The sequence below is a fragment of the Falco rusticolus genome, chromosome 4, assembly GCF_015220075.1.
Source record: "Falco rusticolus isolate bFalRus1 chromosome 4, bFalRus1.pri, whole genome shotgun sequence".
NCBI lineage: Eukaryota > Metazoa > Chordata > Aves > Falconiformes > Falconidae > Falco > Falco rusticolus.
Genome location: NC_051190.1, coordinates 53160991 through 53231717, shown reverse-complemented (window position 1 = coordinate 53231717; position 70727 = coordinate 53160991). Strand labels below are relative to the sequence as shown.

Sequence of the window (70727 nt, the reverse complement as noted above, 5' to 3'; positions counted from 1 at the left end):
CGTGGGTTTACTTGTTGAACAATGTAAGTAGATGATTAACCATTAAAGCAACAGAGTTTTCTGACCCATTAACCAACTAGAAAGGCCCTCTGGTTTGCTGAACAATGGGTGACATACAGAAAGCACCCCAACTTGTCCATCCCACCAGCACTGCCCTGACAGGCCTGTGCGGATGCTGCGATGCAATGGCTTGGTTTGGGCTCTAAATGCAACCGATCGTGTGCCGGAGGCCGCTGCTCCCCACATTTTCATCTGCACTGTGTTGACCTTGATTCTTGCCCGAATCCACGCTTTGTATCAAATCCCAGGAGACTTATTAGCCACTACTCTTTTTTCACCCTCACTTTTGCATGCAACATGTCTACGCGTTGCAGAAACCCTATGACTGAATTCAGGAGCCACTGCAGGACACAGATTTATGCATCTGGAGGCATTGGTCAAACACCCATCACTCCTTGCATGAGGCAGAATTAATCATTCCTTTCCAGCTTATCATTACTAATTAATCCTTGTGTGGCATACCGTCCTTGCCTTGTCTGTCAGATGCATTCCCAATCCAACCATGACTCGGGTTTTTGCTCTGTGCATGCTCAGCTGTCCAATACTTATTGCCGGTCCTTCTCCTTGGTGGGTGCTACTGGAAATTCAGGAAACTGAATTTCCCATCTCTCTAATTTCAAAAGAGAAGAAAAAGTGGTGATGTGATGATATGAAGGGGGAACCTCTTCCAACTGAATGTCATCAAAATCACGATGTGTCACAAAGACCAGACACTGATGGGAAGATACTTTATTATTTTTTTTTTTACTCCCCAGGCTAGCACATGGATGTAGACTGGGTGGATGTTCTGCAAGCTGCACGTTTGGTATAGGGGATATTCCTTGCTGTACCTTAGGGCTCCCAGGAATACTGAAATAGGAAGTTCCCCAAGGGCAGAACTAAGCGTGGGATCCTCAAAGTTACCTGAGAGTCAAAATCCCAAAGGTATTTAGTATAACAAAGATGAAAACAGACTAGAAAAGATCTATTTTGGGACTAGGAAGAAGGAGAGTGAAATAACAATGAAAGCCTAGCATTTAAATTGAATCTTCAAAACAAAACATCTATTTGAAACAAATAAGGACAAACTTTACATATTCAGCTTTGTCTCCACTTCCCCCCACAAATTCCTTGAAAAATAAAGGAAAAATTTAATTTCCAACAACTCCCCCTTCTTTTAGGTGTGAGATTTTGCCCAGTTCTCTTTCAACTTGATGTGTGCGTGTCCTTCAAAGACAGGGACAGCAAGAGGTAAGTGCACCTCCAGCTCAGCTCAGGCGTCAGATATTCTACCAAAGCTGAGATTAAGCATATTTTGGGTCTCAGGTTCTTCCCTTCAGGAGATGTCTCAGTCAGTCTCATGTGGCCTACAGATGCTGATCCGGGAGGACCTGGGTCATATCTGCCAGCCACATGTTGGTGTCTTGGATAACCTAGGTCCTCTCAAACGGCCCAAGATGTTTGTGTTAGAACAACTGATATTCTCATATAGGAATTGTACTGATTAGGTCTGCACCAACTAAGATGACAGTTTAGATATTAAGGGGAGAAGAAACGCCCTTTAGGTCCCACTGCATATATTGGATAGATCTCCAACAGCTATAAGACGTGAGTGTCTAGGTCAGATGGAGGTATCTAGATTGCAGACATCTACATCCAACCCAGTGATTCTCACTTAAGGATGGGATGGAAGGCAGATTAACCAAGTATAGGCCAGATGATGGATTTTGGACCAGATCTGGAGTGATCTAGTTGGTGCAACTAGGATGAGTATCCTGCCCTATAGACTGCATGCAGATAGCAGCTTGCCAGCATGGATGGACCCTGCTTTTCAGTGCTTTGCTTACCACCTGCCCACACTGCCCACACAGTAACATCACATTACAAACACCAATACAGTGTGGGACTCTTACTAAGATTTGGACTGGGCACATTCAGCCCCTCCGCAAGAGCCTTGTGGACACACAAAGCTGGATGCTGTGAGGTAACAAGGCTTCAGGTTGCCTCTCAAATTGTATTAGGTGTTGAGCTTGCAGCCTAAGACAGAAGGCAAAAGGTTACAGAGATGGAAGAAAACAGAAGGAAACAGGGAGATGGCTTTGCTCAGCATGATGGTGTGCTCCTAAGGGCTTACAGTGGATCAAGCAGTATATGCTATCATCATCATCATCATCCTTTGTCATCATGATGGTGTCCCACCATCAGCTGTATCTGAATGCCTAACCATGCAGGCAGCACACAGCCCAGCCCTGAGGCACTGCAAGGGCTCTGTTTGGAGACCCATCATCTGCACCAGCTAGCTCACTACTGACAGACAGATTTTCCCCAGCAGTGAGTTACCTATTGAGATCTGGCATTTTTATTCTGTCTGCTTCTTAGATGGAAAGAAGTGGTAAAGGATTTCAGGGGTGTAGTAGGCTGGGATAAGGTCTGCAAGAGCCTGTGCAGCAACTGGCACATTGCAAAAGGTTTATTTCATCACTCTGGCTGTGCAGGGAGGCATGGAGTGAGCCAGCAGAGAGCAGGACTGGCAGCAGACAGGTAGCATAGTAAAAATGATCCTCTTCACTCAGATACTCCAGAAGACACAAGCCTCCTGCATCATACCTGCCAGCCCTGTGTGGACATCCAAGGTGGCCAAGGCCAGCTTGCTGATAACAGACACCTGCCTTCCACCTGTACGGGGAGCTCAGGTGCTCAGCAGCCAGGGGACAACTTCACTGGAGACCTCTGAATGGAAAGGGCTGGGTCCCACTGAGGCTTTCAGTGTTTTGCCATATACCCACCCAGCAGCATCACGGCTGGCTAGCCCAGTGACCGCAATCCTGACTTCTGAGCTTGAGTTTTCTTTCAAAAGGCTCATTTTGCTCACGGGAGTGGGGACTCACTCATGGGAAGCTTCTTCCAGCATGGGGCTCCTGAGCCAATATCTGGCAGTCTCCTCATGCACCAATATGGGTGAACCCACCCAGCTCCTAGACGCTCTGGCTGACCACCAGACAGATGACAACCTCCAAGACAATGACATTTCAGTTACAGCAGTAAATCATAAGCCCAACTTTAAAAGAAGGCTAAACACTGTGAACTAAACCCCTTTTATTAGCATGGAAAGTCCAAAAAGTGAAATAACATGACCAAAATCACCCTTCATCTAAAAATAAAAGCAAAGAGAGAGTTTTCAGCGGCGCTGGAAAATACCTGACACACGTTCAGTGGGTGGGCCTGATATTGTGACTACAAAAGTATTTTTGCTCAGTTTGTTTCTGGCTGTTTTGCAGCTGACGGGTTGCCAGATCTCTTGGCTGGATCCCTTCTGCTTCAGCATTCAATAAGATGGGTTTGCTAGCTTACCCGGCCGGCTTGAAGAGGCGGTGGTGCCGCCGGACTTGGGAAATGCCCCCCTCCCCCCCCCCACCACCCCCAGTAAATTTCCTAGAAATATCCCACCGTTATGAGCCACTGCAACTGTCAACAGCTTCAGAGAAACTGCCCAGAGCTGCTTAAAAACCAGCCAGCAGCTTCTCCTCGCCTCGGTGTTTCCAACAGGGGGTAGCGGGACCGAGGAGCAGCACTTTTCTCCTTTTCTTTAAAGAAGTGTGGCTGCTTGCAGGATGGAGGAGCACGGGAAGACAGGTCCCTGGGGAGACGCCAGCCATCCAAGAGCTGGTGGTGATGGGTCTGGACAATGCTCTTGGCTCCTCTCCGCCACCCAGCACAGCCCCAGCGTGGGGGAAGAGAGGTGGGTCTGCTGAGGGATCCAAAGGGAAGCTGAATCCCCCAAATAGGGGGCTGGAAAGTGGTGACCAAAGTAAATTCAGGTAGATTGGAAAGACCAAAGGTGTTTGTTTTGGGTTTTTTTCAGGCTTTTCAGCAAAAAAGGAAATTGGAGAACAGCAAACTCCTTTTGGCTGAGCTCATAACAGTCCATTTGAGCTCAGTTGCTGCTTCTGTTTCCTTGTGAGAGCATTTCACTCCTCCCTTTACCGCCTTTCCTTTGCACATAAGGATTTTTTTTTTTTTTTTTCAAGAAAGCATGTAATTTTCAAACAAAAAGGTCATATTTTGAAATATCCAAGGAAATCTGTTGGCATTTCGGACCTGCCTTGAGAATGTTGCAGGGAAATGTTTCATTTTTTCCCCAGAAATTTTCTCCCACCTTTTCTCCAGCCCACAGATTTTCAACATGAATTTATGAATATACACTGTTCCACCCCAATCTCCATTTCCAGAAAATTCACTAATAAATAAATAAAAAAGAGAGAGAAAAGACACTGCCCAGATCTGCTCCTCATCCATTGTTATTACAATTCCTTTTTCTTTGCCGTGTTAAAAACTGATCCAATATGCTGCATCCCTTCTCAGTGGAGCCAATGGAGGGAACTGGATCCAGGACGCGCATCCCGAGCCCCATCCACCAACCCACGCCCTGCTCCTTCCCTTGCTTCCCATGACCACACACTGACATTCAACACATGCCAGCCCATCTCAGCCATGTCTGGCCCTGTGTTGTTGCAACCCACGTGCATAAATGCAGTCCAGGAAAAGCAGATGCTATGACCTGTCATTTACCACCAAGGAGAGACACAAAATTAAATGGTGGCAAGAAAGTAGGAATCAATAAAAGGATTTTTTTTCATTTTATCTGAGCAGTAATTAATTAGGCAATCTACAAAACCCTCCATGGTGGATGGCAAAATCCACAGACAACTCGGATGACTACAAACTGTTACAAAACATCAACCAACAATTAATTTGCAGGGATCTAAAGAGGTCTCTATGTACCTCTTTCCAAGGGGACAGCAGTGACCACAGCCAGGGACACAGAAACAGGTGCCAGCTGGACTCCAGCAATGCAGTGTCTACTCACCACTCTCTATTTTATTTCTTTTTTCTCCTTTCCTTTTTTCCACACATTATCACATCTCTCCTTTTCCCTCTCAGGGACCATGCATGTCCTTCAGTTAACTGGTTTAATTTATGTTCAAGGTCAAAGGCCCTTGACTTGGGCATACCCCTGGTCGTTGCCATAGGTCCCTAAGATACAGAGGCAAGGTGGGTGACCTTTAAAGATAGAGGCATAGGTCACCCCAGGGCACCTGTCACCCTAAGGATGAGGTAAACAAGAGGTCCTACAGGAGCAGAGCTAATGAGGTCTCCTATAGATCTGCAGACAGCAGCCCGACACCTACCCTCATGGTAACCCTTGCATCACCTTCAGCTCACCTAATGCCTATCCCTCACACATGCACAGCCTCAGTTTCCCTATTTTCCCCTTCCAGTCGCTCCCCTACCACCTCCAGTATCCGCACAGCAAGCCCACCAGCAGCACAGCCGGGGGCTGCGTCAGGGCTGGCACCACCTTCATCGGCTCAGAGGAGCTGCCGAGCCCACGCAGGGGCCTCTCCCTCCTCCGTGCATGAATTCAGGTCTCTCACTTCTACATGATTTTCCTAAGGAAGCAAATTGTCACCAAAAGCCTTCAAATAATGGCCGGTAAATCACTGTGTTTTACAGCAGGGGCTGAGGCAGAATGTGAAAGGAATCCCTGCTTCCTTGGCACTATTCCTTCAGACCTAAAAAATACCTCCTGCAGCTCCGTCTAACAAAAACACGCTCATTCCTAGCATGCCTGATTGTCATAAAGACAATAAGGACCTTATTTTGCACTGGGGCTAATTGCATTAAAAATCATTCTGGTCCAGACTATAAAGTCCCTGATTCTCCATGAAATTACCAGGAGAAAGGTGATTTCCACATAGAGAACAATCTGTCTGGGTTTACTCAGAGGGGCTATTTTGACAGTGTTTGTGTGCTTAAGGAGAAAAACCTTGGCAAGAGCAGAGCACAACTCAGGAAAGGTATGCATGGAAGCAGGAGCAGAAATCTCCATTTTCAGGTAATTTTAAAATTTGCCAGCTCTTGGAAACATCAGTGAAAAGAGATGTCCTTTGCTGCCAGAGAGAAATGACTGGACCTTAAGAGAAGCATTTACCGGGCTTTCCATGAGTAGGAGATATTTTACAATTTCAGTTCTGTAATGCTGGAGACCGACTAAAAAGCAAAAAGTTTGAAAACATTTTATTGCACATGCACACATACGTATCGTATCAGCAAGCCCTGAGGCCTGGGGGACCCCGATGGTGCTTTCCTGTGATTCAGGCCCATCAAAGCCATTTGGGGACACCCCACGGCATCACCCTACCCTCTCCGCCTCGCTGCAAGGCACCACTGCCTGTGGGCAGCAGCCCTGCCTGCCCCTGGGCATGGTTTGCTCACGGGTTCACCTCATCCATGGGTGCAGAGCTCTGCAAACGCATCCTCCTTCACCACTCTGGGGGCTTTGTAGCCCAGCCCAGGAGTCCAGAAAGCCCCCCTAAATGGGAGACACGTCTGCTGCTGGGGCTTATTGAGCTTTTTGTTGTTGGGCTGCCCTGATTTGGATTTAGGCAAGCCTGTGCAGATGCTGGGTTATCACTGCTCATTGCACATCATCTCAAAGACCAAGAGCAAATGCAACAGGGCATCAGCAGCTCCTGTGGGTCAAGTTTTGTGCAGTGTGCCCTGGGATGTAGGGATCCTTGCAAAGGATGCAGGAAGGAAGACCAGATGCAAGCATCTCCACTTGGGTGCAATGCTCCTATGCCTCTTGGGGAAAGTGTGCAGCCACCTCAAGCTTGCTTGATACAAACAAGTGATGAACTTGGTCCTTTCCTCAGCTTAACTTGCGAGTAATAGCCTCTTAGAAAGGGAGAGGTGAGTGCTCCTAAAGGTCACCCCTTTGCTCTTCTTGCATGAGATACTTTCAAAGTGTTTTACTGTGGGTTCTGTAATCAGTTAGGGGATCTCTGATGGCAGTGAGGTTTAGGGAAACCTATGGTTTGTTGAGATTTGGTGCAAGAGGTTCTGCTAGGGGTCCGTCCCATGGCCTGACTCTGTTTCCATCAGATTTGCCTCATTTTGGGGTTACAGAGGAACAAACAAAAATTCAACATGGGTAGCCCAGTCAACTATGGCTCTGAGTCCAGCATGGTCCCCAAGGCAAGTGGATCTCAGTGGATAAAGCTGGTGGCACCCCACCTTCTGCAGCTGGGGACACACACACAGCCTTACCATACCCCCATGTTCCTGCATCTAGCTCTGCCCTGGATGGAAAGAGGGGCTCCGTGATGGAAAGCTGCTTGCAGACCGTCATAGCACGACAGGCTCTCATTTGTTTTTTGCCTTCAGTAACACCAAAGTAATGCACTGCAACTGGCTTTGGTGCCTTTTCTTCATTTGGAAAGGTGGGGAAACACAGGGCAGGAGTGGGGATCAGGGCCACGCTGCTCCTTGTTTGCAGTGACTCGCACCATCCAGAGCTCTGGGGAAGCAGGGAAGCTCTCAGCCTGGCTCTCGGCAGCCCAGCTAAAAGCAACAGTCATATTCTGACCACATCTCTACCCCTCAAACTCACTGACCCCAGACAGGGGTGCTGGCAGGATGGAGGGAAGGGATGGAGGCAGAACACACCACCACTTTGCCTCAAGCTCAGAGCTGTCCCCGTGGTGACTTTTAACTGCATTTAAGCCTGATGGAAAAGAAGCGAGAATCTGGCTTCCAGCCCGTGTGTGATTACTCGAAGGGAGGGAACACCCTGGAAGTCCACGTGATAGTGGAAAAAGAGTGACTGGAAATGAAGGTGGTGGCAGCAGGGGGGACTCGCATTGCGTGATCCCTGAGATGGTGGAATAAACGACATCCCGTGGGCAGGCGGCGTTCGCGGGTCTTGTCTGTTATTTCAGACTGTATCCGGAGGGCAGATAAATGCCAGGCCCACTTCTAATTAAGGAAACTGAGGAAGAGAAATGTGAGTGGCTCGTCTAGGAGGCGATCTGTTGGGAGGAAACGCAGCTGAAGGCTTCTCAGCTATCCCAGGCACAGCCTTGGATACCCAGCCCCAGCCTGGTGAGGTCCCCACCTCTTGCTGCCTTGCTTGAGTTACTCAGATCTGGGAGCAAGTGCCAAGTATCTGGTGGGGAACCCATGCAGGACTGGCAACGAGGGATGAACAAGATGACCTCATGGGTATTTTCCTTCCCTCTCGCAATTCTATGACTCAATCACCCCGCTGAGCTGGAGTTGCTGCCCTGGAGAGGTTTGGGTCATGCAGTGAGACCTCGGTGAGCCGCTCAAAGCTCTCGCCTCTCTAATGGGAGCTGCCTGGAGAGCAGATGGAGCCCAGCTCTGCCCTGCAGGGAAGAGCACCTGGAGCAAAGCCATAGGGAGGGAAGGGGAACCCCAAGCAAAAAAGGTGCTGGGTTTCCTGCAAAAAAACATAAGGAGGATGGTGGTGAGGGCTCCTCTGGGGTGGGGAAGCCTCTGGAGCGATACAGGTGGGCTGAGCCTCGCTCGAGAGCTGAGTCACGGAGAAGGAAAACTTGAAGTCACCCTCCAGATCCTCCTGTGGTCTAACGTGCTGGGCAAGAGCCTGACAGGGCAGCCGTGGCAGCCTGTGCTGTCTGAGGACGTCATGGGTCAGTGTCACCCACTGGGCTGGGAGGCAGGGCTCACCCTGGCAGTGGGCACAGGATGCTCAGGACCCTTTGCGGGATGCCGAACCCTTTGCTGGGATCCTCGCAGGTCACTCCCCCAGCTGCTCTGCGTGCAGGAGCACAGCACAGAAGCACAGCAGCGGGCTCGGGGACAGATGCAGGTTTTCTGCTGATGTCAAAGTAGAGGCAGGTCCGGTGAGAAATGCTCTGGGTCCTTGCCCTGCATTACCATTACAACCTGGCACCTTCTTTTGATGCTGAAGAACACGGTATGGTGCTGGCAGCGGCACCATTCCCTCGTGCGGTTATGGCCCTTTGAAATTTTCACTTGAAACACCAAACGCCCCAACCGTTTGGCTGCTTTGCTCTGGCTATGGTGTGTCCCCTCCACCCCGGATATAAAAGACCTTCCTGAAAAATGCCCATTTCCAAAGCCAAGCACACACCGGTATGTCCACACTGCCCTGGACAAGCGGCGCTGCGCCTGTGTGGCACTGCCCTCTGCTGTCGGTGGCTACGGGGACACCGGCCAAGGCCACAGCTGCCGAGCAGAAACACCCAGCTTTAATGTCACCCTAGGGACTGCTGAAGGACCTGGAAAGCCACGAAGCTGCCCTGGGAGGATGCTGCACCCAACACCGGCGCATGGTCCCCAGGCATGACAAGCAGCACCCGCAGGCAGCTAAAGCCCCCAGCAGAGTCAGCACCCGCTTCGGCTTCCCCTTTCCCCTGGCCGAAAGCAGAAGCGGCGACTATTTTTGGTGCTGCCTCACTTGGTAAAGAGTCACGCACTCCTCAGAGCATCCCCCCGGCTACGGCACCCTGCTCTGGGCGGAGGAAACGAGTAACGGGGGGGGGTGGGGGGTGGGGGGAGGTCGCGCCGCCCTCCCATGAGCCAGCCCTGGCTGCGCGCCCCACATCCCTGCCTGGGGGAAACCTTCTGCGTGGGGTTCCTTCTGCGTGCTGGGCACACACTTGGGGGACACGCACGAAGGATGACTCTAAAACTGTCTTTTCCAGCAGAGAAACACTCAAGCGAAGCCTCCCGGTGACGATATACGTAACGCTGCTCGCCCTCCCCTCCGCCCGCAGTCCTTTATTGCGTTTTCTTAAGGTGGGGGAGCTCAGGCAGGAGGGTAAGGACACCAGGGTGACCCCGGACCTGGTCACCCCGCAGCTGGTCCTCATCCCCCGAACTCTCTTCAGCGAAAGGCCTCTAGATGGGGCTTTAATGCAATATTGCTGCTGGCCTCTGCCGGGCTGCCATCCTGCAGAGCCGGGGAGGGAGGGCTGCCCGCCTTCCAGCACCCATGGGTGCTGGGGATGGTGGCACGCCACTGGGAGAAGGGAGCGGCGATATTCCCAGACCCCGGCAAATCACACGAACATGAGGAAGCCGTTGGCTACATTGGATTTACACCCTCCCCCCCCCCCGCACATTTCAGCCCCCACCCCATGGGATGCTGAGGCTCGAGGTGCAGAGCCGTAATGGGAGCCCCCAGCCCTCGTGCCCGGGGGGCGGAGGTGCCCGTGCCAAGCTGTGCACCGTGCTTTCCCACCAAGCTGGCTTCCAGAGGTTCGCCCAGGGGCTGGGCTGAGACGTTTTACACAGCATCAAAAATTAAAGCAGCTATCCCCTCTGACACTGCCCCCCGCCGCGACCCCTGACTCCTCTGTCCCCCACCTCTGCTTTTATGCTGAATATAAGCGGAACCCAGTTTGTGCAGCACTGGGAAGGCTGGAAACACCCAGTGCAGGGTGAGAATGAAGCTCCGAGCTCCCAATGCTGCTGCAGGGCTATTCCAGGACATTGGTCCATCCCCATTAACCCACCCCCTGCGCGGCTCCTGAACCAGTTTGTCCTCAGACTGGGAGGGGGGGTAGGTCAGAAACACAGGCAGCACCACCACATCCTCCGAGGGTCCCGTTGCCTCGTCACGCTCCCGGTTGTCACCCCTGGGGACGGTGGCCTTTGAGGTGACACGATGGCCTTTGAGGTGACACGGTGCCAAGTGCGTGTCCCCCCCCGTCCCCATCCCTGCGGGGGAGGTTCAGCAGCGTGACACAGACACGCTCACCCAGGGGAACCTTTTTGCTCTTGCATGGCGGCGGGTGCAGAAATCACCTCAAGGATGACGACGGGAGTGACGTCACCGACTGACCTGCAACGACGACGCTGCTGCCACCCAGCACCAGCCGAAGCGCTGACATTCAGGGTGTTAACTGGTTCCCAGACAGGGTGCTGGGCGTCCTGCCTTTACCGTGCATGGCTTTTGCACAGGGCTGGGAGTGCGTGCACGCAGGTGTGCAATGCTTGTGCCTTTCCACACCTTTTGCACCACCAATTAGCTCTGGCACGCTGGATCAGCCCTGGCCCACCTCTCCTTTGCAAGGCTCTCTAGCGTTTGATTCAAGTGGCATGTTTAACCCTTGAGCAGGTGCTCGGCCCTTGCACAACGGCTGTGTTCTTCTGTCATTGCTGTACTTGCAGCTGCAGCCCTCACGTGACCACCCAGCTGTTGCACGCTCAGCATGTGCATGACTGATTGCCCCTTGCATAGTCCGTGCATGGCTGATGAGCCCTTGCACATCCAACCCTTGCACGCACAGTGCTGGCACAGCGCTCCAGCTGTTGCATGCCTGGTCTTTGCATGGCTGCTCCACCCTTGCACCACTGCTCATCCCTGGCACATCCAGTCCTTGCATGACTGCACAGCTGTCCAGCTGTGGCACCTCTACCCCTTGCACAACCACCTGACCTTTGCATAGCTGCCCATCACTGCATGTTCAGCCTTTGCATGACTGTCTTGCCTTGTCCAGTTTTTGCATGCCCAGTGCTGGCATGGCCACCCCTTGCACACCTGATGCCTGTGCAGCTGGTTGTGTGACTGCCCCACCCTTGCACATGCAGCCCTTGTACACAGAGCCATTGCACACACAGAGCCATTGCACACACAGCCCTGACACACACAGCCCTTGCAGACACAGCCCTTGACCTCCCAGCGGTGTCACATGCAGCCCTTGCACATGCAGCACGTGCACACGCAGCCCTTGCCCTCCCAGCTGTGTCACAGCAGCCCTTGCACAGCAGCCCTTGCACATGCACCCCTTGCACATGCAGCCTGTGCATACGCAGCCTTTGCACACACAGCCCTTGCACATTCACCCCTTGCACATGCAGCCTTTGCATACACAGCCTTTGCACATGCAGCCCTGGCACATACAGCCGGGGCACATGCAGCCCATGCAAACGTAGCCCTTGCACAAGCAACCCTTGCCCTCCCAGCTGTGTTCAAATACAGCCCTTGTACAGCAGCCCTTGAACTCTCAGTGGTGTCACACGCAGCCCTTGCACATGCACCCCTTGCACATGCAGCCTTTGCATATGCAGCCCTTGCACATGCAGCCCTGGCACACGCAGCCCTTGCACACACAGCCCTTGCACGCACGGCCCTTGCACGCACAGCCCGTGCCCGCCCGGCCATGTCACAGAGGCGCTTGCACCCGCAGCCTTTGCACGCGCTGCCTTCGCACGCGCAGCCCGTGCCCGCCCGGCCGTGCCACCGCCGCCCCCCCCGCCCGGCTCCCCCCTCCCCCCCCGCCCGGCTCCCCCCTCCCCCCCCGCCCGGCTCCCCCCTCCCCCCCCCCGCCGCTCCGCTCCGCGCCGCCGCCCCGCCCCCCTCTCGCCGCTCCCGCCTCCGGGGGCGTGGCTCTGCGCGGCCCCCGCCCCACCCCGGCGCCCCGCCCCGCCCCGGCCCCGCCCCGCCGCCGGCCGGGCGCTCGCTGCCGGCCGCGCTATAAGAAGCGGCGCGGGCGGCGGGGCCGCAGCGGGCGCGGCGGGGGAACGAGATGAGCAGCGCCGGCGCCGCTGCAAGATGCTGGATGGACACGTCCTGCTGGGATGGCTCTCCTCCTGCGCGCTCCTAGGGCTGCTCGCCTGCGCCCCGCGGCCCTCCGCCGCCTACTTCGGGTAGGTGCCCAGCGCCCGTACCCCCCGCCTCCTTGTTAACTTTTAACTTTTTTTTTGTTGTTTTTACAAAAGGGGTTTTGCACCCGCCCGCGGTGGGGATGCTGCTGCACGCCCGTCGCCAGCCTTCTCCCGCGGTGGGTGCGCGCATCCCCTCCCGCCGACGCTGCCAGCTGCCCCGCGTCGGGGGTACAGGGAGGGTCGGCCCCGTGCCCCTGGCTCTCCCCGCTGCCCCCCGAGCAACCCTACCCCCCGGGCGGGCTGCTGGGCTCGCCGGCCGCCGCAGGTTGCAGCCCGCCAGGGACCGCGGGCGCGTTGCCTTCCGCGCTTCCCCGATGGGACGGGCGGCTGTGCTTCGCACGGAGGGTCCCGTAGCGGGCTGGCCGGGGGGCTGGGCGCCGGGTGCGTGCCGTACCCTGCACCAGCGTGGGGCAGCGCTGAACAAACCCCCTTCCCCCCCTACCCCCGCCGACTTAAGCACATGCTTCAGCACCAGTGCCTGCTTGCGGGTCCCGCCATCGCCCGGCGCTGTGGTTATTTTTGTTGTTGGGCAGGGGACATGCATGCTGCCTCCCCCCGGCATGCTGCAAAGCTTATTCCCGAAAGAACTGAGGGTCCCCTGCCCCGGGCGGAGCGCGGAGAGGCGCGGAACCGCCGCATCCCGCCGCGCTCACCTGTGCGCCGTGCAGGGGCGCGGCCGGCAGAGGGCACCAGCAGCCCGGTCCGCGCCGGCTCCGCGCCGCGCAGGTGGATCCCGCGCTCTCCCATCCTGGATCCCCCTTACCCGGGGCGGGGGCCCGAGCTGGAAGAGCCAGATAAAACCCGCTCACCCCTTTCTCTTTAACCTCCCCCGCTCCCCAGCCGCAGCTCTGTGGCTTCAGCCCGCAGCAGAGGGTCTGCTGGCCTCCCACCTGCGCAGCCCCCCCTTTTGCTTTCTTGGGGTGTCGGTGTAGCTGCCCTGTTTTTTTAATTTAAGTTTTTTTTTAAAGACTTGCCCCAAAATGGGGTCGTTTTACGAGGGGAGTGGGATGCGAGCGCCTGGTGGAGAGTTTTTGGTGCAAGTTCAATGGAGAGTGATGCTTCGTGCTGCTTTCTGGGATGTTGTGGTGTGACCGCTGGTAGGAGCCACCGGCCCGGCCCTGGAGAATGTTTTAGCAGACTTGAGGTTCCCCCCTCCACCCCCTTCTTTCCAGTAAAACAAATCCTGGTGTTGAGGCTTGTCCATTGCTTGTGGTCTGGCAAAGTTTTCCAAACAGTGCTACTTACATCTTCTGCTTCCAACTCCAGAACCATTTAACTTCTGCTGGGGCTGGTTTTCTGAGGAAACAGCCTGTCCTGTGTGTGCAGGTTTTCAGGAAAAGCCCTCTCCTCCCCCAGCAACAGGCAGAGGGCCGTGCCGAGCCCGTTAGCTCGTGTGTCTGCTGAAGACCACCAGCACTGTGCAGTTGTACGGTGCTTCTGGGACTGCCAGGGTTTGTAAGGAGCTTGGCTGTAGCTCTCCTGTTAATCCATGTGGTGCTAGTATCTGCTGTAGTGCAGCAGGTAACTCGTTCCAGTTGCTTGCTCCTGGGATTTCTCTTTTGGCCTTGTGTAGCTGGTGTAGATTTTAACTTCAGAGTGAACGTGTTGAGCCAAGGAAGTGTGCTGCTAGCTCTGTCCTGACCACTTTGGGTTATTCTCTGCCTCAGCCCGGCTGCCGTTTCTGATTTGAGACTCCCTCTCTGGCAATAAGGAGGGGAGAGGAGATGCTGCCAGATGTGCACCCAGCCAGATGTGCGCTCCAAGTGCTCCAGGGCTGCTGTGGTGTGCAGTGAAGTTTGCTTATGCAAAGCATCCTGCTCTCTGGTTAGAGCCACAGTGAAGGAGCAGCATCTGCTGCTAATCTCCTCTTTGTTCTTCCAAGGGGCCTGAAGCAGAGATTGCACTTGCTGAGCTGCTGGGGATATGGGGAAACAGTCGTGTTGAGGTCTGGGGTCCCTGCTAATCCCTAGCGATGTGCAATCTAACAAGTATGTGTGGAAGAGCTGAGCCCTCCTTGCTGTGGGCTTCTGTACATCGAGAAAGAAAGAAATTGTACCTGGTAAAACCTGTATGTTCCCTCAGCTCTTAGTGCCTCTGCCAAGTGCCCTGTAAAAGCTGGTATTAGCCCTTTTTGCTGTGTGTAGAAAGCTGGCCACATGTGTGGAGGAACTGCTCCAGGTGAGGAAGCACAGCTGTTTAATACAAATCTTTCCTGAAAACCTGGATGCATTACCCTTTGCTCAGGGGCTGAGCTGAAATACTGAAGTGGGCTCAGTTAATCCAACCACCTTTGGAGGTGGGGAAGAGATGCTCCTTCCCAGTCAAAGGCAGCATCAAAGCCACAGTGATGCCTTTTGGTGGCCTGCTCGACCCTGTGCTCTGGGTGCTGGCATCCCCAGCAGAGGCGGTGGGGTGCAGAGAGCAGCAGGCGGCTGTGTTAAACAGATGTCACGCTGTAGCTGCGGTGTGGCTGCTCTGTTCTGCAGTTTGGTGGGGGATAGGGACAGCTGTGGCTGATCCCTTCCCCCCCATCCCCAATGTCTTATTTCAGGGAAAGAATTCAGTTTCTCCAAATGTGTGGCCTGGTGGGGAATTAGTGCATGGGGACAGAAATTGGGCATGGTTACATGATAATGAGATTGTGTCAGCATGTAGTTATGTCTCTCTGTCCCACAGGGGCAGCCAGCGAGCGGGAGGGGATGCTGGGGTGGGAAGGCTGGTGGCTGGTGCTTCTCTGTGTGTCTGGCTCTGTTCCTCAAGGGATGAACAAGCAGCCAAAGCTGATAAATGCCCTCTGGAAGTAGAGCTTGAGGTAGGTGAGAAAGCGTTGGTGTGGATGCGGTCCTTGCTGCTGACTTGTTCCATCCTCGGGCTGCCTGTTTTGGAGCTGTGCTGGCGGTAACAGCTCGCTGTGTGTGTGGAAGGGATGGACAGGCTTCTCCCTTGCCTGGGACTTTGCTGGCAGTCTTAGTGCTGCTGACCACCTCTCCGGTGCAGGGGAGAGGCAGGTGCCAGCCTGACTGGAGGTAGTACCCAGCAAAGGTAGGACCTGGGGTGGTGCTGGTGTGCAGTGGCGAGCAGAGCTGAGGCCCTGCAGGCACCTGCTTAGAAGGGCTTTGCCAGCCCAGGCTGCTGGGAAGCAGCTGGAAGAGGTTGGCTTCAGGGACGTGGTGATGCTACAGCTCCTAAGCCATGTCTGATGATGAAACTTCGTGATGTTAGAGAGGAGAAAGTGAAGCTGAGCAGGGCCTGATGGCTTGTGCTAGGTTTAGTTGCCCATCAGGGTTCCTGCTGCTGTTGGGTGCGTTTAGGGTAGGAGTATGTATGGGAGTCTGTTCCTGGCTGAGCCTGTACCAGAGGGGGAAGCATTGCCTTGGGATATGTCAGCTGAGACTGGCTTGTGGAGATGCGCTGGCGGCTCTCAAAGTGAGCCTGCTTTCATGTTCAGCCATCTACTCTGCAGCTGGGCTGTCTGAGAACGAATTTACGCTGTTACAGCTGGCTGGTGGGGGTAGTTTGGAGCAGCCCCAGACTGCTGGGAGCCCTGAGAAAGCGTTGCCTTTCACTGCCTCCCAGCTCTGCTCCTCTTGTACCTTACAAGCTTTGGGTGCCCAGACCTCCCCTCCAGCTCAGATGTGGCTGGGGGTGGTGGAAGTGCCATAGTGGCACCTGGGACTTGTTGGGTCTTGCACTACTGGCCTTTGGAAGAGGCAGGTGACAAGGTTAGCTGTGCTGGGATGACAGGCAGGCTGGATAACTCCAGCCCTGCTGTGCCCTGGTGCCAGCCTGCAGGAGCTTGTTGCTTGCCTGAGCTGCCTGGTATGTGGACCTGAGGTTGCAGCCTGCCCAGGCCATGTACTAAACCCCCTCTGTTTCTTTCTGGGTGTTGGGTTTTGTAGTCTGATAGAGTTGTGAGGCACCCCTTTACTTTCTTGCTGGAAGAAGTGTTTGCTTCTGTGGGTTGGGATTTGCTCTGCTTTCCTCCAGCAGCAGCGGGGCAGCTCTGCTCCCCTGCAAACACTTGTCAAGACAGTAGTAACGTTACAAGTGGCTCATGCTTACATAGTGTTTATATTGACAGATTGCAATGTTCTTCATAAATGTAACTGATCTGTACACTGCACGCAGGCAACAGGAACCCTTAAATGCTCGTGTGGGGGAGAGGGAGGGAGGGGAAGCATAGCTTGTCCTAATTTACCAACACATCACTGGCCAGAGCAGGTTCCTTGCTGCACAGTGGTTTTTTTTTTTGGTGTGGGAAATGCAATATAGTTTTGTTCCCGTTGGCTGGTGCAGAGTAGGTACCCTGGTTATGTTTTAGCTGCTGCTGGGGGTAGAAACCGTGCGATTCAGGGTGTGATTTTGCTAAAATTCTGTAGGAAGAGATCTGAGTTCTGGAGTTGAAGGGGTATTCGGGGCTTGTGACCACCCTGATGGGGAGGGCTCTTAAGAGGGCTGGGAGTTAGCCTGAGTTTCTGAGCTCTGTTGCTACAAATGTGTGGCATCAGCTTGAATGTCACCTCCAATAAAAGCAAGCCCAGTGGCGCTGGCAGGCTTTGCTGCCTGTTTTTTCCAGCCGGTGGGATACACTATAGGTGCTAACATGGCTGTTGCATATCAAGAATTTCTGTACCTGTCACTTGATGGTGGTGTGGGGCCACACGCTGGCGCCTGCAGCTTCAGCCGAAGGCGTGTGAACTTCTCAGGAAGCTGTTGCGTAGCCAGGCCACAGCGTGTTGGCTTTCCAGACGCGCCGGTCGTCTCTGGCGTGTGTGAGATGGAGCAGCTGGTTCTCGGCACAACCCAAAAAAACAAAACCTGGACTCGGGTGGTGAGGGAGGAATGTGGCACGCAGGCAAACACAGCTGGAGCATAAGCAGGCAGCTCCTGAGGCTGGCGAGGCAGCTTTGCCATACCACCCTGTGGTGCTGGCTCTTTTCTAGGTGGAGATGCTGGGTTTTAAGGTGCTGGATTTCTGGTTTTCCTTGGAATAGGAAGGGTGTGCCTGGCTTTTTTTTTTTCCTCCCCCCTGCTGCTTTTCAGTTGAGTGAATTGTCATGTAGAGACTGATCTGAGTCCCTGACTGGCTTCTCTCCCAAAGGTGGCCTCTCTGGGTCAGTTCAAAGCAGTGTTTAACCTCCTTTGCGAAGGGGAGCCCCATGTCCAGCAGCAGCATTTGCTTTGTAGATGCTTGAAGGTGGCACTGGATTTGATAGTGCCGTAAGGGTGGTGACAAACCCAGGAGCATTTGGAAAAAATAACTGTGTGCAGCTAAGGTCTACAAAGATGTGTATCTTCAGTCCAGGGGACCAGGATCTGTCCCAAATTAGGCTGGGAAGTACGTGAAAGCTCCTTCCACTTGCAGTGTACTTAGAGGATGGAGCAAAACGTTATTCAGACAGGGTAAGTTAGTATGTCTTACACTTATGTACCAGAATGACCATGTTGCTTGAGACTTGCAAATCCCTACCTTGTGCCTCAGTTTCCCATACTTGGAAAGATTCTGAGGCTATTTCTAAACTCAACGGTGAGCTTCATGTATAACCTCTGCGTCCAAATATTGCATGGTTCGTTTTTTGTGTGTGTTTTTTTTTTTCCAGGGATCACCAGTGCTGCAGATGACTCCCTAGGGAGAGAAGATGGCTTGTTAGGAGAATACTGAGTGTGTACTTGGCAAAGCAGGAGGCCAGTGACTTTCTTTAGTGTGACTGGTGATGCAGAACCAGAGACCAGGAATCTATAGGACTCTGCTCTCCTGGTGAAAGGCCTGGTCAATGATTAACTTGCTTTCTGGAAGCTGCTAACAACAATAAAAGGGAGTCCAGCCTCACAACCCCAACACAAAAAGCCCATGAGTGTTTAATAATTAAAGGCCTTGTGCTTTATCGCAGGGTAATGAGAATTGCCTTAAGGCTTATTCAGTGGTAGGTAATTGAATTAGGCTGTGGTGATGGGAAGGGGAAGGGTTAAGTGGAAGGTCTGGAAGACTGCATGGAGAAGCCAGTGTGATGCTTCTTAGTTTGAATCTTTCTGACCAGACTAGGTTTTGTCAGTCTTTGCTGCTTTCTTCATTTTTCTGTCAGTTTAATTCACTGTGCTGGCAGAGTTGGTGTAATTGCCTCCTGGAGAAGATGTTTCTGTCCCAGGGATGCTCCATTCCCTTCACTTGAGGAGATACTGACAGTGTTTTTATTCCTAAGGTTTTCCTTGGTGAAATGTTGGCATGTAAAGGCTCCTTAAGACTTTTTTTAGTGGAAAAGCCAAGCCAGAAGACACTGCTGAACTAAGCCATCATTGCAGTGCTCGAGTAGCCAGAGGAGGTGCTTGAAGCAGTGAGCATCACTAGTTTCCACTGCACGTGGCAGCTTCTGGTGCAGAGCTGACAGAGCTGCACTGGGGTGGTGCCACCTAGAAAGCTCAGCTCAGGGTTGCTGAAGGCCAGACTTGCCTGCCCTGTCTCCGTATTACAACCCTGTGCATAGCTGCCCTCTGAGGAGAGGGACTTAGGTGGGGAGGGGGTTTTGAAGCTTTTTTGGAGGTGCTATGTTTGAATATCCCCACTGTGGAGACAGTCTTGAACATGGTCTCAGGTCACCAGAGGTACAAGGACTTCTGCTGCCAGGAGCTCCATATGGATCCTCTGCTCCAGTTATATGGAGTAATGTGGCACCTTCATGGCTTGGATTCTCTGGTCACTTGAGTTCTGTAGAATAGGAATGGGCCAACTCTTATCCTAGTGTTTGCTGTCTGAGGCATTTGAGGCGAGGGCTCAATGCATTAAAACTGTCCTGATCTGCTGCTGTCTGTGAGGTGCTCTCTCTGTGCCTGACCATGTGGCTATAGCTACCTCCTGGAGAGAGCACCCTTGGGTGGGATGGCACTTGCCTAGTTCATGCTAAAAGCCTATGTTAGATACAAACATCATCCCAAGTTCCCTGACTGCCCAGGTAGTGACCTGCCAGCTTCCCCGAGGATGTATGTTGAAGCAATCAAAGAAGTCTCATATACCTGGCTTTCCAGACTGCAAACACGCTGAGCCCCTAGCTTCCTTCCGTAATGAAGCAGTCTTTCTCTCTGCAGCCAAAAGAGCTCTCCAGTGGCTTGTAGCGTGTTAATGCAATGGGGTTCTCAGCCTGAGCAGCCCTCAAGCAGAGGGCCTGTTGCTTGCATTGTTAAAAGCTGATGGGGGGCAGGGGGCTACTCTTCCTCCTGCAGAATGTGGCTGCAGTGATACTGGTGCTGCAAGTCCTGGACCAGCACATGGTCTGACTGCAGGCTGGGCAGGTAGGAGATACCTTCCTGACTTACTGGACCAAGAGCTGGGGAGTTAGTTCAGCTCAAATTCAGTAGGAGCTAGAAATTTATTATGATGCTGCGTGGAAGGGGTTAACCCTTTAAAAGCTGTTTTTTGACATCTAGCTGCAAAGTTTTCCTCTTCTGATTTCAGCTGTGCTTTTAATGTTCCCCTGGATCATGGCTGTAAGTGCTAATGAGTCTTATCTCTTGAGATACTGTCATAAAATACACTTATGAAGTTTATCAGCTCAGTAAGCTTTACATTTTATTGTAATGTGTGTTTGCACTGTGCTAAGTAGAACAGGGAGTATTTTGACTACATGGATAAACATAGCAGTTACAGCATTTGCTTTAGCTGATAGAAAAATCTCTTCTGACTCTTTTCCCTCAGCCGTTGCAGAGAACTCAATTTCAGATGGATCCAGCGGGTGCTATGTGGTCTTTCAGTCTGCTTGTGACCTTAAATCATTCTTCTATAAGGGGTGGGGAGAATTTTTTAATTCTGTTGCTGCAGGATTTCTTTTGGGGGAAGGGGAAATGACAGGTTAGAAAAACTCGTCCTTTGGAAAGAACACAGAGCAAAACAGCTCTGCTGTACACCCGCTGCAGAACATGCAAACTCAACAGTATCTGACATTAATGCTGAGTCTGTGCTGGCTTGGAAGGTAGCATGGAGCGTGCGGTTCATGTTGATGGGATGTCAGGCTGTATGGGACTTGACATGAGTTTTGTGAGTGGATTCATTTGGCCTAGCTCATTAAAATAACATTAATTGGATAGCCAGGTGCTTATGGAGTTTGGGGAGAAACTAACTTGCTCTGAGTTCTGCATTTGCTGTGCACTGGGTGGACAAGTTTCACAACTTGTTGTTTGAAAGCAAAAGTTTCCTTTCTTGGAAAACCTGCTCTGAGTCTTCCAGAGACTGAAGGAGCATAATTGGCTATTTGTTGTGCATATTATCTTCATGTGCTGGAGAGCAAAATGGGATTTCCCCTAGATGTGAATGAAGCACTGAGATGCCCATAGGAATAGCTGAGCTTAGCCTAAAAACCTGTCCAGTGGCACTACCTGGCTAAGGTAATCCTGGGAGGAATGGACAGAAGTTTAGCCAAACCTTGGTCTGCTGTTGAACTTCTCTGACACCAAATTGCAGAGCAGCCTCCCAAAGCAAGTAGTGTCAAGCAACCTTTGCTTTCAAAGACCAAGTCCTTTTGGAAGAGGTCAGCTGATGAACAGGAGAACTGGCTTCCATCTTGGTCTAAATTTTTTTCCTCCATTGTTAGTCCAGCAAAATTAAGTTTACTTTGAGGTACCCAAGGGTGTGTCTTGAGTCTGACCCTTGGGCAATGCCTTCATGTGTTCCATGCAGGTAGGTGAGGCAGGTTGCCAGGATAAATTGCTTTGCACAGAGCACATAGCTTGACAGTGGGCTTCCTGCTTCTGTATCATAAGCACCTTTTAACTTCCCAAAAGGAACTGGTTGTGACTCCAAAAGCATCAGTGCTGCCAGGTGAGCATCTAATAGGATGGACTTGCCCATGTCTTCAGGAATACTTGTACTAACTTCTAGTCAGAGCAAGTTATTACCCTTTAAATTCCACCTCCACAAAGTGCCTTATTTATGTTCCCTGCTGTCATCTATCACCTGGATGTGACAGCTTCCCCAGCTCTGCACATGGGAGTGTGCTGCATGTTGCTGCAGTGTGCACTGGTGCTGGCTGCCCCCTCTGTGGGCTTAGCTGGAGGGGCTGATGGTGGGGGGCTGTAGGATAGCAGAGTGCTTGTGTTAGTGCCCATCTGCTGAGCTCTGGCATGCACTGCCTGGCAGGCTGCTCTCATGCCTTGCTGTCATCCTAGTGGACTTCCCCACCTAATTGCTTAAAAGAAACTGCACAGAGGCATCACTGTGCCCTGGTCCTCATGGGCTGCCTGCAGCTGGTTCCCAGTCTAGCTCTTGCTGTGTGAGCCCCTGCTGTCTCTGGTGCCTTGACTGGTTTTACTACTATGGTGAGCTCAGACCTTTAAATATTCTCATTGTAATGTCTTCTCTGTGGGTTGAGAACTTTTTTAAAATTGGTGATCTCATGCTCTGTATTCCAACAAAGCAAGCCAGGCAGCCCTGGTGGGGCATATCTGTCCTCCTCTTGGAGGCTGCAGCTGAAGATTGTGGATCTTTTGTGAAGATTTGTGCATCTTTTAGGATTACAGCTAGTGAACACCTTGCTCTCTGAAGTTGCCCAGGTGAAGTGTTCAATCTTTAGAGATTGCTCCTAGGCTATGCCTTAAATTGAGCTTGTAGGGGCTTTGTTTTACCCTGGGGACCTGTTAACACAATGCCCCACTTTGCTTCAGTGCTAAGGTCTCTCTCTGGTAGCTGACTGCTGGTAGGGTGTGGGTGTTTTTGGTGGGGATCTACCCTGCTTGGCCTTAGCACTGAAGCTCGAAGCTTGTCACTGCCTGCAGGAGGTCTGCCAGATTGTTTCCCAGATGGCTTGCTTCCCCCAAATCTTGCTTTGACTTCAGTGTCTCCTGGTTCTCATGAAAACCACTTGGTCCTGCCTGCTATGGGTGCAAAGCCTCTTCTGAGGCAGTGCCTTTCAGCACTGGGGAGTGTGGGTGAGGGCACATCACGCAAAGCATTGCAAAATACTTGGGCAAGCAAAGAAAATGTGCATCCCCCTGAGTTTAGCATAGGAAGGCCATTGGGCACTTTGGTGTTTCTCAGCTTCTTTACATCCTACTGTTCCCTAGCTTCAAGCACATGTATCCCAACCCAGCCAGGTCTTGAGAGAAAGGTATCCAGGCCTCTAGTAGTCTCAAAGGAGACTTCTAGTGTCCCTCAAGTGTGGGAGCTTCGGTACCCCACTGACCTGGGGCATGTCACAGTCCTACATGACCCTGCCTCTTGCAGTGGCACTGGAGAGCTGAGCTTCCCTATTGTGTAGAACCAGCTTTGGTCTTGCTCAGGTGTGAGTTATGGTGTGAGTGAATGAGCTGTGATGTGGTGTGACATCAGTGTTGGGAAGCCAAGTTCAGCTCAGTGTGGCTTATTTACCTGGGAGCCAGGGCAACTGGTGGGACTGGGTACCTGGAAGACAGTGCATTTCGACCACACCCAGGGTGAGGATCCAACACAGGCAAATCCTTCTGGGCTGGCTCCATTGGTGTGGGCTACAGGGACCAATCCCAGTGCAATCAGTGACACCAGTGGAGCTTGCCCGGCTTGGGGACACAGGGTTCAGCTTACTGTGCTGCTGCAAGCCCTGCAGTGCTACAGCTCTCCAGGGCTGCCCACCTCCTCTGACGAGAAACCTTATCCTGGAGCCCAAGCCCCTCTGGGGACAGTTCACCAGAAATGATACTTTATTTAAAAGAACTGACTTGTTTTGCTTAATCTTGACAAAATTCTTTTCTAGCCCTAATCCTCTTCCAGTGTAAGGTGAGATCTTGAAATACCTGGCAAACTTAGAGCGTAGCTCTCTTTCCGCATCTCTGGGCCTCTCTGTAATCAAGGGTGAAGGGGGGCCAGGGATGCTTTCAGCCCCTGCCAAAGATAAATCTCCTGCTGGGAGCTAGCAGGGAGCTATTTCCCAGTCTGTGGTTAGCAAGTTGATCTGACAGGCCAGAGGTGAAACAGCCACTTGAGCTGAATTACAGGGTCTAACCAAAGATCCAACACTTACTTTGGCTCATTAGCACAGCTGTGTTGCATCCCTGGTGACAGTTTCTATCTTCTGGCTTGTCCCATGTTGATTCTGGAAATCCAGAGGCTTAGCATGAGCCTGAAGAGAGGACTGAAGCTGAAGCTCTTGAGAGTGTGAAGTGGACTGAACAGGGCTTTGAGCAGTCCCTGCGGTCAGTGTTAAAAGCCACCGTCTCCATGCTGGTTTCTGTAGCTGAGGAAAATGTGTTTGTAGCGCAGCAGCTGCCCTGCACCTTGCAGAGCAGGTCTCTGCATAAGGAGATGCATTTGGAGGGGAGCAGGACCGGGTACAATCCTGCATTTGTCTCTTCAGCTTGCAGAGGGATCAACAGCCATGCAGAAACAAACATCACTTGATGTAGTGGAGATGCCTTAAAACTAAATGCAGTTTGTCTCTGGGAAGCTGGTGGTCCCAGTCTTCCTCAGCATGTGGACTGGGTTCCCTTTGGGCTGTCCCAGCCACTGCCTTGTGGGAGGTACTGGGGTAAGGGAAGGGCATCCTCCCTCAGCACTGCATCCCTTGAGGCACTTGCTGCTTGGGCTGCCGCAAGGCTCATGGAAAATCTGAGAGCTGGAGCTGGCACTGGGAGCAGGGAGGTGAGCCTGAAGGCTTCGTCTTTTCTGACTCATTGGAGTTTGGGACTGCAGGAGGCTTGATGACCCTCTTAGGTGGTGACACTGGCTGTATTTTTACCCTGTCCCCTAGCAGCTGGCTGGGGTTGGATGCTCTCCCTTGCAGACCCTGCTGTATAGGCAGGGGAAGCACCTCATGGTGTGGAGGGGGATGGTGACCCCACCTGCTCCCAGAGGCTGGCTGCTCCAGCACTGAGTGTGGCCAGAGGCTGGTGAGCGGCTCTGGGGGATGCTGTGCTTCACTTGCTGTTGGGCAGGTCAGCAGCACAGGCTCAGAGGCAGGGGTGTTTAGCTCAGTCATGCCCAAGCAGGTGCTCCTGCTTGCATGGGGCTGTTCACTCTGTTACCAGAGCTCTTTGCAGCACTCCTTTCAAGTACTTGCAACTGAAGTGGCTCTAGAGCTGGCGTCTGGTCTGTCTGGATGTGTTCAGAGGCCTGAGTAGCTTTTTACCTGATTGCTCTGTGGGAGTAAAGGGAGCAGAGATTGCCAGGCATCTGTGTGGCTTTGGACACATCTGTTAATCTCGGGGTACTTCTGCTTGTGAAACAGGGTTGTTCTCAGGGGAGCAGTCTGTGAGCTGTCATGAACTTGGTGCACATCCTTTGGCTTATCTTTAGGACTCCAAAGGGCTGTTGGACCATGGACCGTATCTGAAAGTGTCTTCTATAGGTGCCTAATGAAGCAGAGCCCTGTGGGTGGGAGTTGCTGCTCCTGGTGCAGCAATGAAGGAGATTGAGATAAATGTATGGGTAATCTGCTGATGACTTAGTGAGCTCTGAAATGCTAATAAGCAGGAAACACCTAGCTTCAGCCTGCGGGATCTGCCTGCAAAATGAGCTGTGTACGTGAGGCTTCATTTTAGGGGTGCAATGTTGCACCCGCTAGCCTTTTCCAGAGCCTTGCTGGGAGATGCACGGCTGGATTTTCACTGCAGCTGCTGCCCTTGCCTAAAGCACCAGCCACGCATTGCTCTTGCTACTGTCAGCTGCCTGAGCGCCTCTGTTTATGTATCTAAAACTTGAAGGCTGGAGAAGAAAGAAATCTGACCAGTGCAATGGAAACCTTCAGTTCCCTGCGGTCCCAGGAGAAGAGTAGCTTCAGGCTGGAGCGAGGAATGAACTTCATTTGTACACTGCCTCGCCTCTCCAGGAGGATCAGCCAGGAAAAATATCAACAGTTCCATTAAAAAGTCTGCTGGTTTGCTAAAGTAGTGGAATAAACATACCTGTAGGCATAACGGGCTGAACCACACAGGAAACATTAACCAGAATGAACACACGCAGGCTTGCTCCCTCTCCCCGTGTATATCTACCAGATAAAAAACACTCTGCGTCCATGGTAATGTGTAAATCAAACAGCAGCTGGGGGGATTATTCTTAGCTGGGGAAGAACTGGCTTGGATCAGAGGGGCTCAGTGCTTTCCTAGAAAGGCAAAACCTGTGCTGAGCCCTCTCTGTGCCGCTGCCTGGGCTGGGGGGGACCTGCAGTAGAAACTGGGGCAGGATGGGTTTTGGGGTGGCTGTTAGCCCTCTTTGATCTGTTGCCCCTTCTTAGCTTCCCTTTGTTTCTGTGGGAACTGTGTGGGGCCAAACTGCTTTTGCCTCTAACCAGTTGAGTCCCGTTGCAAAGCTAGGGTGGAAACCAGTGGGCAATGGGTAACACATGGGAGCTCACAGAAGAGCAGGATGGGTGTGCTAGCACTAAATGGGGAAGCCACCCACCCTCAGGCATTGGTGTATGGTGGGGATGGTCCCTCAGTCCTCCAGTGAGCCCACAGCCCACCTCCTGACATCTCTGGGACAGGGGTGTGGAGACCTGCATGCTTGTAACACATATTCCAGTGAGGTGACATGAGCTTCAAGCATGGCTTGAATGAGAGAGGCTGCCAGCACTTTTTGGACCAGGAACTTGGTCCCTGAGCTGCGCATAAAAACAGCTTCCCCTTGGCCATACCCAGCATATATGGTATGTACAGAAAATACATGTGGAAAATGCCTTCAGTTGCAACCAGATGGCACCTGTCAAGCACAAGTAGACATTTCTATTAGTGTTCTTATTGGAGTGTCTTGGACCACTCCCAGCCTTATGCATAGCAAAATAGCCCTGCTGTAGCTGTCCCCCAGAGCAGCCCCAGAGGCAGATTGATGTGATTATTGCATGCTAGAGACAGTCCCTGTGCTCCCCAGCCTCATCTGCACAGCCACTTAGCGCAACTAATCTGAACTGACTTTTAAAGTGGATTAGTTCAATTACTCTTAACTAGCCCTGGTGGAAACACTCTCCCTGGGGATTAAACAGCCTTAATTCGCTTTAACATCCTTGATTTCAATGCAAATCAGGCTAAACTGAATTAAGGGCACTTTAGAGCCTTGTGCAGAGGCACTCCTTCAAAAGTGATGTGGGTTAACCACCCCAGTTTGCATTCCTGTGCTTGGTTTGTTCCAGTTAGCATTGCTGAAGTGTCCCCTTACAGATGACTAATATAGGCAGCCTCTCAGATATAAAGCTGCAAACACATCACCTAGGCTAATGTGTGAACCAGCTCCTGCAGAGAGCGCCTGCATCTGCAGATTCAGGGCCTAAAATTGCCCAGCTAGGGTGTTTTAGAGGTGCTTGCTCTCCTTTTGTTGTTTTCACTCTTTCTTTTTTTCTTTTCCAGCTCTTGCTTTTTCACTTAAAAATGCAGGACAGTGAGTCACATACCAGTTTTTCTCTGCTGTCCTTAACTCGCTGGGTGAAATGGGAGTGCTTCAACAGTGCATTCATCCTCTTAGCTCAGTAACTTTAACTCTCTGGTTGAAGATGAGCTGTGGTTGTGAAAGAGGTTGGCCTCTGTTTCCCTGAAGCTTGAGTGAAAAACAGTAATTGCATGCGATGCCCTGGGCAAGTGGGAAGGATAATTCTTGCTTGGGAGAGAAGTTGGGTGGGACAGGGATTTTCTGTGTTCAAAGTGTCAGATGACGTGTGTTTGGGGGGGAGAGGGGAAGATCCCTGAGCAGGGGGCGGGGGAATTATCACAACCTTTTTTTTGTTTTGTTTCATATTGGCCCCACTTTCCAAAGGGGTGAGGAGATAGTGCTCGCCCCCTCCGCATATGAGGCTCTCCATCCCCTTGCCTACATCCCTGCAGTCCAATTAACTGATTTAACAGCATCCTGACCCTGTGGGCTTCACTTGAGACCCCTATTCTTCTGCTCTAGGTCCAAATTTAATCCTAGCTGGGTGGCTGCCAGCAGACTGCGGAGGGAATGGCTATTTGGCAGAGCGTTGCCACCTTTGACAGGGATGGATGGTGGCTGAGGAAAGGAAGCGTTAAATCCAATGCCTGAAATGAGTGCTGATGCAGCTCTTAGCTCTGGCAGGGTGAAGAGAAGTACCGAGGTTTATTTTGCCAGTAGCCCTGTGTAACTTCACCCTCCCCTCCTTGCATCTCCCCCTGGCTATGATATTTCAGCTCTTCTACTTAGTTTAGCACCACTTTAGAGATAGGTGAGCAGTTTGGGTTGTCACAGGAGCAGCTGGCAGCTGTATGAGTTTGGTGTTTTTTTTTTTTAGTGGGGAACAAACCTTCAGTTTCTTTAGCTTGGGTTTTTCATGGTGCTTGTGAAGAGTCCCCTGGTGCCCTGCAGGCTGCAGAGAGTAGACATCGCACACGAGTGGGATGTGGATGCTGCTGCTTTGCTGTGCTGGGGCTGAGTCTGCAATGCTGCAGCTCTGAAATCCTTCCAAGGACCCACTGTGCTGTGGTGCAAAGTGCATCTCACTTATGGCTCTGGCTGAATCATAAACTGATTTAATCTTATTTTCTTACCACCAGGGAACTTCTCCTTCCCTCTTTATAGCAGTTTATGCATGGGTGAAGAATATCACCATGCTGCTCTTCAGTCCCTGGCCACCTTCAGGCTTGGTCATGAGTTGGGCACAAACAGTGACAATGTGGATGTTCACTGGTGTAGTTATGCATTAAATCTGGTTTCTCTAGCTAAATTTCCTGGAGCAGTAATGAAAATCAGTAGCCAGGTTTGGGGAGGCTTTTTCTTATTCTTGCTCAAAGAATACCCAGAGTATTGTTTACAGTATGGGGGGGGAAAAAAAGTCTTATGAATATACTTCATATCCTTAGGTTTTTACCTGCCTGAACCAAGACCTCTGTCTTGCTAGGTTTTGGTGGCAAGCCCTAATGGGTTTAGCACCATGAGGTGTCAATGTTTCCTCCTTTAAGACATGAGGCCATTAAGCTTAGCTTTAGCATCTCTTAAGATTTTTCTGGGAGCTGTTGCTCTGGGTACTGCTGAGAATGTATCACTACTTGTGTGAGCAGCCAGCTTGTAACTGCACTTCTGAGAAAACGCCAAGATCTGGCTGAAAGGAGATGTTTCACCTACATGCAAATTTTCACTTGGGGATGATGCTGTCATTCAGCCTCATGATCTGTGAAGAGGTGTGTTGATACATCACTGCAAACTGTGCCATCTGCAAAACCTCCTCCTCCCCTAGGGATGCCTGGGCAAGCTTGGGGGACCTTTCCAGGATAGCTTTTTGAAGGCCATGCTTGTATGAAGTAGGCTCTTCAGTAGAAGACAACAAATAGGGCTGCAGGTGCTGGGAGACAAGGTACCTCAATAGAAAAGATGTGCCAGCTCCCTGGAGGAATTGCCATCCCTCTGTGCAGCAAGTTGGAGGTGAGGATCTGCTTTAGCTATTCTCCTGCCTCTGTCTTGGGGGTGTCACCTTTACTCAAAGCTTGTGGCCAAGAGACCTCAACTTCAGTGAGTGAAGGCAGCTGGCACTTGATGGAGTTTGTAACAATCATCTGAAAGAGGGAGGCTAATGAGCTGCCTTTGAAGTGGGAATTGCTCACATCAAAGAGCAGCCCAGAGCATGGCTTTCCATCCCTTACGGCTTCCTAGAGTGGTGGCAGGGAGCTCCAGGACTCCTCTTGTCAGGAGTGCTGGAAACCTAAATGCAAGACCCGTGAGCTGTGTTTTGACCCAAATGAAATGATTCTGCTTGAGGTGTGACTTTTTCCTTTGTGCATTGCTATGACGGTTGGGCAGAGTGGTAAAGGACCTGCTGGAGTGACCCTTACAATGGATTTTCTGTAGGCGGAAGACATCTGGCAACATCTAAAGTGAATTCTTCCTCCTGTGAGCCTTCAGTCTGAGGGATGCTGGCCTGTGGCATTCATGTGGGGCTTCCTTGTGTCATCAGGCTGCATAAGTTGACAGCTTCTTTCTACTCCTGCAACTTATCCATAGGGTTGGAAAGTACCTGCTATAAAAGATGCCTGACTTCCACCTACAAAAATGAACTAAGCAATATCAAAATTGTGAGTAATGGATCAAGTGAGATATTGATGTGAGTTTTATGGCTGTGATTTTGGGTTGGTAAGTACAAACCTCAGAAGTTGATTTCTGGCTGTAATCAAGGGATGATGATGATGAGGAGGAGGAGGAGCAGAGCAGAACTAAATCTGGAGCAGTGTCTAGGCTGCTACCAAGTCCTGATGCTGGCTAGAAGGACTGGTTTACAGGGTACCCAAAGGAGAGATTTCTTTGCACACCAGGCTCTTGCCCAGTTAGATGAGGCCAACATCATCTCTGGTACTTATAAACATACCTTTAACACAAGGATGGTGTTCCCTTAAAATCACTGAAAACTCTTTAAAATCAATAAAATTCTCTGTTGTGGGATTTTTATACATCCTGCTTAAGGGGTTCAGGCTGGAACATTTCTTGATCTCTTGCTGCCCTGTTTTCAGCAGCCTCTGGACACCCTGTGGGCCACTGCATTTAGTTGCCAGTATAATTTGGTAAGGATTTGGCCTTTTTAATGGTTTCTTTCCCACCTCACCCTTTAAAGCTGCTCTAATTCCATATTGCCCTAATTGTGATATGCAAATTTTAAAAGGAAAATCGCAGCCAATGTATTTTAAGATCCTTATGGGCAAGCAGCCCCCTACTTAATGTGATAAATTTGGACAGCTTTTCTCCATAAGGAAAATAAAAAGCCTTCCAAATCAAGAAAATTATGTAAGCAAATCCGATGAGTGTGCTCTAAAATTAAACCTGCCTTACAAGCTCTGGGGCCTTCAGTGTGAAACCAGTGAAGATTATTTTGGGGAGGCTGTAAAGCCTTGCCTGGGAGATGTCCAGTGGCGTCCTGAAATCCACTTGCCCGTTTGTTGTGACTAAATGTATAGGAACATAAAATTGCCAGGGACCATCCTTGCCCAGGACCAGCTCCCCATCATCCTAAATGAGCCACAACAGGTAGTGAGCCCCGAAACTTCACCGAAGCACTGGGTAACTTGTCCCCTGCCCTCATGTGACTCCTGCCATGCAGCATCCTATGCAAAGGCATGACTCCTGCGCAGCTGGTGGGACTTCATGGTGGAGTGGTCTCACCTGTGACCAAAGCCTGTGAGCTTCCTAACCCTGGAGTCTGCAAACTGTGCTACCTGCACTCTACAAATTATAGTTATTCTAGGGTGAAGGTGGCAATCTGAGTTAGAAAGGCTTTGACTTATCTTGCCATAAAGCCCTGTCCTCACTCCGTTGCATTGTGAGGAATGCTCTTTTCTTGCTGCTGTGTCTTCATCCTTCCGTCTGTTATGTTACCTAAACTCTGCTCTGCAGTCACATATGCACATTTTCTGTGGTGCATGGCCAAAGCTGCTTTGGAGGCCTCTATTCCCATGCTGCAAGCTGTGCTTGGAAAAGGTCTGCATCATCCTCCAGGTATTTGAGTGTCTCAATGAGGCTTCGCCATGGGGGCCCTGGTACCAAACCCCCATCCAGTTTGGGGTGGGAGGAGGGAAGACCCTCATCTTGGCATGTGGTTGCTAGCCCAGGATCTCCAGCCACAATGGGAGGTAACAGCCCTCCTTCCTAGCACTCATGCTGGGGCAGCTTTGGGCTGCTGATCGGCTGGGGTGGTCTGAAGGGGTTCATGGCACTTCTGGCTGAAGGTAGATGCAACACTTGGGAAGCCTTGTCAGGGAGCACCTCTCGTGTTATGCCCTTAGTTCTTGCGATGCCCTATAGATTGGTCAACTCAGCCGCACAAGGTATTTCCATCTGGGGGAAAATGTCCCCTAAACTTGTTTTACTCTTTTATTTGCAGATTGATGACAGGTTTCTAGCAAACATACAAAGCATCTGCTAGCGTTGCTACCCTTTCCCTTGCCTGACTTGTTCTCTTCGTTCTTGGCTCTTGGTCCTCCTGAGCTCTTGCAGCCAGGAGACACTGAAATCACAAATGTGCAGAATACAGGATGGATAAACATCTTAATCTCACGGATACTTCAATCTAAATGTTTTCTGAGGCCTTCCTTCAAGAAGGATTAGCTGGTAACAGCATCTGAAAGGTCGTAGCCTTGCTTTGACTTGAGCTGCTGCTCAAGATGCTAAACGTGTGTGAAAGCTTCAGCAAAAGGCTTGAGATGCCATCACTGGTCTCCAAGGCTCCAGGGAGCATCTGTGTGTCCTCCTGGGCTTTGGACGTTCGTCTTGGAGTCCTGCCTGCCTGTATTAGCCATTGTGATAGCGTTGCCTAGAGCGCCCAAATGTGACATGTATCAACTGGCATTTTGGCTGCACTAAGTGTAAGATTTTTCCAGTGTAGGTTTATATCTGTTTTTTTTTCTCTCAAGTGTGTGCATATTACTGTTATGATTTATTTTCAGGCTGTAACTTTGGTTTTATCACTTGAAATACTTTGGAAACTTGGAGGGCTTTTTTAATTAGTTGCAAGCCCTCTTTAACTTGGAGGAAAATTCCAGTGTGAAGAATGCTTTTGATTCACAAAGAAATTATGTTACGGAGCTCTGGTAGAAAGGTTTCTTCTCAGCTTCATGTTATATGGGCCTTACTTTTTTCCCAAAGCTGCCATTTGCTTTGATAAAGTTCTCTTTGCTTCTCGACAACTCTAGAATAGATCAGGGTTAGTTATTGAAGTGTCAAGACTGTCAACATGGATATCTTCAGCAGAAAGCTGGGGGGGGAAATCGTGGGCCTGGGAAACTAGGTGTGAGTCCCTGCTTAAACTCTTAGACACAGGCTGGGAGAAATGAATACTAATAGTGGTTTTGGTGGTAAGGATAAGTAGTAGCAATAGTTGTTTGCTAGGATGGGATGTTCTTGCACCCTTCTGTCCTGAGACCTGTTGGTCAGCCTGGAACAACAGCAACAGAAGTGAACGTCTCCCTGTTGTTTCTTGGCTCTAAAATGTTTCCCCCTGATTTTAGTGTCACTATTGCTTATTGCTATTGTGTGAGTTAGACGCTGTTGGGGCACTTTCAACCACTGCTGTTTTGGGGCCGGAGAGGGGTAAACTAGAGGGATTCCTTTCTCCACCACTGAGTAAACAAATGTCACTTTGGGGACTGTGGTGCAGAGAAAGCTGGCAAAGCCAGTGCGATCCCACCACTCCTGTTCCTGTGGTTCAGCCTGCAGAACTGCAAGTGTATCCCGCGCTTGCAGGGTTTCAAGGAAGCAAGGTGTGAGACTTGTGGGTTAGCATCCCTGGGGGATGCAGGTCAGGGGATGCTGGCTGCCTCTGTAACCTCAGGGTGGGCTGGAGGGAGCGGGGAGCTGGGTGGAAGGCTTGGTAGAAGGCATATCCTCGCAGGGATGAGACACCAAGGCTGGGGGTGGGACGGCTTTCTTGACATGGGGCCAACTGGAAAGTTTCAAGTGTAGATGAAGAAAGGAGATGGGGAATGTGATACCGTCTACCAAGGGAGGACGTAAAACCTAAGAGAAGGACGCAGCCAAGTTTTGTCGCAGTGCTATAGGGTTTCAGCTGCTGCTTCAGCAAGTGTCATGCAGTGATTTGCTTAAAGCACTGGGAATTCTAGTGCAGTTTGCACAAGACACCAAAGAGATGGCTCATCTTAAACCTCCTTGAATCTAATTATTTCCTTCAACTTGCATTCATACCCTTCCTTTCAAATACACTTTGCCACAGGATTCAAGGGGAAAAGGTAACTCATGCTAAATTGGAGGGCGAGCAGGGTTCAGCTGGTGGTTCAGCCAGCTTTTAACTTCTGCCCTGGCTTTTGTCTTCTGCATGTCTGGTCACGTTTACTCCCGATGGTGAGAAAACCAGCCAGGGAGACCTATTCAAGGGCAAGTTGTTTCTGGTCTTGGAAACAGTCTGTACTCTTGCTCCAGTATCATTATTGATAGTTTCTTTGAGATTTTGCTGTATAGCTGAGCCACTTTGTGACACTTGGAAATTGAGTTAGATCCTTCTGATTTTATTATTTCACTTTTTTTAGCCTGTTGGCTCTAATGCTGATAGGTTCCATGTAGTTGTGCCCCATATGATCCTGGGGGTGATGACTCAGTCTCCAGACCCACTAAAAGAGGTGGGATGTGGGAATTGTAAAGCAAGCCCACATGCATTTTGAAGACAGATGGAAACTGCATTTCAGGCTGGAGCTGCTCTGGTTGTGATTAACTCTAATGAGCATCTGTTGATGGAGTAGTACAGGGAGGGGGTTTCTCAGTGTTCTTTATTACTGATCATGTTAGGATATGAAGGGCTAAGCTGGAAAGGAAGGTAAGGGTTACTTGTGAAGACTTAGAGCAAAGCTCTCTTGCTTACAGAATCTGCCCAATGTGTTTTTTAATTTTCTCTTCATTTTCATTGTATTTCCATGTCAGACAAATCCCACCTGTGCTAAAGCATCATCACAAATAGATTTATCATCTGATTGTTTATATGTGCCACAGGATTTCCCTGATGTCTGTATAGCCACCCAGGTACAGGCTGGAGTCCCTGGAATTTGCTTGTCCCTTGTAGTGCTGAACACAGTTTCTGGCAAACGCATGTGAAAACTGAGCGTAACTACCGAAGTGCATCTACCAGTGATCCAGAAATAGTGTGATTTAATGCCAGTACCTAAGTATCTGGAGATACCTTTTAATACATGATTACTGCTAATGTAAGGCTTCGTAGTTTAATTCGGGGAAAACTTCAGAGATGAGCTGTACAAGTAACCTAAAACATCTCCTTTCGTGTATGTACGCTGCAATGGAATTTTGATTCATGATTGCATGCAGGTTTTGTTCTGCAAGATCTGAATGGGCAGTTGCTAAATAAATTAAATTAAATATTTTACCATTCTCATTAACCACCTGGCCCCAAGGCTTATTTAGAATGCATTATCCAGGTTCTATACTCAATGGAAAAAATGCATTTGGTTCCTCATGGGTGTTTTTAACATGCTGTCTGAGACACAGAGCTCAGAGAAAGCTGTTAAGAGTCCACTTACCTACAGCATCCCTACTGATGCTGAAAGTCAACTTTCTTTTCATTACTCCTGAGTACTCAGAATTCTAGGTCATCCCATGGTTAGTTGTCACACTAGGGAAGCCCAGAGACTCAGTAACTGGAAAACAAGGCACGCTAATGACTTGTGAACAACTGTAAAAGCTCTTTCAGCAAATTTGCCTTCTATTGTGGCCCTCCTAGAATGAAATTTTAATTCTCAAAAACGATACTTGTAAGATCAGTTTGTTCCCCCCGTGGTCCGCTACATCCTTTCCATCTAGTTGTCTTGAGGAAATGAAGACAAGATGGGAATCTGGAAAAAAATTCTCATGCAGTGCTCCTTTGCAAAATATGAGCACATAACCTTTTTAGGTAGAACTTATTTTCTAATGCAGATGTAATTATGCTGGTGTTTCCTGGCCCTCGAGTGGCTGAATTGCAAGTAATTTCGTTTACAACAATTTTGTTCTTTTCACTTCTTCCACTTCTAGCTCTTAAAGGAGTTAACAAAGAATGATACAAAACTCTCAGGTCCCTTCATTTCTTTCACATGTGGATTCTAAAGCATTCTGAATTCAAGAGGAGTTTAAGGATATAAGTCATAGTTATTTTACATGAGATGCCAGGTAAATGTCTTTGTTAATCTGAGAAAAACTGATCATCCAGCACTGGACTAGGAGATGGATCATGTATTTTCAGACCACACAAACGATTTATGTTGCAAGACAGAATCTCCCAACCTGGGTCGTTCTTGTAGAGTTGAATGCAGAAGGTGCACTGGCTGGTTTTGTTCTTCCCAGTTGTTTTTTTTTTTCCCAAATGTGTAGATGAAAGGGACACTCAACTTCCGACCTCACTATGGTTTCTCACAGTCAGCTGAAACTTTATGCCATTTTCAGCTGTAACTTGATAATCTTTTTAAAGGAAGAGATTAAAGTGCTGCACTGTAGATTTGTCAGAGTGGAACGATGACATTTCTGGGGTCTGAGGAGCAAAACTGGGAAGTATTTTCCTTTTTCTTCAAGTTCTTTGGGGCTCTGTTGCCCTAGATACGTGGCCACTGTTTTCCCCTTCAGTCCTTGGCAATGGCTGTTATATGGTGCGTTGAAAGGACATACTCAATGTTACACCAAGGCAGTTTTATGTAAGTCTTAATGCTATTCAGTAGGTGAAGATAGGGCATCACGTAGTATGCATCTGTAGAGCTTAGCTCCGTGGTGGGTTTGGGTAACTAGGGATTCACATGCTATCTGTCTTCTCTGCGTGTTTTGCTGGCTGTTGGTGGGTGGTTTGGAAAATGGCAACTTGCACAAATTGGTTGATGGTGCTTCGATGACGTTTGCATGCTGGGATAACTTTAAGCTTGTGGATCCTCTTCCCATGAGACAATTTTTCCTCGAGATGCTTTCTAGTATGTCTTCTTGCACCTTTCACTTAGAATTTAAACTGTTCCTCCTTTTAGATGTCAGCAGGCACTGGGAAAGAGTGGTGTAGGGATTGGCATACGAATGATATTGTGTAGCTCTGCACTTGTTGGGAATTCCTTGTCGAGCATGAGCCAACTTGCAAATCAAATGGCTTCCTTACCTAGTTTGCTGCTTCTGAGGTCATGTTTTATAGGCAGTGGTTGTAACTCAAGGCTTGCTCTGAGCTGCTTCCTGGAACTGAGGTGAAACAGTCCCAGCTTCATGAAGCATATGTCTCATGGAGCTAGTTCTCTGCTGAATGAATACAGATACAGCTGTGGCATCCTACAATGCTGCATCTTTATGTCCAGTCTTAAAGCAAGGCTCTATCCCCTGCATAAGTAACTCAAAATCTGTCAAAATGCTGTGAAGAACAGCTCGCACATTCAGTGAGGATTGGGCTGGCGAGGTACGCTGTGACATAATATGTCTTTGCCCTAGAATCTTTTACCCCTTCCAACATCCAACACAAGAGCCGATTCAATTCTTAATCTTGGTGTAACGAAACCACCTCGTGGTTTCTGTATTTGAGTTGATCTAAATTGGGATGGCAGGAGTTCTTGAATCCAACAGCTTTAGGCTATTTTAGGTGGTGAAAATCTGCCATTGGCACTATGGAAGGCATTTATAAGTAACAAGCTAATTATGTAAAATGCACACTGTCCACTTGTTAAGATCTTCTTAAAGTTTCATAATCTAATCAGAAGTTGCTATGTATAACACTTGGCTTGTTGTCCTCCCCCCTGCCTTTTTAATGCAACTTAGTTGGATGGATAGATGATCAATACAGGAGGGAAATGCTTTCCCTAGTACTGGTTGGTTGAGTGTGCCCACGTGCCTCTTCAGTACAGCACATAAAGGATTTTCCTTTTAGTTACTGAGCACAAATGCATTGCTTTGAAGATGGATGATATGTGTCTACTTAGCACTCATAGATTAAAGCTTTGGCTCTCCCTAGGCTATAGATTTTTGTCATGTAGACTCTACATAGTGTCATAAAAAACATGTATAAACTGAAATTGCCAAGTATGCTGAGGGTATTCACCTGAAGGGTTGGCAAAGGTAGGTCTGGCTGAGCTCCTTGTTGATATTCTGTAGTCCAGTCACCTTCAGATGGTGCCTGAGGGTCCTGCCAGCAGCACAGGTCTGTAAGAGACATCTTGGCTATCAATAGAAATGTGTCCATCACCAGTGATTAGCCACTGTTACAGCATCTCCTTCCCTTCCACGCAGCTGTGCACGGATTAAACCCCCTGAGGAAGGGCCGCACCATTCCTGTAACGGTGTGGGACCTGGCCCTGCCTTTGTGGTGGTGAATGGATGTGGGGAGGTTGATGCCAGGTGTTCACACTGTTTGTTCCTTCCTTCTTCTTTTTGCTGAGAGAAATTGTGGTGTGGAGGAGTGGTCTGTTGGGGTGCTGGGGGGGCTCAAGGGGAGGAGAGTAGTGCTATTTGGCGGGTGGCAGCGAGGGAAGGAGCATGCAGTGCCCTTGTGTCTGGAGCAGAAGACATTAAGTCTTGTGATGTTGTCTGGCTTCGTGGGAACCTCTTCTATGGCACATCAGCAAGAAGGTAGTCTCCTGCACTGATGTTTTACCCGTATCTGAGGAGTCTGAAACCTTGGTCAGAGGTAGTTTGCTTAGCTGCAGACCTGACCATTGAAGTTTCATTTGAGGCTTGTAAAACCTCAGGACTGCAAAGCTCCTTCAAAAAGACACTGGAGAGACCCCTTTTGTCATGGGATGACCTTTATGCAAGAGCCTTTGACTATGCTTCTGTTGAGTTTTGTAAGGAGCCAGCCCTCTATGTTCACAGCCCTTTCCTATGGTCTCTGTTGGGGCTCAGAACGAGGATAAACTTCTCCCATCCCATCACCATAGTGCCTCTAGTGCATCCTGCTCTCTCCAGTGCCCAGAAAGTTTGTTTTTTCACCTGTTTAGTTTTTAAACCTGCCATGAGGATAATATGACATTAGAGTGGAAAAGCTATCGCTGCTGTGCAGGGGAGGAATTGCAGAGCTGTAAACTGCTCCCAAAATAGATCAGATGATGTGTCAAACTGCCCAGCCATCTAAATACTCCACGCGCTGACCTCCGTGCGATATATAATCAGGGCTGGGTAAAATGTTTTGAGGGGAGGAGGAGGTGAAAACCCCCTTCTGCCTGAATCTGCATGCTTGTTTCTAGAAGTTGTCATTTGTCCAGAAGTTGATTAGGAGCCAGCCTCTGCTTCCAGCTGGGATGTCCAGGTCCTGAATGTACGAGCTGGGGCCGGGGAAGGAAGCAGCAGCTCATTCTCCTGTTGTTTTTCTGTCCCAACCAACCCGGGGAGCTCTTTGCATTCACGGTGCTTCCCTTAAAGGTTCAGTTTCAAACCCGCAGCTTCTAAGATTTGTTGTCTGGAGGGTAACCTTTTATTTTATTTTCCCTTGAGCTGCTGTGCTACTTGTGTGTGTGTGTGCACAGGGATATCTCCAGGCAGCGAGGGAAGCTGCTGCGTTGGCTACAAGGAGTTTCTTCCCTGGCTGCCAATCTCTGTGGTCTGGGCAAGGGCAGCTATGTAACTGCAGCATCTGCTGAGAACAGACCGGGCACTGTTTGGGAGGGACAGCACAATTTATCTGACAGACGGGACAGGGAGGGGGAAAGGAGCAGGCCAAGTCCCGCTGTACGATGCGTGCTGTGGAGCCGTTAAGCCTTTATCTCCCAAATTTAACAAAAGGGCTGGCTGAGGTGTTAGGGAGACAAACAGGCGATTCATTGCAAAGTCAGATGCGTTCCCTGGCAGGGGTGGGTGGGAGAGACTGACACTAACACATGGCTGGCTGCGCTGTTGTTGGAGCAGTGCGAGGCATGCCCATGTCCCGGCATGCTGAGGGCTGTTGTGGGTGGGAGGCTTGCTGCTGGGACCACGGGGATGGGGTTGCCAAAAGGGAGTGCAGCAGCAATAGCCCCTCCGAGGAAAGAGCAGGGTGCTCTGGCTGTATGGATCCATCAGCCTGGTGTTGCAAAGTGTTAGCGTGTGGCTGACACCGCTGGGTGGTTTCTTGCAGTCACCCAAAAGGTTGGAGTGTGTAGGTGGGTTAAATGCTGCAGCCAAAGCAAGGTGCTGCAGGGCATCTTATAGGTACCTGGCTCGGTGCTGAGGATGTAGCAACTGCCCTATGGGGGTCGAACTGAAGGTTCTTCAGCTGGGCATGGACATCGGGGAGAGCCAAGGAGAAGCGGGACAGGTGATGTGTCTCCTAGGGTGTCCTGCTCGCTCCTGGCAGTTGGTGGTTTAGAGGCTTCCTGAGCCAGCGGCTGCCTTCAGTCCCTTGTGTTTCGTCACCCACCTGGGTGAATCTCCCTTGCCTGAATTTCTCCAGTCCCTTTTGGAATCTATTCATAGTTTCAGGCTTCACAACATCCAGTGACAACCAGCCTTGCAGTTTAATGATGTGCTGTTTGGAAAAAAGGCTCTAATCTCAGTGTGTCCAGCATTTATTATATTTTTAAGTGCTATGGCTGGCCTGAGTCAAAAAGTCTGATCCCTGCATTGCCCTGAGCACAGTGCTCCCTGTGGAGCCCCCACCCTTGGGCAGATCTGCAGGACTTGGTTAGGCTCCTGGTCAGTAGCCTGAGCTGTAGAGAGCCTGAAGGATGGATGGGAGGTGTTTTGGGAACTGGAACTGCCTTTGTGAAGGAGAACCCTTACCCCATGAGTGATGCTGTCTGATGCTGCTTTTGTAAACCTGCTGAAATAAATATAAAACCAGCAGCAGTACAAAAAGCACAAAGCACAAGTGCATCTAAGGGGTTTCTGGTTCTTGTCACTTAGATTTCAGATGCTAAATATCCTTTGTGCAACTCTCCCCAGACAAAGGAAGCTACTGAGAAAGACCATGAACTTGAATTTTCTTTCCTTGGAACAACAAAACAAAACTCGTTGCAGGTTTATACCACAGATGACTTTCTGGCTTTTGGGAATTCGGGTTTCATGGTAGGAGCAGATGTAACAGAGTTTGCATGTGGCTCAACACTTTGTTGCACAAAAATTGTGCCATTGAGCACCTGACCTGTTTACACTGGTTTGCTGTCTTTAAAATCTGATATAAATTCTTTTGTTGTGTTCCTTTGTGTGATTCATTACATCTGTGGTCTTCTCCTGGTCCTCGATCCCACTAAAAAAACTATTCCAAAGCAAGGCAGGGTGAGGGATGCCTCTGTATTTTCTGTAAGTGTGATCGAGAAATGTCCCTTGTTTTTTACGTCATGGAGAGCTGTTAGGTCCAATTCTAGATTAAAATGGATTACTGTAAGGCCATGTCAGGGATGGAGCTGAGCTGTTTTTATTGCATTGGTGATCTGAGAGCCTGGATTTTCAGCAGTGTGTGTAAAACAAAAACAAAACAAAAAACCCCCAAACCAAAACAAAAAAACCCAAAACAAAAACCCCAACCCCCCCAAAAAACTAAACCAAAAAAGCCTAACAAAAAAAAGCCCCAAACCCAAAACAAACAAATGAACAAAAGTGCAAACCAACCAAAACCACCACCACAACAACAAACAACACTAAAAAACCCCAAAATAAAAATCTACCCCATAAAAACTCCACAGCAACCGAGCAAATCCCTCTACCTTATAGCAGCTTTGTGTTGCTGCTGCAGGGAGATGTTACCTCATGTTGTGTATGTGTGTGTCTCTTTGCCAATCCATCCTATCATGGGAAATACTCTGCAAACCTCTTTCCTCCCTCAACACTGTGTGGAGCTAAATGGGTTAAACCAAGCCTTTTGTTTTCTTCTCTGGGCTTATTTCTTCATCTTCTGTTGCATTGCTCCCCACTTAACTGCTTCCCTGCACCAGAACTCACAGCTTCGTGTTGCCTACAGTCTAGTGGGACTCATGCCAAAAGAAATGTTAAGCTGAAAAAAAAAAAATATAAGCAGTGGCTGGGATAAGGAGCAGCAGTGGGTTGTGGGGCAGAGGTCTGGAGGGGGTCCGTGAGCTGTCCAGCTGGGGAGGGGGCTCTGGCAGGGGGGTGCTTCCTGGCACAGGCTGCCAAGGGTAAAGCTAATGCCGTCTTAAATCAGTGAGTGAAAGCCCCTGTTGCTGCCTGGCCCGTGCATTCCACTGGCACCACGGCTCACCGGCTGGTTTTAAGTTGGGTTGAAAATCCTTCATAAATCTCGCTGATTGCTGTTTCATTCTTGAGAGGATGAAGGGGAGAGGAAACAACCTTCCCCTCCCCACCTCTGTTCTCTGCCTCAGCTCTCTTACGGACAAAATGGGTTGTTCCAGGGGAATTGGGTTGTGGGCAGCTCTGGGGGGCCAAGCTACCTGGGACCTCCCAGCCAAGGGTGGCTAAGCATTGAGTTGGGAAAACTGGACACCCCCTCCTCAAAAACCCAGCAGTATTTTTTTTTTTTTTTTTTTGAAAACTGGGAAACTGTTCAGCAGAAACCTTGGGAATTGCAAGGGAGTATTGCAAATGTGGGTAGAGCTGCTCTTAGCACTTACCCTCTTCTTGTGTCATTTCCATGCTGGTGAATCTTAATGCTGCAACTGAGATTTACCTAAAATAAAAATGTCTTTTGCTCTGATGGACTGGAAACATCCTGAATAAGGTTTGTTGTAAGGAGAGCAGGGGAAAGGAGGAGAGGTAGTTCAGCCTTGTGGTTCAGGCACATCACCAAGGGCTGCAAGACCCAAGTTGGATCCCTTCCTCTGCTGTGGGGTTTCGCTGATTGCTGGTGCCCTCTGTGCAGGGGAAGGGAGGCAGGAGGGAAGACAATGCTTCCTTACTTCAGCGGAGTGCTATTAGCTGTCATTCATAACCCGTGCGGGTCCTGTGCCTTGCACGAGTGGGAATTGCTGCAGCAGCTCCAAGTATTTACTTGTGGTGCTTCTGATTGCCGCAGTGCAAAAATAGCTGTTCCTCATGGCACCTTGGTCTGTAGGTCCCACTCAGGAATGCACCATAACGAGAACATCTCCAGCCCGCCACATCTGAACAGAGTCACATATTCCCTGCTCGTTCACTGAAGGATTTTTCCTTCGGTTGCTAAATTTTGCCCTCATATACCGTGTGCCAAACTTTTTTTGGTAATTTGTACAGGAGAAGCTGAGGGCGTGTTTTGGCTGGGGATTGCATGGAAGCTTATTTACACATGCAGCAGCCATCCTGTATCTGGGAGGCAACCGTCTGCATCTTATCCCATTCACAGAAAAATCCCTTCTGAACTGGTGTGCTGACCCCTTTGTAAGGGTGTGGGATCCAGGTCTCTTCTCCATGCAGGGTGGCTGGCCTGGGGGGGATTTCACTTGCTTGGGCAGCTGCATGCAGCCGCCTGGGAGAAGTCCTCTGACTTCTGTGTGAACTTCAGCTAAGGCTAAAATGGGAAACTCAGGCATAAATGATCTCTGTGGTAACACCTGGGCCTGAAAAGAGCTTAACTACTCAGGATCAGAGTGGCTGCTATGAGTGGTAGAAGCAGTCAGGAAAGAGGTCTTGGAAAGGGAAGAGCTGGAGATTTGCACCAGAAAAGTCTTTCTTACAGAGGCAGCTGTCACTTCTCTTTTTGCTGGATGTCAGAAATAACTCTTGATAAGACCCAAGAGCCTGGCAGGTATGTGTAGCAGGATCCTTACATGCCCGTCACTCCATCCCTTTGCCTAAGATGCTCAGAGAAGAGGACCAGGGGAAACCTACTGCATAGATCTATCTGGGAAAAAAGGAGTGATTGAAGTTTGAATGACTGAAGCCTACAAGAATCTGCACCTTTGTCTCCTTCAAAAAATAATATCCATTTGAGCATACTTCATCAGGAGCCTGATGCTTCCGTCCCTGGTAAGTGGGATCTACTGGGTTGAAAATGCCCCCATGGTGTAGCTTTCCTCTCTCTAATTCCTGCTGCTCAGAAGCAGATCCAAGGACTTGTAGGCATTTTCCTTTGTCAAACACATGCTCTCTGGAGCATGTGTAGGGTATGGCTGCTGTCCACCTGCATGCAGTGAGGTTGCAGGGCTCCTACCGTGTCTTGGTGGAAGTGTAATGTTGTAGTGGTCTCTGTGGTGGGGGCTGTTACTTGTTTCTTTGCAACTAGAAGCTACGGTTGAGATCTGGGCACTATTGACTAATGAGGAAGCCCACGTTTAGGGGGTTGTCACCTGAAGAAAAGCACTGTGTACGTTTGTACCATGCTATTGAGAAGATAAGGATCAAGGTAGCAGTTGGGGCATAACTGTGATGAAAATAGCTGTATTCGTTACTTATGCTTCCAGATTCTTTTTTTTGCTTTGTTTAATGTTCTTCAGCAGCAAGACACCTTTATTTATGGAGAATGACATGGAGGTCAAAAAGGAGGGGTGAGCACAAAGTGGAGAGTTGGTTAGGAATGAAGGAAACGAACCCTAGCCTGTCTGTAAGGGGCAGTGGTCTGTGGGTGGCAAATAGAGGAACCCTTGTAAAGTGCCAGGATAGATGGAATCTTAGCAAAGCTGTTTCTGATTTCTAGGTGGAGTTTAAGCTGTTTGGCTCTGTCCTGTAAAGCCCTAGATGAGTCTACATTTTCTCGGGCTGGGAGAAACACTTTTCCTTCTGTCACCTTCTCTGACCTTCACAATGTCACAGTACTGTGCCAGAGATCGGTGGAAAAATTACACTGAGGAAGGGTTGAGCCAGAAGTGGATAACCCAAACAGAGCAATCTCCATGAACGGACTTATCCTGCCATCTCAGCAAGTGTTACTGTGGAAGCCAAAAAATCCTTGCTGAGGTTTGGAGAATACATTACTTTTTTGCAAGGGCTTAAGGGAATATGGGGTATTTTTTTTTTTTTTTTGCATGGCTATATATTAGCCAAAAGAAGAAACCTTTGGCTTTTTAGCTCACCGAATGGCAGAGAACTTTGAAACTAGCAGTAGGCTTTTGATTTTGTGGTCTAAGCAAGGCAGCAATAGACATGAATGCCTGAACGCTGGGGTGAGCAATGCATCTTGAGGCAAAAATATTTCATCCTGACTTTGAGGGGTAGAAATAAAACAGAGAGCCAACTATTTAGTAGCAAAGAGGAGAAAGCCTTCTCTGATCCCAAATGATGCGGGCATCCACCAGTGCTTCTGACAGCCTTGGGAAGAGCAGAATTGAGGTTGATGAGCACTCTTCAGATGATTCCCTCCAAAGGGCGCTTAGTGTGAGCACAATGGTGACACTTGTGCTTGTGAACACTTAAAAAACCTGAACAGCACAGTGCAGAAGGGGAGAGTTGATTCTTTGATGGTCATCTTTTGCTCCAAATATCAACTCTCCATCACTCACCATGGAATTCAGTGTTTTCTTGGACTTTTGGCTTCTTTATACTTCGAATAGCAATTAGCCTTTGTGGGATGGGGGGACCATGGTAAATCAATTTAGGAGAGCTTCTTCACGGTGTGGGAGTGTGGTGGTGTGGGAGAGAGGGCAACTGAAGGTTGTTGGGTGTAAAAAATAATAGTACAGGCCTGGTGTCCAGCATAACTCAGTCTCTTTGAGTCGTAAAGTCATTCATTTGTTGCAGTAGAGATTAGTGTTGCAAGTTGTCAGCTTTTCACAAAATTTATTATTATTAAAGAAAGGAAAGGGAAGAAGAAAGGTTGGAAGAGTAGAATACTGCAGGAAAAAACGGTCATGTAAAAAGTGAAAATAAAATCAATTGGGCCATTGTACAGATGTACCAAAGAAATCTCCCAACAGAGAAGGAAGCACTAGGGTAGGAATGCAATATTTCAGCAGGCCTGTCATTCCAGACGGGTATGCAGAGGCGTTTCCTTGCAGGGAAGCAGCTCACCTTGGCTGACATCTCTGGTGGCACTTGCAAAGAAAACTCTTCAGCATGTCAAGCGAGAATGCACTGACAGGTCTATGCAGGCGCCTTACTTCTGTCTTGACCCCTTCAAATTCTCATCAGGAAAATCCCCGGTTAAACAAGGGAAAACACAGGGACACTGATGCAAGTGTGAGCTGACGAGACAATAAAAGCTCTTGACTTCAGAGCTGAGCTGGAAGCAGGACCCACCTTGGATTGCCTCTCTGGAAGGTCAGTAATTCCGTGGTGCTACAGATAAAACCTGGCTGTGCGGCTGTCTGTGGGTTGTGCAGCGGCAGGGGCTGTGCCTGGGACCTCTCCCAAGCCTGGGTGATTGGAGCCTGAGCTCCAGGACAGCAAAGCAATAAGCCATGTTTGACATGAAGTTCACAACCGAGGCAGCCGAATGGCACCAGTGGTGCATGCGCAAATTGGACAGGTCTTATATCTGGTGATAATAAACCTTTCCTGGCATCAAACTAGTGGCAAAACTGGAGGGAGAATAGTGCAAGCGATGTTGCAAAGGTTCCTCTCAGCTAAGTGGGTATGGCACTGGACAAGCAGGTCCTTCCTGAGGTCTGGACAGTGCAAGTGTGCCACTCGGAGCACGAGTCAGGCAAGGTGCACAGAAGATTAGGTCACAGTCTGAAACAGTCTTTTGACTTTGTAGATACATACTGCTGTCATAGGAGCCAGAGTTAAAGCTTCCTGGGTTGTGTGCAATGAGCTGTTTGGTCTCTCTCCAGGTTCCTAGTTGACAAACACACCTTCATCTCACACTTGGCTCCGTTGATCCACTAGAACACAATTGCACAGAGGGCTGGCTGGCAGTTTAATTGTAACAGTTGTGGATTGGGTGTGTATAAAAGTAAAAAAAAAACAACCAACACAACACCCCCCCACCCCCCCCTTCCTGAAAAATTTCCTTGGAAGGAACAGCTTGGCCTTTGTGAGGAGCTGAGAAAGCATCCGACTGACACCATTGCCTTACGGGACCTCACTCAGCCTAGGTTGCATAAAAGAGCTTTATAGGATTATAAAGGTTCCATGCAGCGGCAGCTCCCAGGCAGTGTGTCAGGTGGGGCACTGGCTCCCCCCGGCTCTGCCTGCACTTGTTTATTATTGATGCCACACTCTGAGAAGTGCCATCTTGCCCGTCTTCCCAGGGCTGCTGGAACACGTGTGCAGAGCTGGGGCTGCTTCTTTGGTCTTCTCCCCTGCTGAAATGGGCACACGTCCAGTGCTGGGGGGTTGGAAATGTGTGTGTGTGAACGTGTGCTGGTTTTGCTCGTGGAAGTCTTCACCTGGAAGAGCTGCATTACTTGTTGGCTAGGAAAAGCCCCTTTCCCCTAAAATTACTCCTTGTTTTGTTCTGGAGATGCTTTCCCCAATCCATTTGCTTTGCTCTGATTCAGACCAGCTTGAAAACCCGTGAAATCAGTCCGAGCAACAAGCCAGGTGGTGATGGATGGGTCTCTGTTCAGCATGCGTGTTGTGTTGCTTGTTTTTCACCAGTTTGGATGTTCATGGCCCCTTTTCTTTAATGAAGGAGGACTGGTCAGAGCTGGGTCAGGAAGTGGGAGGTGGAAAAAAGTGGTGTTCTACTGTCTCTGTGGGACATCTTGTTGGTGTCTTGTCTTTGGGTTGTTTTCTCGGGAAGGGGTGAAGTGGGTGGCTGCATGCTGCCCAGCTTTCTCGGCTCACTGTGGCTGTTACCCATGTGTCCCACATACCAGAGCTGGTGAGCTCCTACCTAAGGCTTTTGCACAGAGCAGTGAAAATGGACATTGCAGACATAGTTCGTTTAATGCTTCAGTTTTCTGTTGTTTCCCAGGACTCTCCATCCACTAGTTGTAAGTGGCTGCTGGAGGCTTCTCCTCTGGCACTGTGCAGCACCACAGATCCTATTTTCTACCTTCTCCCTATCCCCAGCTCTGTTTTGTTTTTATTTTTATTTAGGTGACTTTATTGGAGAGAGATGCCATTGGGCTGTGCTATCAGCAAGTTCTGCAAGGCTGTCCCACGGGAAGCCATACTTCAACATATCTCAAAGCCAAGCAGCTAAGGGGGAGGGTGGGGAAGGGGTTCAAAGTCACCAATTGCTCTGCAGAAATCTTGTCTGTAGGATCAGTTCCGGTGTCCCTCCTTGCTGTGATGGTCATCTGCTACATGATACTTGGAGTTTGTTTTCCAGGACGTTTAGCTTAACAGTACCTGCTCAGCTGGAAAGGTAAACTGGGGAGGGGGAGCTGTAGAAAATGCTTTTATGAGTCAGTCACCTTTGCCAGCTGAGGACTTCTTACACCAGCTGTGAAAGCTTGCAGGAGTGAACTTTTGGAGCAGAAATATTGAGGAAGGGCAGGAGTGAATGTCCTGGAGACTGTTACAGGTCTCTACTACGGCGAGGCTTAGACCAAGCCACCTTTCTGATGAACAAGCCTTCTCAGAGCTTCAGTTAATGAGGCACCAGGGCTGGAGGATGTCCTGTCTCCTTGGGGAACAGTCAAAACCAAGTCCATACCCTGTCCCGGTCGAGACAGAGCAAAACCATAAGGGTTAACATTTGTCAGTGCTTCAGATGGAGCTTGCTGTTTGGCCTTTTGGGTGTTTTTATCACTTTTGGGGAGCAGAATTTGAGGAAACCCCAAAATTTTTGGACATTTACACTGGTTTACACCAGTTTTCCATGTTTCCCACAAATCACTGTCTCTTCATGTTTACCATTGAGGTTTTTTTTTTTCCTGGAAATGCTAATACTTCTGAAGGTAACCGAAGGAGAACATTTCTTTGCCCATCTCTTCTAAAAAATCCAGGCTCCAAACCCAGCTGGGTGGGGTTTTTTTCCTCCCTTCTTTAGACATCTAAACGTGAAATCACCTTGCCAAGTTATCAGTAATGATTGGAACTGTGCTGGTTGTCGTTGGCTGTGGCTCAGGTCAGGCTTCTGTACCCATTGTGCAGGGAGGTTTGGGAGTTAAAGCATCCTAGCTGCTTGACCTTGGGGACTGGGCTCCTGGCAGGATGCACCCCGCTCATTAGAGAGAAATCTTCATTAAAAAAGGAAACAAATCACTGCCTCTGCAGGACAGGTAGGGGTTTAAAGGGTTTCCAGGGTGAATCTGCATTCAGCAAAGGTGTGTGCTCCCCTCCTATGCCTGTCACCTTGTTCCCCCCACTGGTCCTTCAGCAATGGAGACGCCTGAGCCTGCGACCCATCCCTGCGCTCGCCTCTGCAGGACTGCAGCGTTCCAGCGTGTTTTTCAATTCTGGCTTTATGCAATTCTTCCTTTTTGGCTGGGGAAACTCGTCTTCAGGTCCTTCGAAGCCCTGCATAGTGATTCCCATTGACTGCGTGGACTGGCACCTAGCCGGAAAAGGGCAGAGCCAGGACAGTGGGGTGCGGGCAGCCTGGCCAACAAACCGCTCATGAGCCCTGCAGATGTTCCTGCAGCCTCTCTGCTCCCTGGGGCTGATGCCAGCCTGGTCCTCTTCCAGCAGTTCGTCACTTGACACCGGGAACAGTACGCTGGCTTCTTTGTTGCATTGTACAAGTCAAGGACTTGTGCCTGGAGAAGGCAGGGGAGGGGAGAAGGCAGTGAGTGGGACACGAATGTCTTCAGGTCATTTTTTTTAGGTTTTGAGCTCATTCTGCCTTGTAAAAGCTGTTGGCGTGTCTCCTGGAAAGTGTATCCTGCTCTTGAGCCTCAGGCAGTGGCTTGCTAGGTTTTATGTCAGGATCTCTTCTGCTGAGGGCAGGGTGGCTGTGTATGTGCTGTCTTGGTGCGTCTCTTGGGGTCTGGTGGGACAGATAATTCTCCATCCCTTCCCAAGCCAGTTCTGGCTCTGCTTGATATGCTAAAAGGACTTTTTTTGGTTTGTGCACAGGAGAGTGACTGTAGGGCTCTTCTATTTTTACTAGTTTCCCAAGCTCACACCGTTAGGTACCTTCAATTATTCCTTTCCAATTTCAATTTTCAGCGGAGTCCTGTGGTGGAAATTGCCAAGATCTTAGGTACAAACAAGCTCTATGGGAACTATGAAGAACATAAATCCAAATATTGCTTCTTACCCTTCTCCTCTTGCACACATGCTGCAGAGAGCTGCACTACAAAACCGCTCCTTGCCCAGACATCAGCAAGTCCCCGTGGGTGCTCAGCTGGGGAGAGCCTGGTCCCACCACGGCCCCACGTCTACTGCTGTGTCACTCTTTCCTCATGCTGTGCCCCTCTGTTCCTCTGCAGGCTGACAGGGAACGAACCCCTGACCATCCTCCCTCTGACCTCAGAAATGGAGGAAGCTGCCGTCAAAGCCCACTACAAAGTCTGTGACCGCCTGAAGCTGGAGAAGAAGCAGCGCAGGATGTGCCGGCGGGACCCCGGCGTGGCCGAGACCCTGATGGAGGCGATCAGCATGAGCGCGCTGGAATGCCAGTACCAGTTTCGCTTCGAGCGCTGGAACTGCACCCTGGAGGGTCGCTACCGGGCCAGCTTGCTAAAGAGAGGTGAGCAGGGTGGGGGTCCTGGTTGGGGGTGCTGGCATCCCCGTCAGCCATCGGCTTCCCTGGCATCGTGCAGGGTGGTCATCCTGGCACAGCCTTTGTCAGCAGTGGGTCACCTCCTCCCCAGAGGTCCACAAAGAGCTTGCAGAAGTTAAACGTGAAGCTAGGCTCGGCTCACCTGTGATGGTGTGCAGCAGGCAAAGGGCGTGCTATATGGTGGCAGCTTCGGTGCTTGTAACTAGCGAAGCAACCCCTGTCTGCTTCCCACTGCTGGCCACAGCTCATCTCTGTGGAGGCTGGAGGTGTTTGTGCGTGTCTGCAGCCAGCAGCTACATTTGTGCCTCACTTCTGCTGGAAGATGAGCTCTAGCTGGAGGGGAAGGTGCTGAAGTTCCCAAAGCTGTTAGTTCCCAAAGCTCTCCCCTCTTTTTTTTTTCTTCTTTTTTTTTTTTTCTGGTCTTATTTATTATAGAATAATAAATTGGACCAGAAAATTATTAAGGAAGGAAGTTGAGAAAACTCCTTGTTTAGGGAAATAAGGCAAAATGGACTGTTCTGTGCTGCCCTGTCAGTGGGGGCAAGCGGACCCCTATTGTCGTGCAGGGCAAAATGTGAACGTGTGTGTCATTACTGCTGTAGTCAGGGCAAAGCTCCCTGGCTGCCAGTGGTGGGCAATTCCCACACCCCTTCCCAGCAGCTCAGGTGGAGATGACCAGAAGCTGAGAAAGTGTTGGAGTAACAGGTGGTATTTTTTTCTCCTTCCTTTGTGTTACGTCATATAATCCAGTTTCCTGCACCCTTCCAGTAAAATCCAGTTCTGATTTCTGCACTGCAGCTAACAGTGCAGCCAGGACTATTTTACAGATCGCTTGCATGGGTCCCGAGGGCTTTACTGACTTCCAGAAAGTCCCACACTCAGCGATGGAGCTGGACCTAGAAACCCAGGGTCTGATGTGCTCAAAGACAAGAGCAGAGGTTTGCAAGGCACTCTCCCTCGCTAATTAGCAGAGGTGTAATTCAGAAGCGCTAGGGCTTAACTAATGCACTGTCACTGACTGCGGTGGAAACAAGGAAAGTCCTTATGAAACCCAAGAGGTCCAGCCAGAGCTGCAAGACATTTAAAAATATCCCCGCATGCCAGAGGAGTCCCTGGGTTAGTGGTGCCTTGGGAGAGCCAAGCACTTTCTCATGCTGACACCTGGAGGCCACAGCTTGTTCCTTCAGATGTTCCTTGCCCCCTTAGCAAGGGGTATTTTGAAGCAGCTCGAAGCTGAGCTGCCTTAAAACACCATTGAGAACATCCCCTCTCCCAGCCCCCGCCTCCGCCTTGTCAGGACCCCGTGTAATAAATGGCAGCTCTGAGGGTTGCAAGGCTCTGCCTGCTGTCTCATTCTTCCATGTTTTATGCCCCTGCAACATCTCTACCCTCCACCAATGCTGTAAATCCTTCAGAGGTTGTTCCTGCAGCATAACACACTGCCCTGTAAATCTTTCTCCTCCTCTCTGAGAGCTGCTGGTTCCTGGTTCAGCATTGCGGCAAGTGATACCCCAGGGCAGGAGGACACATGTATCACCCACCAAGACACAGCTATTCACATATGTCAGTGTGGGCTTTCTTCCTCTCCTCCAGGACCACTGCAGTTATGGAGAAAGGAAAGAAAAAAGGGGGGTGGGTGGCAAAACCCTCCACATTTCACTTCAGAAAAAATTTCTCTCTCGGTTTTTACACTTGGTCACCAGAACAGCCTGGCTGCTGGTTTGCAACTTGGGCTGATACAGCCCGTTTCCTAAAATAACGGGGGATTGTTTGAGGGACTTGTTATCCTCTTTGGATACTCGCAAACAATTTTGGAAATGGCTGAAACTGGATAGCCGCGGACGGCAGTCTGTCAATGCACTGGGGGTTAGAATGCCTGCATTGATTTAAAGCTCATTATCTTGTTACAAAATATCTTGGTGCAATCAAATAGTACATGGTGGAGATGGCTTTAACTCTGGCCAGAGCCAAATGTCACATGGACTTGCTTGGAAGCTGCCTGTGGGCGAGATGATACCCGTGCTGATGGGCACCAGGAATTTGTGAAGCTTACAGTGGTGAAAAACGGGAGGAGTAGAACTGAAGCTGATGGGGAGATTGATGGAGAGGGAGAACCTGGCAAGTGAACAATTCCTCCTGGCGTTCTGTCAAACCTGGTGTGCATTGTGGTTGCACAGCACTGACTTTCTGCTGGGATTTCACAACCACTCTGGATTCAGTGCTTCAAACCAGGAGGCCTTCAAGGAGGTGGTAGATCTGGGCTATCTACTACACCTGACCACATCTAGGCTGTTTGCCACTAATCGTGGTGCCTCAGACTCTGAGGAGGGTTTACACGCCCTGTTCCATCAAAGACTTTGTTAGCATGCTGGTACCTCTCCATTTTGTAGCATGAGTAGTAGCGGTGGAAACAGGCCAGTTCTACAGCCTGGGAGCACAGAGGCTTGGGAGCATCTGTCTCCAGCAGTGGCATCCCTCGGGCAGGCGTGGGAGCAGTCTGACCTAGGGTGTAACGTAGGAAAAGCTGAACTAGCCTACAAAAGATGAAAGCTGCTCAGAAGGCACCCTCTGCCTAGAGGAGTTTGGTGGTCTGCATGCTCATGAGGGTTTGTTGTGTGAATTAAGAATTCTCCCACCGCTCCCAATGAGAGTTTGCAATGCTGAAGATGTTTCAGGGGTGCTAGAGGACATGGTCTAACTTCAGGGAGAAAACAAAGAGGGGAAACCCACCAAATTTGGTTTCTCAGCCCAGACCACTCTTTATAGTGTCCTCAGTGAGTGTAGAGTTGAGCCTTCTTTTATTTTAACTTTCCTTCCAGTGAGGGAGAGGTTCCTACTGTTTTCCAGGTGAGCAGCAGAATGGTCGGGCAATTCCTACCACAATCTGGCTTGAGCCAGCTCCCTTGGGGAGGACTAAACCTCAGTCTCTTGGACTGGATTTTAGTCAGTCATCTTCTGAAATTCAGCATCATGGACCCTGGGAGTGCTTTGGGAAGGCAGGCTCTGGGGATGGGCCAGGATAGTGCCCCATGAGCTTGCTTGGACTACCATGAACCTCCCAAGGAACAGTTCCAAAAATGACCTGGCAGTGTCTCTGCATGTCCTTGGTTGACACACCAGCTTACAGATATATCCACTACTGTCACCGTCCACTTGTGTTATTTTTGAGCGGGGGATTTCTTGAGTCGGATCCAAAGCTGTTCTGGAATTGCATCTCAAATATGCAGTCGTTTATGGCTTCCATAGCTGGAGAATGAGGAGCTATAAATACTGGCATGTTTGGTTTTTATTTCTACCTTTTATCATTTGGATCAAGATCTTGGCTCTTTCTGGGCCTTAGTTTACCTACTGTGGGGGGAGCAGATGCTGTTGCATCCATGCAGGTGAGCGCAGAGGTGTAAGAAAGGGTTGTGGGTGACAGGTTTGAGGCACAAACCACTTTTTGGGGCGTTTGAGTGGGGTGACAGGATGGCTACTGTGCTCATGGCCCTTGGGTGCCTTCCGTTCACAGTGTTGTTGGACTGGGGTAGGACCCAGTGGTTTCTTTTTCAGGAAGAACAAGGCGTGCTCATGGTTTCTACCTCAACCATCGGACTGGGAGTCTGTGGTGGGTTCCTGCTGTTTGGTGTCCCCTTGGTAGCAGTACTGCTGTACCGTGGTGATGGTACCTCCGTGGCCTGTCCAACTCCTGCTCTCTTTCTATTTTCAGGCAGAGTCTGCTTGCAGAGTGATGGCCACCAAGCTGGCCAGATTTGATTTCCTTTCTTTAATCCTGCCTTGTGCCACCTTCTTCCATCATTCCTTGCCCTCCATTGTGTCCTCTCCACTACCAGTGGTGCGTGTAGAGCTCGGCATGCTTGACATCACTCAAACTTTTCTCAGATTGGGGTTTACCTCAATTTCCTCAGTTTTTTTCCTTTCTTTAACCCTTGCTTTATCTGCAGTTAAAGCCACCTCCTCCTCTCTCTGGCAGGTTTTAAGGAGACAGCCTTCTTGTACGCCATCTCCTCCGCGGGGCTGACGCATGCCATGGCCAAGGCATGCAGCGCGGGGCGGATGGAGCGTTGCACCTGCGACGAGGCCCCTGACCTGGAGAACCGGGAGGCTTGGCAGTGGGGCGGCTGCGGTGACAACCTGAAATACAGCAACAAGTTTGTCAAAGAGTTCCTGGGGAGGAAGCCCAACAAGGACCTGCGAGCCAGGGTGGACTTCCACAACAACCTCGTGGGCATGAAGGTGCGTTGCGGACTGCTTGGGGTGGGGGTTCACGCTGCTGTGGGGGCAGTAAGGTGCTGCGCTTGGGTTGTGGAAACAAGTGTGTTGGATGCAAAATGCCTGAAGTGGTCCTTCTGCTGGGGGGGTGAAGTCTCAGTTATGGGTTTGTGCCCTGGTTTTGTCACTGTGCTTCAAGAGTTGTGCAAAACTGTTGGGGAGAGATCCATGGGAAAGAAACAGGACAAGGTCTAGAAAACATGGAAGGGAGGAAAGGTCCAGGTCTAGAAGACATGAGGTGGGGACAAAGATTGCTCCTGCAGGGAGGAGAGTGCCTTACACTACAAAGGGATGGAAAGACAGGTTCTTCAGGCTTCCGTGAGGTAGGTAGGACAAGGAAAAGGAGGAAGGATTTATGCTCCCTTAGCAGAGATTGAGGGATCCTTTTCTTGCAGTAGCTTGTGGAGCATGGACAGTCTAGCTTTTCCATAGCCAGGTTTCTTTAAAACTGGCTGGACAAACACCTGGCAGGGAACCAGGATTGGAGATACTACTCTGACTGACCTCAGTCCTAAAAGTCCCTTCAGCCTTGTTTTCTGGCAGAAGCTTTCCATGTCACCTCGAGCTGCTGGGTTGGCAGCTGATAGTGCTTGGGTGTAGAGTCCCTTTTTATTTTTCTTTTTTTCTTTCTTTACCCATTCTTATCCTCTCTGCTGGGGGTCTTTCTGCGCCTACACCATGTTCTTCCCACCAGCCTTTACCTGCGTTCCTGGGAGCCTCCCTGCAGGACTGATGTGAAGGACAAAGCGTCTGCGATTGCCAGGTCATCCCAGCGAGAGAGGGGGAAGAAAGAGGCTTGCCACCTTCTCCTGTAACCTGCTTGGCTCTACCTAGCCTAGAGTTGCTCAAATATGAAAATCCCTCAGATTGGCCAGCACAGGTGCCTAGGATCAGTGTTCCATTGCACCAACCTCGAAGGGGGACATACTGTAAAGCTATAAATAGCCTTTGAGCCTTGTTATTGTCCGTGTGATTGGATGGGAGGGTTGGGGCTGGGATGGGAGACCTGGGTCTCCAGTTTCCCAGGCAAATGCAGCCCAGCCAGTTGTGCATTCTAGGAATCGCCACCCCAGCTCAGTTGTTCCTGTGTGTATGCATAAAATGTCATTCCTCACGATGGAGTTGGGGCATCGGAGAATGCCACCAGTGAGTGCTGGCCAGCAAAAAGTCTCCCCCCACTCACCACCACCAGATGCTCCTAGACAGCGCTGAGATCAGGATTAGAAATATCCTGGATTTAGCTGGGTGTCTGGCTTTGGCTGACAGCTTTTCTGCCTCTGGATTAAAAGGCTCAGTACCTCTGAACTCCTGTGGCAGCTCTTTGACGTGTGAAACGGGCTTTGCAGGGTGATGAAATTTGTTTTAATCCTTGTGGTTTGTTGTTCCCAAGGGCCTGTCCCGACTCTTTGGAATTGGCTGTGTAGCAGATGGGACTTAAAATGGAGAAGGTGGTCCATGGAGGCTGTGATTTCATGCTGGAGATTTCTGTGAGGTGTCACAGTTCTCCTCCCTTTCCAGACCCAGATAATACTGTCTCATCAAAACCTACAAGGTTGTGGCTTTAGGTGATGTTGATGTGTTCTTGTAACTCCATGAATATCTCCCTTCCAACAGTGGTGGGGCTGAAAAAAACCTTGCCCAAGGGATTTGACTTAACTCCCAGTGCTCTCTACCCCAATAGCTGCGGTCAGGATGCCCATATGGCTGAGACCCAGTCTTGGATTTAGGTTAGGTGTCTTATTTGTCATCTCTGCTCTATACTATGTGACTTTGAGCTAAACTAACTCCAAGGATGAGCTGGAGAAAGTGAATCTCACCTTTCTTCCAGTCCTTTCTTGTCCTGATGCCACTGTGAGTTAGTTCCTAGGGGAAGGGGAGATGTCGGGGACTCTCTTGAGTCCTCTGCCTCCACTTCACTTGGCACCATCAGGCTCTGGTCATTGGCAGTGGTTTCTAAGCACTAGTGTAGTATCTGCAGCTAAACAGCTGAGTAACAGTTGTGACGGTTGTCCAGACACAGAGCCCTCATGGCCATCCAAGTCGGAGACCTCTGCTGCAGGTCAGTGATCTGGTGTTCCTATTTTTGTCCACCCACGCTGTGTCTGTCGAGTTGATAATGCTGTCTGATGGCTTTCCTTGCCTATTTGCAGCAGTGGTTGGAATGATTTCTGTTCATGCTCCTAGAATATTGTATCATAGCGTGGTTGAAAGGCAAGCCAAAGAAGTCCGCCAGATTCACACCACCACCATAAAGTTGGGCAGAGAACAAGCAAACTACGCATTGGGAAGGAAGCGTTTTTGGAGGATGATGGCTCAAGATCACGAGGATATATGTCTTTATAGACAGGATATGTGGACCTAAACCACTGGTGCAATATGGTGGTGTTAAGGTGATGATCAGAGGTGTTCAAGTCAGAGATGAGGACCCAGGCTGGCTTCGTAGTTGCAAGGTCAAAACTTGCAGCGCTTGCTTCAGATTTCAGTATCTTGAAACTGATTGGGGGGAGCCTGAGCACTGACCTTCTTGGTGTGGTTGATGGATTGTCCCTGGCATTGCTTACACTTGGGTGTAGATTAATACCAGGTTCATGCTTGCTTCCTCCTGACCCCACTGCAAGTGCAGCATTGGTGGAGGACGAGAGCTGCTCAGCAGGCAGTGCTAGGTTCCCTTGCTGAATTTACTGGTATCTTCCTTCATGAAGACAGTGAGTTGAATACAATACTCGGCACATTTCCTCTACTCAGTTGCTCCAAAGAAGCTGCCCGTCAGCTAACTGCTGCCATATAGAATTTCCAACCATTGAGTAGCAGGAGATGCTAACCTAGTGGCTATGACAGTCTGAAACCACTTTGAACTAACCTAGTTTGGTTATTTGAACAATAACTCAATACATATATGGTGTGAATCACAGGCAGCATAGGAGTGCGGATGGCATTGATTTATGCCATTTTGGAACCGAACAATTTTGGGCTGGAGTGCTCATTATATAACTAGGATGCTCTTATAGCCTCTAATGTATTAAATGTCATTGTGAGTTTCCAGAAAGATGATTATGGCCATTTCAAGCAGGAGCTGAGATGCAAACTTGAATGCCTTTCCCAAGGCTGTGCAGCAAACCAGCGATGGAGCAGGAGGCTGAAGCCTAAATTCCTGCTCAGCACCCACTGCTTTTTTCCTCCAACAAACCGCAGATTTTATGTCTTTTGTGAAGCCATACAAACTGAAACCTTTGCTGCACTACAGACTGCTCTGGACTGGGCTGAGGATGGACAAAGACTTTGTTTTGCTACGGGAGCTTGCTGCAGTGTGGGTGTACTTACAGCATGCGTATGGATGTACGTGTGTGTTCGCTGAGGGAGTGGAGGAATACCTGTTAAAGATAGAGCACAAGCTTGGTGGTCTCCTTGTGATTCTTAAGATAGAATCCTTCCCGTCTAATTACTACCAACCATGACAAAATGTATTAATAGCCCCCTGAGACCCAGCAAAAAAAAAAAAGGACCTGTGCTTAATTGACCAATTTGGCAACCAACCCTACACCCTTCTGGTCAACACGGCAGTTTCTCCATGGTGTCACACTAGCAAACAATCTGTGTATTTCTGTGAGGGTGACATTATCCTATCCCACCTAGTTTTAGTGTCTCTTGGTAGACGTTCTCATTTAATTATTATTTTACTTCTGGTTTTTACAGCCTTGATGGGCCGACTGTAATGTTGCTGCCACCAATGAAATAATCACTGTACATGTTGTGCCTGTGATGGCTCGCAAAGTTATATGATATGACCTCAATCGCTAATGAAAGGGCGAGCTTGTCTAGTGTGAGGATGAGGTAATTAGACCAGGACTTCTCTAGCCTTCTCTTTATTGAAAAGTAGGAGCTCTGAATAGACCACTTATTAAAAAAGCAATTTCCCTTCCTTTGCCAAATCTACTCCAGCTCATTCAGCTATTCTTTCAGAGGGGTCTTGGGTGGAGAGGGTGTGTGGTGGTGGGGAGATGTGTGTATGCGTCAAGGGGATGGGGGGTGGTGGTGGTGATAGAAGTCAACTGTATTAAAGCTCTGTTGCCAGCAATGAAGTTTCCTGGTTATATTAAATGAAGCACAGACAGCCCTGCTAAAGCTCTCTTCTCTATATCCTCCCCCCTTTTTCCCCCCCTTGTACACACAAGTGCAGCCCTCTTTTGTAACCCATTAATGAAAAGTCGGAATATTAGAGCACTCAATTAGTTCCACTGGGCTTGAGTAAGTGATGTTTTAATTAAATTTGCCCAGTTTCTCAGCAAAGTATCATTAAACATGACTTTCCAACTCCCTCTCTGGAGCGTTGCTAAGTTTCTTAATCCCAGGAGTGCTGACCTCTTCCAGAGGTATGTCTGGTCAAGCATGTCTTACAGATCCAAGAGGCACTATTAAAGGGGGCTGCTGTTACCCAAGGAAAAAAAAAAATCTGTCACATTCCCATTTCTTTTTCCCTTTATCCTTCCAGAAGGAGGGACACAAGCAAGCCTTTGCCTTCAGGACCCTGAAGTCAGGGCCCTTGAGAGCCAAGAGTGCTTCATGCAAAACTATGGGGAAGCAGAAATGGAGAAGAAGAAAATTTCTCCCCCCCACCCCAAAGGTCTGTCTTTAGACAATACCCCCTTGGAAACTGGTTCCCTTTGTGAAGCTTCCTAAAGTGTTTTTGCACGTTACCAATCCATACGTTTTGGTCTGCACAGATTACGTGCATGTTTCTGAAGGAGCCTTGTCACCCTTGTTGCTGTCGGATTCAAGTCCAGACCCATCCTGAGAAATGTTATGCCTGCATCTCTGAAACAGCGTGGGACGCTCTGGAGAGGATAGTGGGAGGTGCATGGACTTTTCCTTGCTGATGACTTGCTTGTTTTGGAAGTCCATGCAAGGAATGGCTTTTTCCCTTAGGCAGCGCTGGCAGGGATCTGTCTCGAGGGCTGAGCGTGCCTCCTGCGCTGGAGACAGACTCTCCATATCAGGTAGATGTTTGCCCAGCTATCATCTGTCTGAGGAACTTCATGAGCTATCACATAACATGTTATCAGAGCATACCACCCTCCTCATTTCTGTATCTCCATTTTATAGAGGGGAAATTGAGACCCAGAAAGATTAAGTGACTTACTAAAGGTCACACACAGGCGTAGCAAAGCAGAGACTTGCACCCTGGTCTCCTGTTGCAGAGACAGTGTTTACAAGCACTGCCCATCCAGTCTCATATGGTTCCTACTAGCAAACATGATTCCGGTCAAACTCTATAGTCAAACAGGCAAGTTTAAATGCTAATCCCTCTGTTTTTCTGCACCCTCAAAGTGTAGTAATTGTTCTTTTCTATGAGAAAAATCCATATGAACTTACTAATAGAGCTGGTGTGTGGAAAACCCAAAAGGAGACATAATGCACCCTTTAGGGGTGTGTTTGCAGCAAGAAAACAAGCATCACACTTCTACTGAGGTACAACTGAAACCTAGCAAAGAGCAGCCTCTCCGAGACTAGCTCTTGACTTTGTACGTACAGATCAGTTTGCAGGACCACCACTAGTAATGATTGCTCCAGGTTGTGACAGGTAGGAATGCACAGGCATGCTCTCTGGATTTTCTGCTCCTTTCAGGCTGAGGTGGGCTCAGCCAAAGCCTTTCTAAGGGCTGGAAATCAATGCTCTCGAAAAAAACCTGCTTGCTGTGTCCCATAAGTAACTGCAGTTCATTGTTTATGTGGAGCTTTCTTAGCACGTGAAGCATACTAGGAATACTGAAAGGGAAAAATACTTTTAAAGTTCTCAGTCTAATGTTGGGTTGTGTTATTCTATGTTTAAGCATTTGTATTTTAACACATATTTCATTAAACTGTGAGTGTTCATATTTTTAAAGAAGGAAGACTAGTGGAAAGGCTAAAACTGCTCTGAAAAAAGTTTCAGAACAGGCTCAAAAGAAAGGATTTTTTTTTAACAAGATGAAGGAAAAAGGGAAGAAAAGGAAAAGAAAACTTCTAATAACCTGTGAAACTTATAATTTGACCAATGGCCAGTGTTAAGGGACAAGTCTGGTCTTCTAGTTGTTTGGGTGCTCTGAAGGAATGGAGACTGTGGCTGCTGTCCAAACTAACATTAATATTTGAGCTGAGAGAATAACTAAGCCTATTTAAATTGAAGGAGGAAGCATATCTTGAGGATGGAAGAGATGCGATTTGTAAAGCAGCATCCCAAAGCCCCTTCTGAAGTAAGGCAGAATGCAGGCAGGCTTTTTCCTGGATGAGCTGAGCCTAAGGAGGGTCGTTTGCTCCCTCCTCTCCCGCAAACCATAGCGAATGGTTTGAAGCCTGGGAGCCGCAGACCAGCCATGACGACAGCAGAGCTATAACCGAGGAATTCCCACGGCTGCGTGTCCGCTTCGCACTGCTGCTGCCCAGACAAGAGTTGTCTGAAAACCACCGCCGGAGCCCCGTGACCCAGCTGGGAATGAATGGGAATCTGTCCTCAGCGTTTCAGCTAAAACACTGAGAAATTGTGTGTTGCAGCATGTCTGAGACTGATCATTACGGGGGCACTTAGTCTGAGCTTCGTAGCAAACCATTGTTGTGAGGGAGGATTACATGTTGCATAGCAATGCTCTGCTGTGATCCCTTTTCCCTATGGCTCTTGTAAAGCCATTTGGGCAGGCGGTCTTGCAGTGCTATCTAATTTCTTCTTAACAGCAAACACCAATAAAGACTATTCAGTCTTGCTCTATCATAATTGTTTTCCCTGTTGTGCCTTTGTCAGTATTTGGTATTCTCACGATGAGAACGATGGGAGTTAGTGTTCCTAAGTTAAACTAATTTGCTCAAAGAGCTTTGTTTTCCTCCCAAACTGCTCTCCTTTTTGAGACTGCCAGACTCGGGGCTTGTCCAAAGGAGAGTGGGAGGATGCAATTTCAATGTGTGATGCTGTCCCTGAAGCACTAGCTGTCTTTGCTCAACTTTGCTTTCACAGTAGATGCTCTCCACAGCATATAATAAGGACTGAAATGCACACTTGTGGTGTCTTCTCCTGAGTTACTACAACTCTGCCAAGGTGTGGTATCTACAGCACTTAGGCCGTAGGGAGTATGACATGTTTCGTGCTTTGGATTTAAGCTGGTACAGTTTGTTTCCCATCTGTGATGTATAGAAGCATGCATGTGGCCACTTACCTTGGTGTAGATGAATAAGTGGTGATGCCACATGTGCTCAAAAGAGGTGCATGTCTCTGGAGGCGGATCAGGCTTTGAACTGATGTGCCTTGGAAAGAAAGCAGGTGCTACCTGTGGCTCTGGAAATGATAAACTTGTATTAAAAATCTTATTCTGCCTTGTGTACCCTAGACTTTTTGGTAATAACAGTGAAGTTGCTCTACCCTGGAAATCCCTCCAGGTTTGGAAGCATGATCTAGACATTTACCCCTTTGTCCCAGAGCCCAGCCAGGAACGGTTTTGCCAACACTGCTCTGAGCAACCTGCTGACTTGGCGAAGGCTTGCAGTGCTTCCTGCAGGAATGGGTGGATTTAAGTGTCTCTGACAGGAGCCTGCAACAAGAGGAGGAAGGTCTTTGTGGAAGCAGGGGAACGAGAGGGGAAACAGAAGGGCTTTGCCAAGATTCATTTTAGCCCATGGGTGGTTAGGGGGCCTGTAGGCAGCAGTTCTCCATCATGCATCGCCTTGAGTAGCTGCATCGTGACTGACAGCAGCTGGGGAGGCTGGCTGGCAAAGAAAGTTTTCTAGGATTTTCACTATAACTGCCTCATAACATTCTCGAGCCCTTCTCGGTCCTTCAAGGAGAAGGTTTATGAAGCGGTTGGGATGCACCACGCTTGCACGGTGGCCGTATGAAAATCCGTGTGCTGGATTTCAAGAACTGGTGCATTCATGAGAATGGATACAATGGAAACCTTTTATGCTTTGGTTCACCAGCACACGACATCTAAGCTGTCCTACCTACTGCTTAACGAGTAGCTAGAAGTGGGCGAGGAAAAAAAAAGCAACAGACTGGCATTCATTAGGGGCTTTGTTCATTACCATTAAAGCTCAGACAAGGAGAACAGGGTTAATTGGCCTAAATATATGCATTAGTACCCTTTAAGAGACCTTTATGCTCCTGGAGGAGCAGCTGGTGATGAAGAGCAAGGTTTCATAGTAGCTCAGATAATGCTGGATGCTGATATTTAGACACCTAAATTCATCCCAGGGTGTGGGATTCTGCTCACAGGTTCGGATACCTAAACTGTCGTGCCTCCATCTGAGCTTGGTCCCCAGGCTCCTGTTGGTAGAGATGTGGTCAGCACAGCTGGTGGAGCCTGGAGAGCTGTTCAGTGGGGCACATGCAGATGTCTGCTTCACTGCAGGATCCTCTGCCTACTTTGGCTCCACTCAGATGGGAATTTGGAGTTGTTTCTCAAACACAGGCATTCAAACTCAAATGCCTGCTTCGGTGAGGTCAGCGCTGGCCGGCTGGTGTGATTCAAGTGCCTAAACCCCTGTGCCTATTCCTGACTGAAGATCTGCTGCCATCTGCTAGCTGCTGCTCTGTCAGGATCTGGATTTCCAACACGTTTTGTGCCATATCTACCAGCCTCATGTGGATGCCTTGGATATATTGCACTTGCAACGTCTGCTCTGCCGCTGAGCTCGGGAGAGGTGGCTCCTAACAACAGCAGCTCCATCTCCAGGTTCCTTTCCCGCAGTGTGCCCACCAGCTGAGCCAGCTCCTGTTGGTTACTTGCTTTCCCATCTCTTGTACAATGGTGATTGTCTCCTTTTTCCAGGTGGAGCAGACACAAATGGGCTGGGGGAGGTGGAAGGCTTGAGAAAAGCCTGAACTGATGAATGACTGCAGTGTGCAGCCCTTCTGCAAGTATCTCAGCAATTTCATCCAGTTTGCTGATGGTCTGGGCGTGAAATCAGGTGTAGGAGCTTTGTTTCACATGAACTCATCTCTCACTTCTGGACAGCCAGTGAAATGTGAATTTACATAAGGGACAGTATGGGTGAGGGTTGGTTTTTTCCTTCCTTTTTTTTTTTTTCTTGGTGTTGAAACGTGTTCTGTATGCTCTTGTCTAACATTGTGGGATTTCTTGCAGAGTTGGCTAGACACTTTGGCATGCAAAGCGTGACAGCCCCTAACCAAGCCGGCCCAGCTGAGTACTATAAGCAGTAACACATCTCTCTCTGTAACCCGTCACTTGTTTGAATGCTACTGTGTATTATTGGATTGCATTTGAAAAGGTCTTGGCTGTCGCAGGAATGAAGTGTGACCATTGGCCAGGCTTTGCTGAAGGCCGTATTATGCATAGGGTCTTTCTAAAAATGTCTCTGTAATATCAGGATTGGGCCAGACCCCAATTCTGAGTCCATGACCTATTGCACATTTGCACATGGTGCTCAGCAGGACTCATGCAGCCAAATAATTAAGAACCGGATGGTCAGGACATGGACTGGAGCCAGTCTGCTGCTGTCAGGAGGCCATAGTGTAGGCAGATGCCATAATGGGCGGAGGGGGGAGATATTTTTTTTCTTTTTTAGATCCCATAGATGCCCAAAGGAAGGGTGCTTTCAGTAGTACCTTGACAGGAGGCAGCTCTATAAACCAAACTCTGTTCTAACTTGCTATTTTAGGGAGTGGTTATACTTTACCCATGTGAAATCAAAATGTAACCTATTTTTGGGAAAGGGGTGGGGAGAGAGAATTAGAAATATAAAAATCTGTTTATAATCCGTGGACAAAATGTAGGTTATCTGTGACTGTCCAAATAACATATCTGCTCTCATGTTGCCCCTGGAGGAGTCCCAGGTGTAAATCTGTCTCTGGAGAAGGTGGGAGAGAACATTCAGATGACATTTATAAGGAGATGATGGATACGCTTTTGTGCCATGAAGCATCTTTATTGCAGCCTGATTGAAAAGGATGGGATCCTTTGTTTAACATCAGCCAGTTTATGTGTATGGGGTCCTTTACAGCACCCAGGGTGGCTGTTACCACCTTTGTCTCTCCCCAGGATGAATAACCCTTGGCGCTCTCTTTGCTTTCTTCTCTTCCCTTTCTGATCCTGCTGCTCCTTCCCATCCTGCTTTTTCTGTTGAAAATAACCTTGCCTTTCCATTCCCTCCGTCTCGTATGGGAACACTCTCATTCCACTGGCTCTGATTTTCCTCCTGTATTTACACTTTGTGGTGGTCTGAAGAGAGCTATTCCCATGCACGCTATTCCCAGGCAAAACCTGGACATTTTGCTATATGGAGACTGACTTTCTTTTGCTTTGGGAATAAATTAAACATGCACATTTACTTTCTGATATCTGGAAGGAAGTTATTTCCCTCCTTTACAGACATGTGTGATGAGTCGTATTTCTCATTACAGCACCCACTGCAAGTGTTTGAATATTAAAATAAAAAACAATATTAAGTAATTCAGAAAGGATTTGAAACCAAGCCTTGCCCTCAATAATTGTAGTCCAGAGGCATAAGCAGGCAAGAAGTTTAACATAAGAGTCCTGATGTGGAGGGAACAGAATCCACTTTAGTTTCCAAGGGTTTAAATGCCTTCCCTTTGTTTTCCACATGGAGTTTGAAGACCTTGGTCATAAGTGCTCTGCTTTTTTTTTATACATAGAACAAAATACACATTTCCATCCCAGTTGAAAACACATTATAGAAGGTTCTACCAGTACATTATGGAAGTTATGCGAGCCTGGGCCTTGAACCTTTCAGCCTGTTCTTCCCTGGACGGTGTCTTGTGTAGGCAATGTTTGGGCACCGCAGCCCCTGAATGCCTGTGTGATTGTGGCGTTGCTCCACACTCTTGCCTGGTCAAATCTCAGACCCTCCTCACCCTGAGGTGCTGCTGAAGCATCAAGGCAGCAGTTGAGGTTCCTCAGCTTGACATGGTGTAGCTCCTCTTTGTTCCAGATGGGGCAGATAGTTCAGCCTTTAGTGCAGGGTGTCTGTTCCTATGGCCAGAACTGGTAATTTCAGGTCGCTCTATCTCCCTGCAGAGTGACTGCCCCACATCATCTCTCTGGTTAAAAATGGGAGACTGCTCCCCTAGTCCTCCCTGCAGCCACCAGCCCTGCTGCGGTCCCCAGGGGTCACTGCCTGATGGGCTGGGTGCCGAACCCACTGGGATGGACTCTTCTCACTGCAGCATTGACCCACATTTCATGTTTTTTTCCCCCTGACACCTTCTGTGTGAGAAACCAGCCTTCCAGGCTGCCTACAGCTGGTGCCACGGGCAGAGTAAATCCTGGAGGCTGCGTGAAAGCACCTGGAATGACTGAGCCCTTCACACAAGGGTCTGTTTCCTGTTTCTTCACATCTTAATTTTTCAGAGAAAGGGAGGGCAGAGGAGGTGGAGGGAGCCTTGGGCTTCACCCTGCATGCAAACATGGTTCGTTAAACGTATGTTTGGCCAGCAAGCAATGGCACTCTGTTTTTAAAAGCACATGCCAGCTTCTTCGCTGCTAGCAGAAAAAAATGGCAGGTCTTTCTGAACATGCTGCCACACTCTGGAGTAGGATCTTGAACAGAGGTTGGAGAGATGGAAGCTACCTGGAGGTTGTTTTGAGCTGCTGGTTTTGGTGATGGTGATTCAGGCTGCTGTTCTTGAGGGCTTAGATATTTATTTCAGCTCCATGAAGGTTTTTCCTCAGTCACAAAGTGGACCGGGTGGGATGCTATGCCTAGTCACTACTGGTGGAACAGCACAGCTTAACTGTGTTTCCACTGAGCCTGCACTGCTAATGGGGAGCAGCGTGAGTTGTGGTATGGGGAAGTTTCCTATTGTCCACACTCGTGGACACCCCACCTGTGTGTGCCACAGCAGCATTCTCCCTCTTCTCTCCCCTAAACCAACTTCTTCCACTTTTGTTACGTATCTCCTTGTTAAAATAGATAAATAGGTCTTAAAATACGTATTAATCTCTTAGTTGCGTCATACCTCTATCTACGTAGATAAGTGCCAGTACTGGACAGCTGTTGTATACCTTACTAGTATCATTAACTAGCCAATAAAGCAATATTCTGGCAGGTAAATGTCATATTCCTGGGAAATGGGACTCTTCTAAAACAAGCATTTCCTGTAGTACAGGTTTTCTGTCCTCTTCTAACAGAGGGTTGTTCTATTGTCATCAACTTTGTGTTCCAGAAGTGTCTTATAGCAAATGTTGGTGGTTGTTGGGTTTTTTTTTTCCTCTGTGTCTTGATTTTTTCCCCCGTAACTGATTTTCTTCTGGGGCTGTGTGTGTCTGCAGGTCATCAAAGCTGGAGTGGAGACAACCTGTAAATGCCACGGCGTATCTGGATCCTGTACTGTCCGAACGTGCTGGAGGCAGCTCTCTCCATTCCATGAAATAGGGAAGCAGCTGAAGCAGAAGTACGAGACATCGCTCAAGGTGGGCAGCACTACCAATGAGGCCACGGGGGAAGGAGACATCTCCCCACCCAAGAAGTCCAACCCTGGTCACAGTGATCAAATCCCAAGGACTACGGATCTTGTCTACATTGACGATTCCCCAAGCTTCTGTATGATGAGTAGATACTCACCTGGGACTTCGGGAAGGAAATGTTACAAAGACAAGAACTGTGACAGCATCTGCTGCGGGCGAGGGCACAACACGCAGAGCCGGGTGGTCACCCGTCCGTGCCAGTGCCAGGTCCGCTGGTGCTGCTATGTGGAATGCAAGCAGTGCACCCAGAGAGAAGAGGTTTACACCTGCAAAGACTGACGCGTCTTCTGCTTGATGGCAACCCTCGGTGACGGGCAGTGGCGATCTATGAGAACTGCATATGGAGACAAACAGGGTTTGATTGACCTTCTGGGATCTGAAAGCTATGTTGAGACATAAGCACTTTGTAGGGTACAGGTGACCCAGCTGTGTTGCTGTTTTGTTTTTGTTTTGTTTTTTTTTTTCCTGTAGACTGGATTTTAATGAGGTCCAACCATGTGGAAATAAGTGCCTGTCACACTGGGGTTAGACACCAGTTGACCTTCACCTTAGTCGTCTACGCAGTTTGATGGATCGTTTCCTTGGAACACCTTGATCGTTTCGCCAATCCTCCATGAACTCCTGGCCTGATATATTCTCTTTGGCATAAATAACCTGTGCTCCTTTGTTCCTGAAGCTTACCCAGCTGCTTAGAGAGATAAGCAGATGCAAAAGGAAGATCTTTCTGCTTTCAATGCAACGGTGTGGGAAGCGGTCATTTATGTCCCTTTCTACAACTGGAGAGAGGCATGCAGGGAAAGCAGGAACGGCCCTGATGGTTCGTTCCTCTGCTGGGGCTTCTGCACGTCGAGCCCACCAGGCTCTGACAGAGCCCCCTGGCAGGGCGAGCTCTTTAACCACAGCTCCGTATCCACATCCATTGATCACCAAATACAGCTCAAAAAACATTGGGTCTACCGTGTTGCAGACAGAAACATATCCAAGAAAGAGGTTGGGAAGCCAGTAGAAAACCAGATGTGCCTGTCCCCTTCAGTCCAATCACATGGTTTTTTTTAAAACAATTTCATCAAATGCGGTTTCTTTAGCACTATCACCGTCTTAATTATTTTTTTTTAAAAAAACCACTAGATACTTTTGTTTTATTTTCGTTTTGTGCATGATTTATTTTTCTCTCCTCTTCCCACCTCTTGTTGATCGGATTCACCCTGTGGTAACTGCTTCAGAAATCTGAACTGGAACTTTTTAGTCTTATGCCAGCTGAATTTGGACGTGCATTTCTGAGTAGGACAAGAGAAACTGGAGTGCATCTTGGAATGTGGTGCTGCCTCGCATTGTATAGCAGCCGTTTTGGAGTGGAGAAGACTTCTGGAGGAGTTGACTTTGATTTTATTAGGTCATCATTCCATTTACTCTAAACTATGGCAGTGGTACATGACACAAGCTGTATGTAAACCCTATGACCTTAAAATATTTTTTTTTTTAACCACTAGATTACGAACTGTATTTTAAAAATACAACTGCTAAATTTTAACCAACTCTTGGATTCGGAACAACCAATTGATGCAGAGACAAACTATCAAGTGGCCAGAGAAGCCAGAAATGGACTGCAGTGGTAGATCACTCTGACACTGTGAAATAGATGACAACCTTTAGCATTTCTTTTTTCCTTTGAAGAGGATACTTACAATCCAGGATTTGATGCGGCAATATTCTTCAGTCATATAGAAGTGGATTGGAAGCAGCTGGTGAATGCCTCAACGAAGCTTTCTAAGGAAACACTGGAGAGCAGAGGGCATTTTATTTTACTTTTGGTAGCAATTTTTTATTGTCCAGTAGTAGCAATTTCCACCAATTTGATAGAAGCCATTAATCTGGTACTCAAAAGAAGAAATCTGCCTGGAGTTTTTCAAGCAGTAGTAGATGTTAGCCAAGCAAAAAGAGAGCAGTTTCCCAAGATGGACCATTATTTTTCAGGTTTTTTTTCTTTTCTTTCTTTCTTTTTAATTTCTGCTCCCCCCCCACCCCCCCGCCCCCCAAATAGTAGCCACTAATATTTAAGCTGTTCATGTGCATCTACTGGGAGGAGAAAATATTTTTTTTTTTTTCTTAGTAACAAATACTTGCAGTACAACCTGGCTCGTTGGCATCAAGTCTTGAGGTGGAGGCATGGGGCAGGATGGGATGTTACTGTTAGTAGCACTATGGTCTTGCAAAGTGAAGCATACTGTTTCTTTTTTGATGTTTGCTTATTTGCTGTACAATTCGGGAGGTTGGGGTAGTGCTGGAGCAGGAGGAATCCACACGCGGCGTTTGTCCCTTCCACCACAGCAAATGCACGTTGGTGCATTTGACGCAGAAAGTTTGCAGGAAGGTCTCGCAGCTCCTGGGAGATGCACCGCTTTGAAAGTCACCCACGAGCAGTTTATCTAATGGTTTGAAAAATAAACTGACTAGAAACCTATTGTTCAGTGTGTCCATGTGTGTGTATATATACACACACGCTGACACACATATATATAAATATTGAACGAACATTTATTTATTGTAAAGCCCTTCAGAAGGACCTTCTTATGGTTTCAATGTGGTATTATGTTAAATTCTCTTTCTCCCTCTGTCTCTGTCTCTCTCTCTCTCTCTCACGTATGTGCAAACTCACTGTTACATTTCTGTGTGTGTGCTAGAATAGCTCTTCCCCTCCAAAGTAAGGCCAGATCCAAACCTGCTCAGAACAGGAGGATTTTTGGGTCTGAGTTACTATTTCTGGCTCCATTCTTTTTTTTTTAAAATACTTGTTCTTAATTAAAGAATGGGCTGCAATATATGTGCATTATTATTTTTATTATTATTAATTATTATTTTTATTATTGTTATATTTAAACCATGGGCCTCATTTTCCTTCTTTTCACTGGTGTCTCTGTCTCCGTTGACCTCGCTGGAGTAACTCTGCATTGCACTGGTGTGAGAGGAGAATGAGTCCCTAGATGCAGAAGAGAGGGTGGTGTTGGCATAGATATCATTGCAGAGAAATGCCTGGGTCGGCTGGGGATAGGGGCGCTTGGTGTGTTTGGCAGCGGGGGGAGAGAGAGGTGGGTGGGCAATAAGGCAGGCTGTCAAAGCTTGACTAGAAGAAAGTGGCAAAGAGTGAATGAACTACTGAGTGAAAGAGCTCTTCTGTGTATTATAATTCACGCACTGAAGCCTGGATGCTTTCTGTAAGTATTTAAAAAAAAATCAAAAAAAAAATCAAAAAAAAACCACCACAAAAAACAAATTGTATTTATGTTAATGTGGATATATTACTTGCCTGTTATATATTGTAAATAGCAAGGTTTATTCTCCTGTGGTTAAAAAAAAATTATAAATAACTAAATAGTAGCGAGGCACATGTGTTAAATGTATAGGCAGTGTATAAAATATACTAACACTCTGAAATCAGGAGAACTTGTCTTCTTGGCCTTTTGACCTAGGGTGGTAAAACATACGTGGGTTATTTTTCTTTCCCCCCCACCGCGTTGTGTGTGCTTTGGGTGGGGGAGTGTTTAGTCCCAGCGTTTTCCAATGTTTGCCTTATCTTTGAAGAAAGACTTGGGGGGCGGGGGGGGGGCAGGGAGCGGAAACCTTGTTTTGGAAAAATCCAGTGGAGCTTGAGTAGGATGGAACAAGTAGCGGCTGGCAGAATTGACTTGGGTTTTCTGCTGGTGATAGATGTGTGTTGGGATTGCATTAACCCAGGGAGCAAGAGCTTCTGCTTGCGCCGCTCCGTACGCGAGCTCAGAGAGCCCTAGATGAGAGACTCCAAAGCCCTCTATAAAACATTGCGTGGTCTCCAGTAAAACCCATTTGTGTTCCAGCTCTAGGAAACTGGATTTTTCCAGAAAGGCTAATTCTGCCACCACACCATTGGATCTCCAGTGCAATTCAATGAAATTGCTTGGTTTTGTAAAACTACTACAAGAGTGGGTTTGGGTCCCTGACTTTTTCATGGTGTCGTTTCATATATATATATATAAAAAAAAGTGCAAAGCAACTTTCCCCCTTTTTCTTACCCCCAGAAAAACAGGCTTTTGCGGCAGATGTAACTGGACGGGTGTAGGGGAGGTTTCTGATCCCCTTTAACTCCCTGTCCCCCCCAAAAGCGTCAATGTGTTGGTTCTCCTAAGCTGATCCAGCAAGACTTGCGAGATCAGTTTTGGGGTGGGGGGGTGCAACCATTATTTATATAACTTTTTTATTAATTTTTTTAAAAGAGAAGTTAGCTGATGGAAGAATATTTTTATTGAATAGTGCATTTAGTTATGTCAGAAATATAAAAAAAATATATAATATTTTTGTAAACAAGGCAAACTGAAAATGTTTGCTGTTTTATATTAGAATTTTCTATTAAAAGAAATAAAACCCCCCACAAATAATTGTTGCACCCATCATCTGATTTTAACAAGCTTCTATTCTGTGTGACTGACATATATGCCGGATGTGGAGACATGCAAAACAAGTCCTAAACATTACGTTCTCACTGTCCTCCAGCTCTGAAAAGACTCCAGTTGGTGAAACAAACAGTGTTTAGTCAAAGGGGCTTGCTTTTTTTTGTTTGTTTGTTTTTTGGATTCTTGACACTAAAAATGAGTTATGAAGAATAAGTAGCTTGTAATTAAAATACAAAAACCTAACCCGAAACTTGAAGCTTACCCTTCTT

At 48.8% G+C, this 70727-nt stretch overlaps 1 protein-coding gene across 1 annotated transcript; it reads left to right on the top strand.

The window, feature by feature from the left end:
• Positions 1-12411: 12411 nt before the first annotated feature.
• Positions 12412-68851, top strand: WNT9A (Wnt family member 9A). Its single transcript, XM_037386210.1, has 4 exons — positions 12412-12540; positions 49006-49265; positions 53272-53534; positions 65840-68851. Exons 1-4 carry the CDS (start codon positions 12446-12448, stop codon positions 66311-66313), a joined length of 1092 nt encoding a protein of 363 aa, XP_037242107.1. The 5' UTR covers positions 12412-12445; the 3' UTR covers positions 66314-68851.
• The last annotated feature ends 1876 nt before the right edge of the window (positions 68852-70727 follow it).

Excerpts from the sequence above, each read along its gene's own strand:
- WNT9A (XM_037386210.1), top strand. The coding sequence starts at position 12,446 with ATGCTGGATGGACACGTCCTGCTGGGATGGCTCTCCTCCTGCGCGCTC. Across the intron at positions 49,266-53,271 it reads GGCCAGCTTGCTAAAGAGAG|GTTTTAAGGAGACAGCCTTC; the intron begins GTGAGCAGGGTG and ends TCTCTCTGGCAG. Across the intron at positions 53,535-65,839 it reads ACAACCTCGTGGGCATGAAG|GTCATCAAAGCTGGAGTGGA; the intron begins GTGCGTTGCGGA and ends GTGTGTCTGCAG.